A 71,703-nucleotide genomic window follows, 5' to 3' on the forward strand; every position below is an offset into this window, starting at 1 on the left:
GTAGGAAGGCCATTGTTTAATTCGTTGATTTGATCGTAGGGTTCTACTGGAAATGATTGGCGTGGCTTGTGATATGTTTTAAATAACCTTGAATTTTCCTTAAATAAATAAAAGCGGTTTTAAAGTTAAAAATGCGCATAGGTTTAAAAGTGTTTTAAAATCAAATAATTAAGCTAATAATAATAGTTGAGCAACCGTGCTAGAACCACGGAACCCGGGAATGCCTAACACCTTCTCCCGGATTAACAGAATTCTTTACCCGGATTTCTGTGTTCGTGGACTGTAAAACAGAGTCAATCTTTCCTCGATTCGGGATTTAAAACCGGTGACTTGGGACACTATGATTATCCCAAGTGGCGACTCTGAATTTTAAATAATAATCCCGTCTCGATTGTCACTTTAATTGGACAAACTCTCTTATACCCTCCCGGAGGTAGTAAAAAGGATGTGTGACAGCTCTGGCGACTCTGTTGGGGACAAGAACCCAAAACTTGTGGTTCAGGGTTCAGAATTCGAGCTTAGAATAATTGTTATATTTGACTTTATTTATTATCTGATTTTATTTATATGTTTGGGACTAATGTGCTAAATATTGCTTTTTACCGCTTTGATATTATTAAACTGTATATAAATTGTTACGAAACCCTCTTCTCTTTGAGTCTTCTAAATCATTTGGGAAGTGTGCACTTTGTGTGACTTCTCTTCTGTTAGAGTCTATCCCAATTTTAGAATGAGGTTCGGACAAGTTGCAAAGCTGGTGAAACTTCTGTATTCCCGGTACCTGCCCCTCCTCGGCTCGAGTTGTCCGCTCGGGTAAGCAAGGTCTAGAACAAATAAACCCAAGTTTTTAAACCTAGAATAACAGAGTCTCATGCCGGATCCCTAGTAGGAACGTTTGCTTGCATCACGTGCATTTGACTTTGGGGACTCAACACAGGGGTTGGGTCCGTCTAGGATAGGTATACCCAAAATAACAGACCATCTTGATGCATCCTACGTGCTACATGTTGCATTTCTTCTCGGGTAAAAAGGGTCATTTGGCGAACCAATGATAGTTGAGGGCAAATTAAAACGAAAAAAGAGGGTGAAGTGTGAAAAATAAAGCAAGTAGGGCCCACTTATGTTTTCTTTCACATTTTTGTTAAGAAAAGACAAAAAAAATGAAAAATTCAAAAAAAAGTTTTGCACTTTTTCATTACTTTCCAAAAATCAAAAAAAAAATGAAAATGAGAAAATCCAAAAAGAGTTTACATGTTTCCTTAGTTTATTCAAAAAAAGATAAAAAATATATTTTCTCTAAATTAGTTATTTTTTTTAATTCTCGCCCGTATTCAATCTGCCCGAACTACGCATACCTGATTCTCGTCTTTCGGGGCGTGATACGTAGGCAACCCACATAGGGTCCGATTTTCCTAGTAAGTCTTAGGTTCTTGGCTTTGCAGGGTCTTAGCCAAATTTTGCATTTTTAGCCACTTTTAGCTACGTAGGTTAATTTTAGAAAAATAGTCACAATCAGGTCTCGAATGTGTCCAACAGGAAGGGTTATTGTCTCACATAGCGTTCTAGGTCTTTAACTTTATTTGGTCTTAATTTTCTCATACAGGTGTGGATTTACTTACCGAAATTTGGGCATGACAGACGCCTTAGGACCATCCAGTCAAGATCGCTCATGCAGGAGTTGCTTAAGGAGATTTATTTATTTTTTATTTTTTTTATGTTTTGAGTATGTTCTTCATTTTATGTTGTCTTTTACTTTCTAGTTTTGTACAGTAATGTCGAGTCTTTTTGTTATTATACTTCCTACTTTATACTTGAAAAAGTGTGCTATACCTCAAAAATCCAAAAAAAAGAGATATTGCGTTTTTATATTTCTGTTAGATGTTTTCTTTAGAATACTAACTCTTGAAGTTCAAAAAGTCTCTTGTGGTTTTCCTTAGGAAATTAATATCTAGAATAAAAAATTATTTTTATATCCCCTTTAGTATATTAGGACTAAAAAATTCAAAAAAAAAAAAGGAAGAGAATTTTCTTTTAGTACCTCTATAAAAGTTTTCTTTTAAGATACTAATTCCAAAAATTCAAAAAGATTTTCTTTTGAAGTTCTTCTTTGGGAAGCTAATGAAAAATGAAAAAAAAATGTTCTTTTTATTTTCGCTAGAACTTTAAGATATTGTACATAAAAGAGAAAAAATACATACTTTATCTTTTGCTTATCTTTAAAGTTTCTTCCTTAGGTAATCAAAAAATTAAAATCCAAAAATATTTTTTATCTTGTTCATTTCTCGTTTCGAAATCTTTCTTCAGGGATATCAAATGAGAATTTAAAATATTTTTCTTTGGTTTATTGTTTAGATTTTCTTTCTAAAAAAAAAAGAATAAAAAAATATTTTTCTCTTCTAAGGTTTTTCCTTAATAATTTCACATAGAGTGTTTGTTTCAAAAAGAAAAAAAATATATTTGCTCGTTTAAGCTTGCGTTTAGAATAGGATATAGAACATTAAGTCTAGAAAATTCAACAAAAAAAAAAAGTTTTGCTTCTTTTATTTCTCTTTTCTCATCAGAATAGTCATAAGGTAGTAAAAAAAAGGAAAAAAGAAGAAAATAAGAATGTTAGTTTGTTTACTTTATTTCCGATCTTCCCAAACTATGCAAAGATCTGATTCATGCGGCCTCATGATACGTAGGTAACCTATATAGGGTTCGATCGAATTGTTTTTTTATTAAAACAAAAGAAAAAAAAAGGAAAAGAAAAAAGGAAAAAAAGAGATGAAATTATAGGATGTAAGAAATGAGAGAAAAGAAAAGAGTGTTAATTAGGAAAAAAAAAGGAAGCAAAATGAGCAAGCAAGTGCTAGAAAAGAAACGAAAAGAGAATATTGAAGGGAACAAAATTAGGATGATGCCAAGTGACCTTGTGACCCTCGAAGTCATTCTAAAAACCGTTAATTGTTGCTAGGTACATTGCACACAATGTGATAGTTTTGCTGTTAAATGTCCTAACGCTAACAAAATGACCCCATTTTGTTCGTTTTCGTTATCTTCATTTAGCAGAAAGGTGGTTGGTTTGTGGTTCTTAAAGTGATAACTCTTCTCTACAACATAAGGTCAAAAGGCAATGGCAGACGGCAACGGAATCGAGTCGGTTGGTACTGGTGCCCAAAAGCAATTGGTTGAACAGGGCAATGGGTTGGTTAAAGAGGTAAGGATGTTAAGACAACACATTGCGGACATGTATTAGGCTTGGATGACTGGGAAGGCACCACCCCCGCCACCACTTACCTTCCTGGGTGCTACACTTACCCAAACTCTGGTCATAGTGTCAGATGATCCCCCATACTCTCCAGATCCACCCGCTTATCATAGCTTTCTCAACCACCCTAGTAGCTCCATCACTCATCCTCCAATTACCTCTCCCCAAAATTGCCCTCCTGTCATATCCACTACCCCCATGATCACAACTTCTCAACAATCTTCCCTTCATAGATCCAACAATGAACACCCACTCAAAGCTCATGATACCCAATATTACCCCTCAAAGGTTGCCCACAAGGTTCCTAACTCATACAATCAGAGCCTTCGGAGTGAGTCTCATGCTGAAAATGAAAAGATCACAGGAAAAGAAGGGCGAGATGAGATATCCAGGAAGCCGAAAAGCATGCAAGGGATGGGAGACCAGGTTAACATGTCTTACAAAGAATTGTGTATGTTCCCTGATGTTCGCCTGCCCGCAGGGTTTAAAGTGCCAAAGTTTAACTTGTATGATGGGTGTGGAGATTCGGTAGCCCATTTGAGGGTTTATTGCAGTGAAATGAGAAATGTTGGCGAGAAAGATGATTTGTTGACGGTGTATTTCAATAAGAGCTTGACTGGGGCAGCTTTGGAATGGCATAATCGTCAAGATGTCCGTAAGTGGCGTACATTGGGTGATATGGCTCAAGATTTTGTTCGACACTTTCAATATAAAATAGGCATTACCCTAGACCGCTCATCTCTATCCAAGATGGAAAAGAAACCGGAGGAAAGCTTTAGGGAGTTTGGGCTTAGATGGAGGGAACAAGCTACTTGGGTCAGTCTCACGGTTGGTGAAGAAGAAATGGTTGAGCTTTTCCTACAAGCCTAGGGCCCCACCTACTTCAGTTATTTGATCCCGGCCTTGGGTAAACCTTTCAATGATGTGGTAAAAATGGAAGAGATGGTAGAAGAGGGAATCAAGTCAGGAAAAATCATGAGTTATTCGACATTGAGTGATACTACCGAAGACATTCAGAACATCCCAGTAAGTTTGGGTGGAAGAAAGAGAAATAGAAAAGATGATCTGCTGGGCATTCCTGCTCAACGCTTTCGTAACTCCTAAAGTCGTACATCACTTTCCCAGTACCCTATCCACAATGCACCACCATATTCTCCACACCCACGAGGCTCGCGATGGCCCGCACCACTTCCCTAAATGTCTTACCCGCCTCCTCAAGCATATCAGCCACCTGCCCGCAAAAGGTTCCAGTTGAGGCCAGAATACAAACTGAAAAGACTACTGAAAAAAGAAAAGGCTTTCACCCCTATTGGAGAATCATATGCCAGTTTGTTCCAAAGGTTGAGGCAATTGGACATGTTGAAGCCGATTTAGATAAAAAATGTCAAACCCTCTGCCAAAGAAGTTTGATTTTTCTCAAATATGGGCATATTGCTCCAATGCACCGGGTCATAGTACAGAAAAGTGTTGGCACCTAAAAAATGCAATTCAGAAGCTTATTAATGTAGGTGACATTGTCGTGCAAAATCCAGGTGCAGTAGACACTAGCCAAAGTCCATCGGTTGTTCGTAATGAGATGCATATGGTGAGTATGATTTGTTTTGAAAAGGAATATGAGAATTCTTCTGAGATCCTCGAAGGTTCACGCGTTGCAAAGTTTTCAGCGCTATCAGAGGTTGATCTTAAGAACGAGCCAGCAAAAGGAACCCAAAAGCAATTTGTTAAGAACAATATGATGAAGACTTGTGAAAGTCCTAGTATTGTTGATGCGAAATTCAATGGCTAAGATGTTGAGCTTGGTGATTGGAAAGATGTTCCTTTCTTGGTTAGCCCGGGGAGGAGTTGTGGTGGTTTATTTTGTTTTCATTTCTGTTGTCCGGTTTATTTCAGGGTTGTAATCCGGATATTATCTTGTGGCTCAAACCCTTCTATCCTTTTATTTTGCCTAGTTTTGTTTAGTCGTAGTAGCTCGTTTAGTGTTGTCTGTTTTTGTTCCAGGGTTGTACCCCAGTTTATTTTGCTTGTCTTGTTGTCTAAACCCGTTTCACCGTCTGTCTAATACAATTTCTTGTTTTCTGTTATTTCTGGCCATTTTTTGTTTAGTTTTCTTCTCCTTTTATAGTTTTTCTTCTCATGCTGGCTCTAATGACATGACATGCACGCATAATTCTAGGCCTGGTTTTAAAGTTAGTTTAATCATGAAGCAATGAAATAATTTTGAAGATGATATGGACATTTGAAGGAAATAAGTACATATTTGGACATTTTAAGATCATTTGAAGCCCAAACCATGTGAAACTGGGGCAGGTAATTTGGGAAGTTAATAGGGAGACAATAATTCTTTAAAGGAGAGTGCATCCTAGACAGTTTGAAACAAACAACTTTGAGTTCAAGTGCATCTCAAGTTATAAGATAAAGTCAAGAAAGTTATCTCCGAATTGACGGAGGATATCCATTGTGAAAAAGGGAATCACCAAACGAGGGTTCAGTACTTGAAGGCGCTAAATAAAAATGGAAGGCATATCAGTAATATCAATGCCAAAGCGGTAAAAGAAATATTGTGCATGATCTTCTTTTTCATTCTCAAGTTAAATGTGTTGTAGTTGACATTTTCAGGGATTGAGAGACCCTCTTTTAGCTACCCAAACACTTATACCATTCGATACTCTTTTGAGACTGTACCGATTTCTTTGACCTCCTCTCTTTTGGAATCAAGTTAGAGTCATAAAAAAAAGAGTTCATGTCCCCGTAGGTTTATTTTAGAAAGTTCATTCCAAAAGGAAAATTCAAAAAAAGAAGAAGAGAAAAATAGAGATTAAAAAAAAGAAAAAAAGTGAGAGAAAAGAGAGAAAAAAAGAAGAGAAAAAGAGAAAGAAAAAAATGGAAAAAGAGTAAAGAAAAGAAAAAGAAAAGAGAAAAGTAACAACAAAGCAATTCCTATGTCATGAACTACGTTCGACCTAATTCTTGTCACCACAAGATACGTAGGCAGCCTCACGGTTTGGTCGCACCAAATAAAATATTTCATGATCCCTTGAAGTCGAGATTGGGCAGAAATTCCATCTCAAAAAGAAAAGAATCAAATTCCCTTTCTTTAGAAATTGGGCAAAGTTTTTAGAATGGATTCCAGAAGTTGTAAATAAATAACCTCGTTGTCATAGTTACTTTGAGCCTTTATGATATCCTTTCTTTCTAATCCTGTCCAAAAGCCATATTACAGTCCAAAAAAGACCTCCCAGATAATCTTTGAGAGTGCTGAGTTAGGCATGCCAAGGGTATATGATGTTTTACTATGGGTAATGCCTTGTCATCTGCAGAATCGGAGGAAATAAGAAGAAAAGAACAAAATAAGAGAGTCTTATTGGTGAAAACCTTCACAGTCACCATAAGGCGACGGTGAGTCGAGAGAAATAACAAATGAGAGAGGCTTGATAGTGAAAACCCTTCGGGCACTACAAGTCGAATAAGGATCGTGAATCGGATTGGATAATCGGAGCATTGAAGCGCAGTTTCACAGCTTAGGGGGTATAACAAGAGTTGAAAATCAGACTTGCTTGACAGATTAGGCCACTTAATCCAAAGGTGCATGTCATGGTCATTAGAGTTGGTATCCACATCTGATAAGTTTCTTCTTTGTAGTTTTCTGGTTAGGAATCATCTCTTCCCATTGTCTTTTACTCTATTCCTTTTGTCTTATTTACTCCCTCTTCCTGAGTCTGTTTGGTCAAAACAAGTGAGAAATGACTTCAAAATTTGCCACCAGCTTTCCAATTGCACAAAACGGGATCTGGATAGCACATTAAAATGGCATAAGTCAGGAAAGAACAGCGTACGTATTGAGTCGGTAATATAAAGGTTTGGTATATGTCAATTCATGAACAATGCAATAGAGGGAGGGTGTGAGGTGAACGGATCAAAGGTATTTTCTGTGATAAGATTGACAAAGGAAGTGGTTAACCAGGAACAAGAAAGGTTTTCCAAGCGAAAATCAGTATATCATGGCAAGTGACGGAGCAATAGACCTCAAGGCCAAGGCTAGTGGTCTAAGTCAAGAAAGAACAGCATGCACACTGAGTGGGTGGCAATTGACGTGCTTTGGGATTCATGTGAAACACAAAGGTTCAGTATATGCCAGTACGAGCACAATGCAATAGATGATCGGTATTGGGTTTGAACGGATCGGAGGTATTCTCCGTGATAAAGGTGATAGAGAAAAGTGGCCAGTCAATAAGCAGGCAAGGTCTGTCGAGTTGAAATCGAAGTTACCATGAGAAGTGAAGGAGCAACGCCCTCAAAGTTCAAGGCCACAAACCAACCACTATGTTTAAATTCACAAGTTTTCTTTGATTGGCAGGAAATTTTATTTGTTCCGGAGAAACCCTCCATTAGGAAAATAGGTACCAGACAGACTTGTTAGTGAATTCCAGTACCTTCCTGGATAACAGGATTTGCTAAGTTTTGAAACCCTCGAATGACAAGGTCAGACGAGAGGGCTACTTTTGGGAAGTGTAATTTGGCATCTAAGCTTTTCACTTTTGAGATAAGGTTTGGTTTGAAATTTTCAGGATAAAGGATTTTAGTTTAGAATTTGTTCTACTCACAGATGCTCTCAATATCAAACAGGGGCAGAAAAATGTCTTTTGTTTGTCTGTTTTGTTGTAATCAGGTTCAAAGAAAAGCAGCAACCTCAGAGGAGTCAGTTCGAGTTCGGCAATCAAGCACCCACCTGGAGAACAAAGGGAAAGCAGTAGTTTCAGAGGAGTCAGTTCGAGTTGGAAATCAGGCACCCACCTGGAGAACAAAGGAAAGCAGTTCAAGTTCCGAGGAAAAAACAGTGCAAATGTTGGTAATCAGGAGCCCACCTTAAGAACAAAAGGAAGCAACAAGGTTCAAAGGAAAACAACAATTAGGAGCCCACCTGAAGAACAAAGGGGAGCAGCAATCTTCAAAGGAGTTCAACAATCGGGAGCCCACCTGAAGAACAAAAGGGAGCAGCAAGGTTAAAGGAGTTCAGCAATCAGGAGCCCACCTGAAAACAAAGGGAAAACAGCAATGTTCAAGGGAAGACAGCAATCAGGAGCCCACCTGGGGAACGAAGGGAAGCAGCGAGGTTCAAAGGAGTTCAGCAATCAGGAGCTCACCTGAAGAACAAAGGGAAGCAGTTCAAGTTTTGAGGAAAAGCAGCGCAAGTGTTGGTAATCAGGAACCCACCTGGAGAACGAAGGGAAGCAACAATGTTCAAAGGAAGACAACAATCAGGAGCCCACCTGAAGAACGAAGAGAAGCAACAATGTTCAAAGGAAGACAGCAATCAGGAGCCCACCTGGAGAACGAAGGGAAGCAGCGAGGTTCAAAGGAGTTCAGCAATCAGGAGCCCGCCTGAAGAACAAAAAGAAGTAGTTCAAGTTTCGAGGAAAAGCAGTGCAAGTGTTGGTAAACAGGAGCCCACCTGGAGAACAAAGGGAAGCAACAATGTTCAAAGGAAGACAGCAATCAAGAGCCCACTTGGAGAACAAAGGGAAAGCAGCAAGTTTCGAAGGAAGACAGGTCGAGTATTAGCAATCAGGCGCCTACCTGGAGAATAAGAGAATTCACTTCAGAATACAATTCAAGTAAGCAACAAAAGAAGTTCGCGGCAAGAATGCGAGTCAACAGTCCGAGGTGATCAACAGAAGTTAGTCACAATAAAGAAAAAAAAGAGAAAGGCAAGAAGTTAATCCAAATGCAGAAGTTGATGAAAGATGTGGGCTGCCAAGACATGTCCGAGGTCACAAGCACTACATGCCTGGTCTTGATCCGAAAAGCTGAAGAAGGATGAACTAGCACCTACAACTAGCAAGCGTCAAGGTTCAAATCTAAAGTCTACATGAAGAACCACTTAAGAATCAAGATCAAGCTTCAGAAGACTTATAGATAGGAATCTTGTAACTCGTAGTTGATAGGCTTAGCTAGTCTTTTCATGTTTTGATTTTTTATGTAACATCAAGATCGCGGACCGGAACCTCAATGGAACAGTACCTCGACCGGCTCTCCAGCTCGGTATACTCCATCATCTCACTCACCTCTGAACTACACGTGGCCTGATTCCTTTATAGCCAAGGATATGTAGGTAGCTCAGATACCAGGGCTCGGTCACATTCCCCTTTTCTCTTAGTTTTAGTCTCCTTAAATAAGGGTCGAGTAAAAAACACCGGTCTAGTCTTTTTTTGTCCGAAAACTCTTCGTGTTTCCAGTCAAAGAGGGGAAGATGTAGACATGCGATTTTTGACCCTCCCCAAGATTTTTCATATTTTAGCACGTAAATATTTAATTTAGGCCTAATATAGCTATTTCAACTAATTTTTACTCTTTTACTTTATTTTATTACAATAAAACGAAAATTACAAAAAAAAATAGTTTCATTAATGTTTTGTAGTCATTTTTAATCTTGAAAATACCAAAAATAGTTTTGTTTTAACGGTCAGCCTTGTTTTAATGGTTATTTTACTTAAGTAGGATTATTTAATAAATGAGATCGTATTTTAGTCTCGTTCGCGGGGAAAGAATAAAACTTGGGCTCGAGCAAACCATTTTTAGGCCTAATTTTTGGATCTAGCCCATACTTACCAAGCTCGTAATTACTAGGCACATACCCCCTAACCTAAAAACCCTACAAAAATCTATACCTAGACTCAACAATGATATATAGAGCCTAAGACCTTCAGCCGTGATAGAAAAAAAATCAGACCCCTAAGCATCAAAAAGAGAAATCGGCTGAAATAATACAAAAGCTAGACCTAGGAGCTAAGATCGGTGTCGTTTTTTCAACAATGGACCCCTCGTCCCGCCAGTCGTCTTCCTCATAAACCCCAACGTTGGATCATCTTCTATAGAAACCAGAAGAAGCAGCGAACAAAAATCTGGAAAAACCTAACGCTAAGGAACTCCTTTTTCTTCCAAAGAACTTAGAGTTGCTACTACTTCTTCATTAGATCCGCCGCAGATCCCGATCATATCTGTCTTCTCCATCATACAAAAACGTCCCCCCGCTTTCATCACAACAACCCGAAATGAGTTGTTGGCGTCAACTCCATTCTTGCCGCTGAACCCAGCTCCTAACTAGTTGTCATTTTCAGTCGTAACTCCACCACAAGTAGCTGAAAGTCGCAAGAAACAGCCTCATGTTCGCATAGAAACAACAGCTCGAATGGCTGCCATTTTCGGATAATGAAGATTTTAAAAACGGGTCGAATATGGATAAAAAACCATATTATTCACTTAGAAAATGGTTAACCAAATGGATAACCAATGGATAACTAATGTGTTTAACTTTTACATTTGTAAAGCCTCAAATTGGAGTTCCTCAAGTTTGGAAGACTATGAATTCTCTCATAAATGATCATATTTAAGAAGCCATGGATAATATGAATATCCATATTATCCGTCGGATAAATTCGTTTTTTATCCGTCTCAAATATGGGTCAGATCAAATAATTTATCTATTTTTAAATTACCCATTTTGACCCACTTATATTCGGCTCGACTCGTCCGTTTGCCACCCCTAGATTCCCCCAACTATATATAGAAGCGAAGAATAGTCTAGGTATGAATTAGGAAAACCTACACAAATATCCCAAATAAGTTTCAACTTATCAACCTCTAGCCATTAGTCATAGACTTACCAAAACTAACCAAACATATATAAAAATTGAAAAACCAAATAAATAAGGTTCTTTCTCTCAAATAATCACATGCAAAAATCATCTTCCATATATTTTAAGTGTGATTAGCAACACTAGATGCAAGACGGAAATAAAATTTCATGGATGAGGTAGCAAATAAGGTGATAAAATACAAAAAAAAAATATACAATATTCAAAAAATCTAAACAAAAAAGGAATTTTTTTAATGGGTATAGTTAAAATTCATTGAAAACATATAGATAAGTCAATATACAAAATTTGAGGAAGATTGGAGGTGATTTGGACTGGTTTTGTATAAAAATTCGTAATTAAATCGAGTTCAAAAAATTCTTCTGCGACACATGTATCACGCATGTATCTCACACACAGGTATACATGGATATACATGTGATACACAATCGATACATATGTGATACACAAATGATACACAGTGTGATACACATATTATTTTTTTTCATATTCAGTTTTTATTTCGAATTTTCAATTCAAACCATCCCAAAACTGAGATTCAAGCTCCTTAAGATATTCCCAATCTATTCTAATAGCAACCACTCAAAAGAAAGCAAAAATTTAATATTTTTTTTGCTACAAATAGCTAATTCGCTAATTTGACTAATATTAGTAATATTTTATCAATTGACCAATTGTTGTAATGAGCTACCTATAAATGGACATATCTGATAATTTCCCTATGAATTATTGAGATAGCCCATTAGCTCAAACTTTTGTGCACTACCTACGGAAAATGCGGGGTTGGATCAAATAGGCAGAATCACTAAATAGATTAAGGTCCAAAGCTGCCAAACTTGATTTAGTCAAAATGGGCTGAAACAATCTAGCTTAAATAATGGGTCACAGCTCAAATTGTCCAACTTAAAATCATTTTTCATTTGTTTATTTGAGTTGTTATTTGAAAAATTACAAGAAAATACACATGACTTCACATCATAACAAAAAATGGCCCATGTTTTTAAGTTTTACCTGATCTAGCCCATATTATACATATTTTGAAAGCACTAGCAAATTCAAAATCTGTGCTCTTACAATCAATGCTTCAAAAAATTATGTGAGTTATATATGTATTCTCACAACCATTGTTTTCACTCTTTCTTCTTCTCACATCTTCTACATATGCTTCAAGGGGTCGTCCGCCATTATGCTTCTCTCCCTATGTCTCCTGATTGCAATGCAAGAAAATTAAAAAGCAGAAGTACACCATTAAAGGCCATTCAAAGCTTTGCTTTCGAAAATAGAATTTTTTGAGTTTGTTAGTTGTTTGGATTGAGTGTTGTTCCAATTGATTGAAAATATCAAAAGGAGTTCAAAATTAAAATTTGAAGTGATTTAGAGTAGATTTGAACAAAACTTGAGTTAAATTTCAGAAAAGACGCAAGGAAGAAGACAAAATCAATTTCTTGTATAATTATGTATAATCTTGTATATGAGTGTATAAACTCATCTTATACACATTTATACAAGCGTTTGTAGATGAACTTCTTCCACGATTTTCAGTTGCAATTCTTTTCAAAACCAGTCCAAATCTATATTAAATGACTTCAAATTTTATATACAACATCTTTATACTATTTCTAACAAGCCTAAATAACACCCACTCTAAATTTTTTATAAAATCAAATTCGGAATTTAAATTCACATATTTAAGCTTGTTAATAATCTAATTTTCACTACCCAAATGAATTTTGTTTGTTGAACTAATAATTGAGTCACAGTTACTGATTCAAAAACTAACTTAAAAGCGTGATGAAAAATTTTCCCTTGTTATTTTATCTAATTTTCAAATAAGACTATAAACGTTCTTATCGTTTTTCATATAGACAGTAATATACCTGCCTAACTCAAAAAGAAAATTTCTTTCCATTTTTGGGAAAGCTTTTTTGCGTCAAATTGTGCTACTAGATAGTCTATGATTAATTCATGATGAATTTATTTTTGATTCAATCCACTGAATTGTACACTGGTAGACCGTTCTTATTGGTTTTTGATATAGAGTAATATTTGTGGAAAAGGACTTTTCGTAGGCCAATTTGCAGTACTGGATACTCCAACTTGACTCATAAATGAATTTATATCTAATTCAATTCAATAAAACTTCCACGGACACCAAAGTTACACTTCAACTAAATTGATACTTTTACTTCAACCTTAAACATAAACATAGCTTTCATACGTAATTTGCCAAAAAAGAAGTAAACTGGAAGAAGAAGAAAAAATATATAGGGTGTAAATTGTAAAATAGTCAAAAAAAAAGGGGGAAAGGCAATTAAATCGTGGAAAATTGAAGATGAAATACAAGAGAGATGCATTCCGCATTAATATGCGGTAGATGGGCGGGGTATTTGCATCTATACCCGTTTTTTATGTCACATTTTAACTTGTGTCCGCTTTATAAAAAAATTGCAAGCGTACCCGTTTTTTCGCATAACTTCAGCACACGGGGCTGAAGTAGCAAATGCAATCACGCAAAACTTCAGCATTCTAGTAGTCAGGCCTGAACTTCAGCATTCTAGTAGCCAGAGCTGAAGTTTTTGTGTTGTAACTGGGAAACTTCAGCTCTAGAGCTGAAGTTTTTGTCTTTGTAACTAGGGAATCCCACTATCAAGATGTTCTAATTTTTGATAACTCACCAAACTTTAGTTTACTGTTATTGGATTTTATGTAATCGGATCCATCGTTTAGTTCCATCTACTGTGTACTCTGTTAACTTTCATGTTTTAAATATATCAAGAGCTACGTTTCATAGCCAAAAAAAAAACTCAAAAGATAAAAGGAAAAGAAGAACAAACTCCATGTGCGTGGAAAAGAATGAATTTGAAGCTTACTGTTAAAGGCTGGGTTCTTTGTGCAGAAACATTCACAGTATCAAGTAAATTTTCAGCAATGGATGACGGAGTTGTGTTTTCAGACAATGAGGAAAATGTTTTTTAATTTTATAATAATCTAAATGGAAGTCCTTAGTATATTTGTTTTAGCTTCATTAATCAAATAGAGCAATGTTGAAGTCATTGTTGTAGAAGAAGAAAAAAGAAAATGAAGGAGAAGAAAGGGGAGGAGAAAGAAAGCTGAAATTGTTTAAAAAGTGGGTACAAGTTAAAAAAAAATTAAAAAATAGATATAGATTAAATGGGGACAACTAAATAGGACGCCCCGTTCAATTTTTACTAGACGGCGGGACTGACCCTAACTTGAATGTTCTTTCTTGGTATGTGGGCCCACCACTTCTTTATATTTCCACCTACCTACATCTCCTGGCCCACGCTTCCAACATTTCGTCACGCCTCGATGGCACTCGTCCACGTAATGACCATTACGAGCCTCATCGGACGGTCCAAAATCCATCTGATTAGTGGGTCACTGATTGAACGATCCAGAACGTCGCCACGTTACTCTTATGATCTTTTCGATCCGCTAAACTCGGATTCTAAAAGCAATGGAATTTCCATCCCCACTCCAAGAGTACATCCCGTCCATAATAAACGATTATTTTATCTTTACCATCTATTAAAAAAATATAAACTCCTAAAAATATATATATATATATATATATATATATTTACTAAATTAACTTTAACTAATTACTATTTAATATATTGGAATATGTAAATAAGGGCAAATTTGAAAAAATAAAATTAATTCCTTCTTAATTATGTTAACAACAACAATAACAAACCCAGTAGTTTCTCATAAGTGGGGTCTGCAAAAGGGTAAGATGTAGCCTTACCTCTATCCCTGGAAGGACAGAGAGGTTGTTTCCGACAGATCCTCAGCTAGAGAACAACTGAAAAAGAAAAGGTAATTGCAACAAGTAGGAATAACAGCAAGATAAAATAAGATCGAATCCAAGAATGCAGTCAAAACTCTAGGTAGTAATAGCTAACTATGAATAAAAAATATTATACTAACAATAATGATAGCGAACTGAGTAAGACAAAGAGAAACATTCGATACTTTTTTTATTTTGGACCAAAATAAAAAAGTGAAATGATCACTTATTGTGGACCAGAGGAAATAATACATAAATAATTATTTGTATTAAATCCAAATTAAGTAATAATTTATTTTTAAAACAAATGTAGTTATTTATTTAAGAAAAAGAGTCAAAATACTCTTATTAAGGAAATATCATGATTTTATTATTCTATATAGTTTGAGGTCATTCATACTTCTAATTGTAAGTTAAAAAGGAAATAATTTTAAGACATAGCGGAAAGCATATGTCAAATTTGAAACTTTTTCCTGATAGAAGTTTACTTAATGCACGTTGAAACTTTGTAAGGCCAAAGATACAAAAATAATTTTCAAGTGGCAAGGAAATGAGAATGATGCCAAAGAGTAATTATAATAAAATTAAAATATTTCGTGTAACATATAAATTTGCACATATTCTTTTTATTAAATTGAAATAACCATTTGGAATACACGCAAATTTAAATAGTCATCGAGTGATATTGTTAGCTAACGGAGAAAAAGAGGATGCTAATTTATATACTATATTATCATCCAATAGTATTATACTAAAAAACACGTAATGGGTCGACTTGTCGTGCAAAGTGGAGTTGCATCTTCTTATAACTTGAACATGTTTTGAGTCAAAGTCAACTACTTTGTCTATTTTTCATTTTTAATTTTTGTAATGACTTGTAGACCGGTGCAAGGAAGAAGAACTTAGGCATGAAGGTTGGGTTAAACCGCGAAGAGATACGAGATTAGGGGCGGAGGAAGAGTAAAAGTTACGGGTTTGGCCGAACCCAATAAGTTTGATCCAAATTATATATTTATTTTTAAATAATTATTGAATATGTATAAATTATTAATTTAGAGCCGAATAACTTAAAAGATCTACTTGAACTCACAAGCTTCAAATCCTCTCTCAGCCTTTATACGAGATCGTTTTTTGTATTTTAAGATTTTTTTTATTAGTATTCGTTTTAAAATTTTGATTTATTCGGATTCACGCCACGTAAGATTCACTAAAAAAAGAAATGTTTCCTATTCGATCTTTTTCTCCATTTATCAGAGCTCGAACCCAAAACCTCTAATTAAAGGTAAAAAGTTTATAGAAATCTCAAGGCACTCCTTTTTATACTTTTTGGAAATTGCATCTATCGTTATTATATTCAAGTATTATTTCTGTTCAAGTTATATTTTTTTTGATGTCCTATTAGTATAATAGAACTATAATCTTTTTGAAAATTAACTTCTTCTACATTTTAATTAAGACAAAATTACAGAATATTGCATTCCATAAGTTGATCTTGCACTATTTTAACCCAATTATAAGTTTGTAAATGTGTAGCCAAATATCAATAAGATCTTTTCTTTTTTCATTCCCTCTAATTATAACAACCTCATTTATTTTTACCTACCCCTATTGGTCACGACCCAGATTTTTCACCCCCGGGAGTCGTGATGGCGCCTACTAGTGAAAGATCGGCAAGCCAACTATTTGAATTATTTACCTTTTTTCCATTTTAGTCCTTTTACAATTAATAACCAACAAGTGATAAACAGCGGAAATCTAACAAGCAGAAGACTGAAATGTAATAATTTAAGAAAGATGTCAATACCAATCCATACAAAAAAACTACCCAAGACTGGTGTCAATTCCACAAACTGTCTAGGAATACTATAAATAAAAGTCTGAAAGATTTATTACAACACTGTCTCTGAAATATGTAAAAGAAACAGACTAAAAGGATAGAAGAAGTCGTCAAGGCCTGCGGACGCCTGCAGGACTACCTCGGAATCTCCGACTAGACTGAAGGCAGCCACCCAAGCTAAGGTCTGAATGTTGTTGCTCTGGGATCTGCACACAGTGTAGTATCAGCACAACCAACCCCATGTGCTGGTAAGTGCCTAACCTAATCTCGGGAAGTAGTGACGAGGCAAGGACTAGACTACCAATTAAACCTGTGCAGTTAAACCATATACGTCGGAAAGTAAAAGCAGGAATGTACAGTTAGGCATGGGAGGGGGAAACATGCTGCAGGGAAACATCATTTAAAAATGGAAAGACAACAAGTAAATACGAAGAACACCACATCTCAATTATCAACAAGAATCAGAAATCAAGCAAGTGCACGGCATCACCCTTCGTGCGTTTACTCTCGTCCTCACCATAAGAATCAATATAAACTACACGACATCACCCTTCATGCTTTTACTCTCGTCCTCACCATAAAATCAATATAATCGACATGAAATTGTACATCGTGCGGCACAGAATTACCCTTCGTGCTTTACACTCTCTCTCACAAAATCATACACGGCATCACCCTTCGTGCTTTAACACTCTCTCACCAAAACAATACACGGTATCACCCTTCGTGCTTTAACACTCTTCCTCACCCAAGTAACAATCACAAGCAATAGGGCAAGGAGATAAATAAATTACAATAAAATCTCGGCAAGGGAACAATAGTTCAACAATCAAATCCCGACAAGGGAACAATATCATTAAAAGCAACAACATCCCGACAAGGGAGATAAAATTAAAAGCAACAACATCCCGGCAAGGGAGACGATATAATAATTCTCTTCTCTTTTCACTTTTACTTCACAACTCACTTCACAACTTGAGTCAATGCTCTATAAGATTCAATTGCCAATTATACTTCCAACTCATTATACAACTTGAGCCAACGCTCCTCAATGTTCAAATATCACTACTGCTTCCACAAGATTTGCTCAACAATAGAAATCATCACTTAAGGCATGAACAATACAAACGGAGTCATGATAATCATAATATAAGACTCACGGGCATGCTTGACACCAACGTATAGATACTCGTCACCATGCCTATACGTCGTACTCAATAAATAACACATACCAAATATGACATAACGCCTAATCCCTCAAGTTAAGATTAGACCAAACACTTACTCGATGCCACGAACACAATTCAAGTCTCAACTATCGCTTTACCCCTTGATTCCACCACCAACTCGCTCGTATCTAGCCACAAGTTACTTAACTATATCAATAAATGCTAAATGAATCAATTCCAATGCATGAAAATAGGTTTTCTAAGGTTTTTCCCAAAAAAGTCAAAAATCGCCCCGGGCCCACATGGTCAAAACCCGAGGTTCGAACCAAAACCCGATTACCCATTCCCCCACGAACCCAAATATATAATTTATTTTGAAATCGGACCTCAAATTGAGGTCCAAATCCCCAAAATTTGAAAAACCTAGGTTCTACCCGAAACACCCAATTTTTCCCATGAAAACCTTTGATTTTTGAGTTAAAATCATGAAAAAAGATGTTAAAGATTAATAAAACTAGTTAGAAATGACTTACAATCGATTTGGAAGAGTATTTGTCTTTGAAAAATCGCCCAAGAGTGTTTTGGTTTTGAAAGGGTTTGAAAAATGAAAGATTTTCGGCTAAGTTATGAATTTGCACGTCGCAGATGTCGCAATTGCGAACCCTTAAGGAACCTGCTACCATCGCACTTGCGATCATATGTTCGCAATTTCGAACTCGCATTTGCAAAGGGGGTGTCGCATTTGCGATAACTGGCACCTACTGAAGATATCGCATTTGCGAGGTAATGCTAGCCCTAGGCTTTTCGCATTTGCGACATAATTCTCGCATTTGCGAGCCAGGCTTCGCAATGCGAAGCCTGCAGGCCTGCACATACCAGTTAAAACCTGAAACTTCCTAAGTCCAAATTCCACTAAGTGGCCTATCTAAAACTCACCCGAGCCCTCGGGGCTCCAAACCAAACATGCACACCAACCTAAAAATATCATACGGATTTGCTCGCGCAATCAAATCATGAAAATAACATGTAAAACCATGAATTAACCCTCAAAACTCATCATTTTCATCAAGAACACTTAAAGTTCATAACTCTCCAACCGGAAGTCCAAATCACGTCAAATAAACTCTATTTTTTTGCCAAATTTCAAAGTTATCCTTTAAATACTATAACAAGTTTGTACCGGGCTCCGGAACCAAAACACGGGCCCGATACCAATGGTTTCAAACATTAATTCTTTTCTTTATTTCATAGATAATTCAGCAAAATAATTTCTTTCAAAAATTGATTTCTAAGGGTTGGGACCTCGGAATTCATTTCTGGGCATACGTCCAAGTCCCATATTTTAATGCGGACCTCCCGGGATCGTCGAAACACAGATCCGGGTCCGTTTGCTCAAAATATTGACCAAAGTCAACTATAATCAAATTTTAACTCTATAAATTTCTATTTCTCATATTTTCACATAAAAGCTTCTTGGGTACACGTCCAGACCATGCACGCAAATCGAGATGAGGTAAAAAGGAGGTTTTAAGATCTTAGAACACAGGATTTGTTTCTAAAATAAGTGACGACCTTTCGGGTCATCACACTATTGTAGCGCTCTCCTCATTGGATATAATAGTGTATAAGTTGTGTTTATACACTATTATATACTATTTATACAATATTATACATTATTATACAAATGAATCCTATCAATGGAGCTTCACGTGTTCTTCTTCTTCCTTGGGCATCCTCTGAAATTTAACTCAAATATAGCCTAAAGCTACTCCAAATCACTTGAAATTTAAGTTTTGAACTCATCTTGATGATTCTAATCAATTGAGACAACACCTATTCCAAACAACTAACAAATCGGAAAACTCAATTTCTGAAATTTAACTCAAATATAGCCTAAATCTACTCCAAATCACTTGAAATTTATGTTTTGAATTCATCTTGATGATTCTAATCAATTGAGACAACACCCATTCCAAACAACTAACAAATCGGAAAACTCAATTTCTGAAATCGAATCTTCGAACCACTTATAATGGTGACTTTTATTTTTCAAATCCTTAGTTAACCATTGAAATCAGGAAAAGAATTGAAGGAGAATAACAATAGTAGAGAATTTTTGCGGTGCAAAGGCTGACATGGGAAGGAGAAGAAGCACGAAGAAAAAAGGGGAACGAAGAAATAAGAGGTGGGCTAACTGGTAAAAATTAATTTTCAGATTATGTACAACCTGAGCTATAATGGGTAAGGGTTTCAAACATGAGACATTTTCTGATGAGTTGTTGGGTCAAGTGACAAGGGATGTAATTCTCCCCTTATTTAATTCTAACAAAGATAAAAGTTCAAACTTTTACCAAAAGGAATGTGTCCAATGAGACATTTTAGTTAAGAACGAGTCTTTTTTATTCTTTTATTTCTGAAATTGAGCTTTTAGTTCATTGAATTTAATGTTTCAATCAAGTGAGAAAACCAAATATAAAGAGAGAAGATGGTTTGAGTAGTTAAAGGAAACTCTTTTGGGAAGAAAACGTTTGGATTCTGTCTCAACTTGTTACCAAAATGAAAGCATAAATCAATTCAGGTTCTTAACTCTTTCCTTCCCCAACTTGGGTTATTAGAAAGACGTCCACCTTAAAGTTTTAATTTCTTTCAAAAAAAAAAAGAAGAGTTGTTTTAGTTTATTTTTAGTAACCCTATCAACTCGTCCAAGTGTTCGGGCCGAAAGTCTATCGAAAACAACCTCTCTATTTATAATTAGGCAGGGGTAAAATCAATGAATACACTCTCCTAGACCCACTTGTGCGTTTACGCCGAGTTTATTTTGTTATATCAACCCGTCTTGCTTATATTATCTTTCTGATTTTTATTATTGTCACAAATCACTTGTACGTTTACGCCGAATTTATTTTGTTATATCAACCCGTCTTGCTTATATTATCTTTCTGATTTTTATTATTGTCACAAATTCTAGTGTGCGTTTACGCCGAGTTTATTTTGTTATATCAACCCATCTTGCTTATATTATCTTTCTGATTTTTATTATTGTCACAAATTCTAATGTCTATTTTCGTTTTCTTGAGCTGAGGGTCTCTCGGAAACAACCTCTTTATACCTCCAGAGTAGAGGTAAGGTCTGTGTATATTCTACCATCCCCAAATCCTACTTGTGGAATTTTACTGGATTGTTGTTGTTATTTTATATCAACCCGTCTAAATTTCCGAGCAGGTCTGGTTATGATCAGCTTGTTGACTTGGTTCAAAAGGGTGTATCGGAGATGATCTATCAATCTATTGTATAAAAATACTGTACACGACGGATCAAAATGCAATTCAAACTCAAAATATACACAATTAAATTTGAAAATTGGGAATTATATAAATTTAGAAGAACTTATAAAGTATTTAAGAAAAATACATTAGCTATCATTTTTTTTTCTTCAAAAAGCAAAATAAAAAGTAAACAGAGATCAGTTCACTGTTAGGCGAGTCGAGTTATGTCCCGTAATTTAATCCCATTACTAACCCAAGCAAACTTTAGGAGGATTGGATCATGAAGTGTTTATTAATTTTATCTGTTTTAACGCACCCAAAATTTGACCTAACACATCTATTTGCCACCTCTCATAACCCTTATTAATGGTGGTAGGTTGGTGTGGAAGCCATTATTGGTTGGTGGGCGGGCGTGGGGCGTTAGACTTGGGAAACTCATAGCAAGTCCACTGTGGTTAATATAGGGGTTTAACTTCTCTAAACGTTTAATGTAAAAAATATACTATAAGTATTTTTTTTTGTATTGCCATTGTATAAAATCGTATAAATGATTGGCGCGTGTAAGTTATTGGCTCTATTTTGTAATGTAAAAACTAAATTAAAAAAAAAAAAAAAAGACAAATCAGCTTACAAGTGTTTTTTCAAAGGAAACTTTTTGCAAGACATGTATTATTTCAACTAACAACGTGCAAATCTCGGTCCTCTTTAGATTACTTCATTTGGTTTTATTTGTACTTTTACTAATTTATAATTTGTTAAGTACATTATTACGTTGTATACAATTTTTACACTATCCACATATAAAGCAGATTCTAAATTAACAATTTATAGATATTCAATAAATTTTTTAAGACAAAAACAGAGTTTAAACAAAAGTTATTGGATTCGGCCAACCCGTAAGTCCTATGGTAGCTCCACCTCCGATATAAAGTTTAAACACTCTTGTTAATATCGTCAACATAAGCGAGTACATGACTTTAAATTTTATGGATTTAATTTTTAAAATGTTTAATATTAAACTCATTACATTATCAAAATTATCGGTCAATATGAACTATTTGTTACAATTTTAGTAAATTTTACAATGAAAATATTGAATTCAGATTAACCGGTACCAAAGAGGTGGGCTCACATAAATTTAGATTCATCAAGTCTTAATGAAAAGAGAGTATTTTAATGATGGAATTGATAGGATGAGGCATTTGGCGGAACCATTCACTAAATTGGTTAGCCGGCAAAATTAGATTAATTAAGTTAGAGGCAGACAAGAATACGATTGATTTCAAAAACTGTAATAACTTTGATAATGAATAAAGAAGATAGGAGTAATTGCTTTTCACTTTTGTTCGCCTTTTCCGTCGTAATCCACTTTCCACATTACACGTAGCCGTTTTCTAGGATTATTTTAAATCATCATGGATTCTCACCTTTTACAGTTCCTTTTTTTCCTCGTTGCTATTTCTTACTGAAAAGTTAAATCACAAACAAATAAATTTAATTTCATTAAAAGAGATGAAAAATACTTAAACGTCCAGCACTTGCTTTTGGATTTTTTGTTTTGTTTAATTTCACTAAAAAAAAAATTCAAAATAGTAATACGCAAAATATCTTCTAGAATATTTTTTGTCTTTAAATACAAAATCTAACCAAAGACCTTCCCTTTCTCATTATCCACGGCCTTCTAACCCAAAAAAAATTAAAAAGAAAAAGAACAAGAACATGAAGGGAAAAGAGGGTAGAAAGAGAGAGAGTGATAATTTGATATAATCCTTAGAAAAAGAAAAAAAACAATTTCCATAGTCATATGGTATCTCATTAAAGATAAAAGTCCTTTATTACGAATTTTTTTACTATTGTTAGAGTTTAGTTGTTCGATAAAAATCCTACTCATCTATATACGGCCAATTTGCAGTAGGCACACCCAATAAGAAAATTCAAAATTTTAGACAAAAATAGTTAGTGTGACTAAACTACTTTTAATTAAATATTGCAGTATAATTTAATGTGAGGAGTAAAAAAAATTTTATGAATATGTACATAAGAGTAATTTTGAAAAAATAAATTAAATTTTTTGTTGATTATATAAAAGGACACTTATGTTGGAACAAAATAAAAAAACAAATTGTGGACCGGATCATTAAAAACTTACTTACATCAAATATTTATATCTCTATGGAATAAAAAAGAAGTAATTACTTGATATAAACCAGCAAAACCGTAATTGCCGTCTGTCAGGTCAAACTAAAAAAGAAAGACTAAAAATTCCAAAAAGAAATCAGTAGCAGAAATAGTGAAAGAAGTAGGCAAAAATATAGAGAGCCCAAATCTAAAACCAAAGCAAAACGTGAGCGACTCTCCAGCTTGGTCTAAGTCCTTGTCCTCACGTTCCATCTCTCCTCCTACCTTATTATTTGTAACCTCTATTCTTTCAATAATAATGTCCAATAAACAATCAAATTCTCTCTTCTTCAGCTGATTTCTTTCTTAAGTTTAGTATTTTATTCTCTCCGCCTTATTCTCTTCGTTTTCGACGTGTTCAGCTCAAACTAGACGTCTTTCCAAGAATCTTAAACCAACCCCATTTAAGTATTTTACCCAAAAAGCCTCTTTGTCAGGTTCTCTGTTTACAACATGTAAGTTTTCGTTTTTTTTTTTTTTGGGATATGCTTAAGTAATGCTTATATGGTCACCAGTATTGCTATTTTAGCTGAAATTGAGTGAGTTGCAGCTTTTCATGTCTAAATTCTGTTTATTTTTCTATTTCTGTGTAATGGGTACTGAAATTCTTGGTTTCTTTAATTGTTTATTTTTTTCTTTCCTTCTCTCTGTCATTATCTTAGTGGGTTTTTTACCTCTCTTTTTTTTGCCCCCTTTTTTGAGTGTATATGCAGTTGTGGAATCGTACTAATTTGAGCCACCGAAGATTATTACGTATGTTGTTCAGTTGATTGGATTTGCGTACGGTACCGTTTTGCCAATTATTTTGGACTCTTATTTCTAAAATCTCTCTGTTTTCGATGATCCTGGTGTAACATTCTGTCTATTTCTGCTAAAACTATAATTTTCTCGAATAAAATATATACAAAACATAAAAATATAATATAGTTGAATGTTAGCTTGTTTATATATTATACAATGGAAGTCTTGTTTTTGTCTTTCCACCAAATTCTTAGCTAGTTGCTTACGGAGTCTTTGGGAATATCTTTTATCTTGTTAATTTAGTATTTTATTAATTCTGGACTGAGCTTCTAGATGGTGACTTTTCTATGAACAGCATATTGGAAGAGTGCAAATTGAAGGATCCATTTGAATAAGTATCGCGGAGAGGAAATCAAGAACGGGCTTTTTGGGGCGTTTGGTTTGCGATTGCATAGTAGATGAGGATTGAGTTTGATGTGAATTTTTGTTGCTAGTAAAATGAACTAATGATAAGGTTCAACAATGAAGTCCTTAAACATGGAGAAGAGATGGATATTTCCTTTGGTTATAAGCTCATTTGTGTGTTTCTTCCTTGTTGTAACCTCCTTTAACATGGGCCTTATTACTTCATTACACACATTCAATTCAATCTTTTCAATTTTCCCAACTCATGTCAAGATAAATCAAACCAACCCGTATTTTGCTGAATCGAAAATTAACCAAGCTCCAGCCCCTCCTGCTGCTCCTCCTGTCCCCCGTTTTGCTTATTTGATATCTGGATCAAAGGGTGATCTAGAAAAGCTTTGGAGAACGCTGCAAGCGCTGTATCATCCACGGAATTATTATGTTGTTCATCTGGACTTAGAATCGCCTCCACAAGAGAGATTAGAGCTTGCTTCTAGAGTGGAGAAAGATCCCATTTTTGCACAGGTTGGGAACGTGCACATGATCGCCAAAGCAAACATGGTGACCTACCGTGGACCTACCATGGTTGCGAACACTCTTCATGCTTGCGCGATTCTCCTCAAGAAGTATACGGATTGGGATTGGTTTATTAACTTGAGTGCTTCTGATTATCCACTGGTGACTCAGGATGGTTAGTTCTCTGGTTGTTTATTTCTATCTACCAGCAAAAAGGGCACCATTTCTTGTTGGTCATAAGTCAGTCTTGAGTAGTTATGTTCTGTTTCTTTCTTCAAAGAGGTGTTTAATTAATATTAAATTTTTTTGGCAGATTTAATATACACTTTTTCTGATTTAAAGCGAGAGTTCAATTTCATTGAGCACACTAGCCGGCTGGGTTGGAAAGAGTATGCTATCCTCTCTCAGTCTCTCACTTTTTGCTCTTGAAGTTTTATTGTACTGAGGTTTAATTTCTGCGTAACTGTGTTGATCCTATTGCAGGGGTCAAAGGGCAATGCCGCTTATTGTAGACCCTGGGCTCTATAAGACAACTAAGTCTGACATATATTGGGCCTCACCTAAGAGAGCTCTTCCCACATCCTTTAAGCTCTTTACTGGTTAGTTTTTGATGATTGAATTTGCATACTTGATTAAGTATTCTTGATGCTGTTTACCCATGTTTATGCACCACTAATGCAAATAGAACATGCCTCACCATATACTTTGTCCGGTAAAATTTTGTGCTTGTACCATTACACCTTTTCCTTAATCTAGATATACTTTCTCGGTTGAAATAAGGACTTTGTATCAAACCTTAAGGGGTTGTTTGGTTCAGTCCTAGCCTCCTAGGATATCCCATGAGATTATGATATTATAGTTTTGGGATATACCATGGGATAATTAATCCCACCTCCTATATGGAATAGCTAATACCATCATTTTGGTACAAAATATATACTGGTATTAGCTAATACCCACAACCAAACATGAGAAAATTATAATCCATACCAGGATTAATTTCCTTACCCCGGTAAGCAAATGATCCCTAAGACTCTGAAGTGTCTCACAGCTAGAGAGCTGAACTATAAGATAATTTTCAAGTTTCTTAGCATGGCGATCTTGGTATTATTATTGACTGAAAATAATCTTCATATTAATCTTTGGATGCCTGCAACCTGCATGTTTGCATATTAACTATTGCGGTTAGATGAAATAGTGATATATTTTGCATCAGTTCGACTAGTCTACAAGATGTTTCAATTATTGTTGTTACCTGCTAAAGTTGTTGAATCCAGAAATTTGTTTTGATATCTATACTTGGAAATTCATCAGTTTTTCTACTTGATACTGTATTTCTCCACACTGAAATCTTTTTTCTAGAAGCACGAGGAAGCAATTCATCAATCTTATGTATAGATGGAAATGACGTTATTACTTTCTGACCAAACTGTGAGGTAGATCTAGGAAGAAGATACATTAAATCGGCATGAACTGCATTGACCATGAAGTGAACTCTTAGCGTAATCTGCCCACCATACCATATTTTTATCTTCTTATTTCTGCAACTATGAGCAATGCCATAAATTTGATACAGGTTCAGCCTGGATGATCCTCTCTCGTGCTTTTGTGGAGTACTGCATATGGGGTTGGGATAATCTTCCTAGGACCCTACTTATGTACTACACAAATTTTGTCTCTTCTCCTGAAGGCTACTTTCAGACCGTTGTGTGCAATGCCCCAGAATTTGCTACGACTGTTATTAACCACGACATGCACTATATTTCTTGGGATTACCCTCCACGACAGCATCCACACACTCTCAACATTAATGACACAGCAAAAATGATTGGAAGTGATGCTGCCTTTGCACGCAAGTTCAAGCAAGATGATCCCGTTTTGGATAAGATTGATAAAGAACTCCTCCATCGAAGCAATGGAAGTTTCACACCGGGGGGTTGGTGTTCTGGAAAACCTCGTTGTTCAAAGGTTGGAAATCTAACGAAGCTTAAGCCAGGTCCAGGGGCTAAAAGGCTTCGGCGTCTTATTGGTAAACTAGTTTTGACAGCTAAATTTAGTCAACACCAGTGTAATTAGTTTTACTTTTCCTGCCTACTGATGAAAAGGCGAGGGGGAAAGAGATTCATTTAAAGAGCCAGAGAATAACATGTTAACGTTAGATTATTTTGTAATATATGAAGTTTGCCATATCCTTGCCACTATTTTGGTGTTCCTGTTTTTGTAGCTACACTTGGACAGGATATAGGTTCATCATTACTGCCCTAATCTGTGGCTTTGTTTATTTAAATTATCTCTGCACATATCATTTCCTGGCCAACAAACTCATGACTCACTGTTCTTCACTGCACACTTTCTATATATATGTGTCTTCGTCCAATCAAACACGTCCATGCCATAGAGATCATGCTCGACATAAACGAGACTAGGATTCATGCTCCCCGCTTTCTTCTTGTGGTTACTATTTGAGCTTAAGCCAAGGAACTCAAAACAACAGTAGAAGCACCCTTTGCTTACTAATTTTGCAGTTTATTCTGTGAAAGTGTAACTCGATTGACTCTGATACCATATTAAAATTGGGCACTTTAACTCAAAATTTAAGACAACGGATGGATAGCCCCAGAACTTGAGAAACATACTTGAAAGCTCTTGCACAGTCCATGTGGAATAACAATACAACTTAGTGTATTCTTCATATTAAAGATAAAGCTGAAAAGATCTCCCCAAGCATGTTTTAAGGAGGATAGAGGGTTAATTGGTGTAAGTTCAAACTCATAGAGGTACAAGATTTGATTACTTATAAGTTATACCTTACATCTTAAAGCTGTAAGGTATTGTCTTTCATCCATTGTTCCTTTCTCTTTACTGTTTACCTGAGCTACCCCTTGAAATGGAAAAAGTCCAAGAAAAAGGAAGTAGAAAAAAGAAAATACTAGACTTCATTTGAGAAACAATTGTTAAGAGGGTTGTCTTGTCTTATCAGGTTAATTCGCCAGCTCCGTTATCTTATACATTCATTTCTTAAGATAAAATCTAAAAACCCTCCCAAATCTTCATGTCTACAATTTATTTGGAGGAGAAAAAGAAAAAAGAAAAAAAGAGAAGTCATCTTATAAGTTGGAGCCCCGACTAATTCAGAGATAGGTCCATTAAAGGGGAAATGCTTCGTACCAAAATTTTATTCCAAACCCAAGACCTTTGATTAAGGGTGAACGGATCATATATCCATCCTACCACAATCCTCGATGGCATTCTAACATTCATGTTATCATAACACATAATTAAGATAGAATTATAGGAGTCTCTTTTGAGGTTTCGATTTGTAACATATGTCTTCTTTTAGATCGAATCAAAGAAAATTTGCAAAACAAAATGTAGGATCACAAGATTAGATTAATGATCAATAAAATAAAGTTAACGTCCACGACGCACATTTGCCGATTCATAGATTAAATCATTGTTATACAAAATATGTGAAAGAAGAAACTTTTACATAATATTTATACACATTAAGGTATCAGTAAGTTTTCATTTTGAGCTTCCATTCCCATAATTTTCTCTTCCATTAAATCGTCCAAAAAAAACTATACCCAACACTAACAGATTAAGAGCAGAAATGAACCAACTTAACAATCATAATTTTGCATGCTCTTGGTCATGAACAGTATACACATAACACATCGAAACAAGAATTTGTGTTTCTTCGCTATGTAAATAGAGTAACATTCAAAAGTTGCAATACATAATGACATAGGTTCCACATTTTTTTATTGATTTATTATCAATGAAGGTTATGGAATATATTGATTGGGCAGATGAGAGATCAAGAGGGAACCAATATGAGACAGGGAATGCCTGCCTAATTTGCTTTCATTGACAAGACATAAAAAGTTTTCTGGAGATCATATAGTTCCTCTGAAACTTCATTCCGACTCTGGAAATTATAGAATATACAAAGAGATTCACATTTAGCATTCTTTCCCTTTTATGTACAGCATTCCACTATATGAACTAGTAGCAAAAATCTTGGTTTCTTGACGATGACAATTATCCTCATTTGTCATGGTATCGTACCTAGTTGACATCTTCAGTGCAAGTCATTCATTTACCAATGCAGGCAATAATCTTTCATGCTTTTCTATCCCGAAACTAACTCCCAAACCGTTGGAGACATTAAACCATCTCCAAGAGCTTAATATTTCCCATTGAATTTGCAGCAACTAAGGTAGAGGACTGACCACGCCAACAAACAGATGAGATAAACTGTGCTTGGTCATCCACTTCATCACCAGAAAGCGGATCCATGCTATTAAATTTAAATGATAATGCCGGCATAGGAAAAGCTTTGTGGTAGACAAAGACCTGCAACACAACCCAGATCACACACGTAACATTAACATGACCAACTCATAGCGACTAGCTATTTGTGGAACAATACAGACAAATATCAATACGCAAGCTATGCAACGATATAAGACTCAATATATAGCCATTTAAAAAATATACACTGGAGAGTCATGCAATTTTAATGGTCCTTCACCCCCTTTTTTCTTTAACAAGGTATATTTCACCCCTTTTAATAGCATGTTCGGCCAAGCTTCTCCAAACCCAAAGCTCTTTTTTTTTTCTTTTCAAAAAGAGTATTTTTTGTTTTCAAAGTTGAAGTGTTTGGCTAAGCTTTGTGGAGGAGCAACCTTTGTGGAGCAGACGTGCTTGCAATAAATATGGAGGTCAAGGGGTAGAATGGGAACAAATCAGATAAAGCAATTACATTGAGTGGCATTATGAAAGAGCACAAGGATGGAAAGATTTCTACAGACACCTAAAATTTAGAGTAGGATCTGTACTAGAACAAATTTTTTGAAGCAGAAATGGTGCAACAATGCCGATCTATTGAAACTTTTCTATCCATTCTCAATGTCTCAAGAAAGCAAACAGCAACAATCACCCCTGCCTGCAACGAACAGGGAGGAGCAAGTTGTGGGATTTGAGCTTTAGGAGAAAGTTGCCAGATCAGAAGGTGGAAGGGCTCAATAGTCTGTTGGAACTACTGTACAAGCAAAGCAGACGATTGGATATGGAGAGGACACAAGAAAGCTTTATTTGCATCTTAAGTCTTTCTATAATTTATTACTAGAGAAGGAAAATGGGGAATTTCCTTACGCCATGATTTGATTCCTAAAGTGTCAACGATGGTGTAGTTTCATATTAGGAAAGCAACATCAGAAACCCATTTAACCCTATTAGAACTTCAGGGAAAGAAGAATAATATAGTAGCAAGTGTTTCATGTGAAAGAAGAGAGGTAGGATGTAAATAGTTAACTACTGCATGGTCTCAATGCATGCTTGGTCGCAGAGTACAAGTTTCCGGAGTACAGTTTAGAATATGTTTGGAGTTGAATCACTAATGCCACAAGCTGTTAGAGAATTGTCATTTCGATGGAAATTCAGAAAGAAGAGTAAAAGGAGAAAAGCATGGGAAGTGGTCACTTTAGCACTCACGCGGACAACATTGAAGGAATGAAGTAGAAGAGCATTTGGACGAGAATAAAATTAGTATTATTATTATTATTATAATTATTTATGAGAAACGAGTAAAATTATTCTGCAAATATTAGTGAAAAACTTTCATATTTCATACATTTGTGAAGTAATATATGAATATGTATTCTAATTAGTGTTGATGATTGGCAGACTACGGGGAAATACAACAGCCAACTTTAGGTTGCACATTGGCATGTTTTTGGTTGACGGCTAGCTACCAATTGATAAAGGCTAGAAGCAACAAAAACCAGCCTAGCCATGGTGCCCTACATACACAACGCGAATCAATTCATATGCATCTGCACAAAGACATGTAGTATGTTGTGAAAGACATAGTTTGTAGTACGTGCAACCAAATCTGTGCTGAGAGCATCACACTTCATTTTGTATGTAGCTCAAGTTAATGCTTTCACCAGCCCGTGCTTTTTATTAATTCTTTGGCACAACTAATATTCTATTCTCTACTCTTACAACAATTCTCTCTCTAGATGCACCTTTAAACCAACTAAATGTACAGAACTCATGCTAACTCAAGCATGAGTCGTGAATATGATCAAGAAATAAGAACGTTGGATGTATCCTATGTCGAATTAAAAAAGTGCGGCATCACAAGTCTCCCTACTTGGTCTTGAAATTTCTACAGGAGCACAGTCAGTTTAATTTAAAACATTTGGAGGACAATTTGGTGATTCTTAATCATATTTTGTCAACCACTACTAAGATCCAAGGTCATATTGATAATATTGATCCACTAAAAAACCCTTTCATTGAACAATTAAAATATTAAAGAAAACATGAAGTGGATTGTTTCTAATGAATCAGCAATATCATAGCAATAGTGTATTGTTTTGTGACAAAATGGCAATTAAAGTATATGTTTTCTTCTCGAGCAGAAAAGGACAGTGGTTGGTTTGTCACAAATGTAATGAAAAATCTTTTAGATTCAAATACAGTAAGAAATTGCGAATCATTCATTTGCTTATTTACGAACAGCATCAACCGAAATGTTCAGAAACAACTAGAAATTTAGAGATACTTTTTGACAAATAGCTTGGACTTAGAACATCGATAATAAATGACACCTCACTTGTCTTAAATAGAGCTATATATGATAGTAAATATATATGATAATAATATTTACGAACAGCATCAGTAAGCAAGTAATAATAGAGCTATATATGATAATAAATGATACCTCATTTGTCTCTGAGCCAGTAGCAATGTAACCGTCAGATACAGATAAGCCAACAAAGTTCTGAAATGCAAGAATAAGTTTCAGCAGGGAAAGACATTCAACCACAATTTAAGTTCCATCTCATTCACGGTAAAGCAGATTCAACCACAACTGAAGTTCAATCTCATTTCTTAGAACTTATTTCAAGGATGATCTCCTTTGATTAGTCACAGCAGCAAAGAAATTTTAAAATGATATCTCAAGAAGAAGGGGGGGGGGGGGAATTCTAACACAAAATCCAGTGTTGACACTAGAGTCAACGTCACTGCATTCTAGTGCAAATATTGACTTGTTCTGCACCGAGAATCACAACTAAATCTTTTGTTCCTATACCACATAATATACCAGGATATCAGAATGCAGGCCCAAACTGTAGCAAGCAAGCTGAAGTTGCCATTGTAAACATAAAGCGCCTAAGAATTATACATGTAAAAGAATTTTTTTGTCTTTTTTTTCTAAAAATTATCTTGTCACATTTGAGTGGATGGACCCTTACAAACTTCTAATTGGGAACTGAACACTAATTACATCCAATCAATCATATAAGTGTGAAAAGCAGAATAAACCATGGTCCCCCAAAAGCAGAAAAATCCAACATGAGCATGCGTGAAATGTGTCTTCTCCCATGCTAAAAAGCTATGGATTCTTTAAGCATTTACAAGCCGTATGCGTACAACATCCTATCTTTCTGACTGCAGAAACGAGTGTTAAAGGAGCAAAAGAGTACAGTGAAGACATGAAACCAGAGTCGGCCTCAGGTGAAACCGACAAGAATAAAGAAAATTACCTTTACATTCATGTGTCCAGTAAATGACTGAAGAGGCGAATCAAGAATTCGAGATGAGCAAATTGACAAATCCCATAGTTTTAATGTGTTATCTGTAGATGCAGACACAAGCGTTGTGGAATCTATGAACTTGACATAGCTGACAGTCTTGTTGTGCCCGATTAATGTGCATAGAGGCATTTTTGAGTTACGTAGATCATAATAATATATCTTGTGATCTGCTGAGCCAAAAGCAAGGGAGCGACCAGAATCAAAGGGGAACTGGACGCAGCAGACATTTGCTTTTGTTTTGATGGTTCCAATACTTACTCCCTGCAGTACCAACAGAGGTAAGAAAAACAACTTATTACACACACAGGTTTTATCGACACAGCAACATAACTAGATGACTGTAGTACGTTTAGTTTCAAAGCTGACATCCACCAAGTGCAAAAATTAGAATTGCCTGATTGATATTCCAGAGCTTGACAGAACCATCATCACTCCCGCTGGCCAACATGGTTGGATCTGCTACAGAAAAGTCAACAGACCAGACGCGCCTTTCATGTTCTCTCATTTCCATGAAAAGCTGATTTCTTGTGACGTCCCATACCTGGAAAATAATTCAACGAACTTCATCCAGAATTAAAATTAAAAAGAAAAGCCACCTTATGAATTTAGCTCACCTGCACCACACCTTCAAAGTTACTTGAAGCGATCTGGCTTTTAATATAGCCATTCCAACATATGCTGCTTAGCTTAGATCTACTAGCCATTTCAACAACTGGATAGCGGATATCTCGGTCCTCATTTACAATTGAATTATATTCAAAAACTTTGATCTTCTTATTTACACCAGCAGTTGCAAAAAATTCACCATCACGATCAAAGCTGAGAGCACATACAAGATTGGAAGAATTTAGAAGATCCCCTTGCTTCAAGTCGGCCTTCACTTTCAACTTGCTATAAGATAGATACTTGCAGAGGCCCTCCAGAAATGAGCTGATCGATCCACTCTGTCTATCCTCATTGCACCCCTCTTTTGATGACAAATTACTCACTGAAATTCTTTCGGGTGCTACTACTGAAGTTCTGCAATCTGTACTTACCTGAGAATGTCTACTCAATGGTTTGCCAGTTGTTTTGATAACCCTACGTCTTGTCATGAAATAAGCTGCCTCCAATTTTCTAAAGTTATTCATCAACCGGGAATTTTTTGCCAGAGTACCCCCTTTGTCTTCAACATGCTTCTCAGACTTCTGACTTTCATCTGGATTATCATCCAATTCCACAGTCGTGCGGATAGAAAGGCCTGGCCTATATCTCTTTCTAGATCCAGAGCTCCCAGCATCATCATTCTCAGTAATATTTATCTTCCCCGAATCCAAATCCTTTACTGGTTCCTGATTTGAACCCCCTTTGACTCTAAGGGTTTTCTGCATCTTTGAGACCTCTTCTATGTCAGATGCCAAAAAAGATACTATCTCATGCAAGTTGTGCTTAGCCTCCTGCTTTCGCTGTTGAATCAGCAAAAGGAATTCCAGCAATAACTCTTGCTCCTCTATTTTTTCTCTAAGCTCTATTGCTGCTTCACGTTCTTCAAACTCATCTCTTGGAGCAGTAAGGAACTCGCTTTCTAGCAACTCACTGTAACCAATGTGAAAAACAGAATCCGAATAAAAAGGACATAGAGACAGGCACATTGCTGTTAAAAAACCAAATGAATTAAAATGGAAGAGATAGTAAATTGATTCTTCAAGGAAACCATTATTGACGGCTGAAATGCATCTGATAAATAGGTAACGGGTTACCATTTAATGCAAATTAATAGAAAACTTTGCTCATTTCACTTTATTTCTCTCTGACAAAGTCTTTAGTGCTCTTTTTCTGTTCTCTTCCTTTTACTTTTTAACACAGTGCAGGAAATCTTAAGTTCAAACAAAATGTGCAGGTAAACAACGAAAGTATGGCCAAATTGCCATAGCAACAAGCTGGTAAGACATTTGAAGATGCCACTGACAAGACATGAACAGCATTATGTAGAGAGAGCAGCAAAGCTGTTGATCAGTTAGCTAGACTCTGCACTATTCCTAATGATGTAAAGGGAGTTGCACACCCAAGAAATTAACCTTGGGTCATCTCATCAACCAAAGAGAGGAAACAAAAAACGAACGAGTTAGCTGTTGCAAGAAAGGCAAGCATGCTTTGCCTGCATTTCCTTCTTTCCTGAGGTAAGAGTTATTAATCCATGCACGAAAACTAAACATCCCATGACTTCTCCAGATAAGAGCTTGCCACCAGAAAAGAGAAAGTGTGCTTACTGTAAACTCTATGACAGTGTATCGTACATTATATGACAACAACAACAGCATGGAAGAACAAGGATTACAGGAGTATAAGCCACAGATCAAAGGAGGCATAAGAAGACTATGGCAACAAATCGATCATGGATAAACAAATCAAGAATGAATTGCCATAGGGGAAAATTTAAGGGAGAAAAAAAAAGACCAGATTGACATGTAAAAAGAATGCTCACCCCATTTTAGGCCTACTTCTCGGCTCGGGGTGCAGTAACCATAAGCAAAATGAAGCTTCTTTAGGCCATTTTAACAGCAACTGAGGAGGGAGGACACGGTGTTTTAGACTATGCATAGTTGCGCTTTTCTCTTCTGGTGAACTGAAGGTGCAGAATAGCTGCTCATAATATAATAAATCATTAAAACACAAAGTTCATCTTTGCAGTCATGAGAAATATAACTCAGTAGACCCCTTTTACTGTGTTGCTAACTAACTGGTACTAACCTCAAATAGGAGGACTCCAAGTCGATAAATGTCTGAAGCACAAGAGCTTGGAGCACCAGCAATCTCTTCTGGACTATTGTACCAATTGGTTTCCAGGAGCAATATCTGTTTCATTGGGAAGGTATGCTTCTTTTCTTCTTCTTGTCGCTTCTTACTAGTCTGCACCACATGGCCTGAACTTGACTGCAAGCAACAGCTTTCAGATACTTTTACAGAAGCTTTTGTGCAAATCTTCTCAAGCTGAGAACTTTGTCTCCCCAGCTTGTCCAACTCATGAGGCAAAACTGAGGATGAATCCTTTAACTCGATAGTTTGGCTGTTTAAACCATCTTCTTCTGATGAATCAGACCCTGAATCTGAGCAGGATGCGGATTCAATAAAAGCAATACGTTTGGAAGATGATATGACAAAACACGACGGTCGTGCATTATGAACAACTATTCCTTGCGAATGTGCCAGGTTTACAATCTCCACAATTTGGGAGAATATGTGCAAACATTCAAGAGCATCAACAGCTCTCTCCGGGTTGTCCAGCCACTGCCTTAAACTAACATCACTACAGTCTATTCTCCGATCACCTAGGTCCACAGCGAGTCGATCCTCTGTAACCCCACCTTGGGCTTTAAGTCGATTTACGTGAGGGGATTCAATTCTTCCCCTCCCCTTTCTACCCGGAACAAACCCGGTATCATGCGACACATCACCGGAGGACCTAATGCTGCTTGTTTGAAATCTAGGATTCCTGTCTACAAGAGCTGAAGAATTCAAACCCCTGGGACTATCTGATCCCTCCCAACCAGATTCAGATGACCCCTCCATTGTTATCTACATATAATTGTATGTAGCCCCAGAGCCACAACATCTACCAGTTGGTTAATTCTTAGAATCCTAACCACATCCTTTCACTTCCACAATAGCCATATCCAATCAAAAACACATTTCAGTAAAAGGCAAGCCAAATCATCATCTCAGAAGACACTCAAGAATCAGTTCACGCAATTCAAGGTAACAACCTATTCAACAAAGAAACAATAGAAACAAGCAAAAAAGCAATCTAAGGTCTTTCCTTAAAAGAGACAAAACTCACTCTAAAACAAAATCAGCAGACAGAAACCAATGGCTCATAAAAAATGTACCAGGCATGCTATGGCTACACGTTTTCATTCATTAGGGAGAGAGATATTACCAAGAAGAGAAATGAGCTTCTATTTCAACCAGAGCAAAGAAAAAGAACAAGAACCACACATCAAAAAATGTGCTTTATTCTGAGGAAACACCACAGCCTCAAAAAATAGCCCAAAAAGTATTTTTCTTTTCTACAACACAAAGTGAAAAGCTAAAACAAATATTGCTACAGAATTTTTAAAAAGAAAAAAGACCACCCTCCACCAAAAAAAAAAAAAAAGTTACAGTTTTTGCTTCACCTGAAGTTAAAATGAGTAAGAATCAATTTTGCTTTGGATTACTCTTAAAAGTTGTATCTTTAAGAAAAACCCTAGGTGGGTATTATTCCTGCTTCTATTCGTTTTCCATGTACGTGGCTCATTCATATCCTCAAAGCAGAAATTTTTATCACAAAGAAAGATACTGTAACTATATATAATACTATATCAACGTGTGGGGTTACTGTAAGCAAGAAGGATATTTAATTTCCAAAAATCAACAGTCCCAGAAGAGGAGCTTGAATATAGTTACTCATATTTCTATTATTGGTACAGAATCTGGTTATAATTAATTAAATCTATGTTATCTTAGTGGGAAGTATAAAAGATGTATAAAGTAATCACAAACTGTAATTTAAAATTATAAGACACAGTGATAAAATGAATTAACAAATAGAAAGTGCTCACCTTTTACATTATGATAGTACAACTTTTCAACCACTCGAGGAAACCCTAAAACAACATGCAATTCAGAGGCATTAGATATCAGATTTTAAATTAGTTTGACTTAAACTTGTTGGTTAGTTAGTACTCTACTATAATATTTCAAGCTCTCATTAGAGGATTTAAAATTGGGTTTCAAGTTCCAAACCCAGATTTGACCAAACCCCATGAAAATGGCAGCTTAAGCTATTAACAGATAGATTTTGGTTTAATACATAAAATTTGATAATATAGCCGACCCAATTACTAGTTTGGAATATTGAGATGGAAACAACTATATTGGGGTATATTGGTTGAGCGCAGGTAGAGGTAAGAGCCGAAAAGTGAATCTTGTGGCACATTCTAATCAAACGTGTGCAAACGGGAGTCACAGTGAGAAGTGAGTGAGGTGTGGAGTTGGGCAGGGCGGCATTTGATGACCAACACAAAGCCATAAACGCCAGGATTTTATATATAGTAACAAGAAAAACCTGTGAAATTCTCAGTAGTGGCGTCCTTTTTTGTATGTATAGGCCAGTAGAAATACAGTACAGCCAGTGGTACTATAGTACTACTAGCTTTTGATATATATGAAAACATTTAACTTGGAGTAAATTATAGAGTAGTAAATACTTTTTACCTATCGATTTTTTGAAAGACTAGCAGCTTGTTTAGACGGTTATTATGTATCGTATAGTATTATATTGTAATGCACCGTTTTAATATATATAATATTTAGATAAATTATATTGTTTGTTGTCGTTTCATGATATCATGCGCCAATAATATAAAGAATAAACTTGCAATATTATAACAAAAAAGCAATGTACGAGCTAGAATTATTATATAAAAAGGTAGGGTAAAAGATAAAATAAGATTATTTAATATCAAGGAAGGGTAAGATTGGGGGAGGGAGTTAAGGTAACGACGCCACCACACCAAATCGGTCGTTCCATAAAATGACATTTTTCGTCGTTACGTAACCACAAATTTTACGATACGATACAATAAGATTTAAGTAAATTATATAGTAAATACTTTTTACAATCAATTTATCAAAACACTAAATAGAAATATATGCTCATAAGAAGGGTGAAAACATTTAATTTCTTAATACTATCAGTATATCTGTAGTTTAATATTAACAATAATAAATTATAACAACAAATTATTTTATTTTTCAAGTTTCTGCGTCACACTTGTTGATAGTTACTTATAGTTACAAGTTAAAATAATACTCCATCCGTTTCAATGTATGTGAACCTATTTCCTTTTTAGTCCGTGCCAAAACGAATGATCATTTTCCTTATTTGGAAACAATTTACCTTTACACAATGATTTATAGCCACACAAAATATATGTGCCTCATTTTACACCACAAGATCAAAAGTCTTCTCTCTTTTCTTAAACTCCGTGTCCGATCAAATGGGTTCATATAAATTGAAACTGAGAGAGTATTTAATAAAGTGTATTTGTGTATTTCTAATAGATTGCGAAAAGTTATTTTTTTCCAGTTTCCCAGCTAACACTTACTATAGACAATCATTTGTATTCGAAAAATTAATTTGAAGATACAGTTTATGCTATAGTGGGAATAGGTTTTTCATATTTGTATACGGGTAAAATCGGGCTTGTATGATTTTGCCATTATTTCGAGATCAGAGAACTGCATCGAGGGTCAGTCTCGTAATGGGTCAGGCCTAAGCATGAAGACAAAGTACCGAGTTCGGAGATCGAGGTACCCATCGAGACCGAAGTCACCGGCGATCGAGACCAGATATGATCAGCTTCGGGCGAAACACAATAACGGAAAGGCGAAATATTCGTAACTGGTCGGAGATCACAGCGAAAATCTCGGAACGGATCAAATCAAGGGCGGTTGTTTGTATCAATCATGAGATTTACTTCCGTAATTAGAATTGTACCACAATTAAGATTCCTCTAGTATATAAAGAGGGGTCCTCATCATTTGTAAACACCTTACAATCAAGGCAATATAATATTTCTCTATTGTTCTTTAACTGTTTTTATTTCGCTATTCTCGAGGGTTCATCAGCTCGAGGGCATTATCCAAGTACTGGTTTGTTTTATATTATTGTCAATTCCCATCACTTATCTTTAAATTAATCAATTGGTATTAAGTGAAATCACGTATCCTTAAAATCACATTACAAGTTTAATTATTACTCGATTTTTAGGGTAAACAGTTTAGCGCCCGTGGGGCTAAAGATAATAGTGATTGCTTAATATTTTAACGTTCATAACACACACTACTTTTACGCTTCTTCTTGTGAGTATATTTGATTTCAGGAATCAACATGTCAAACCTCAAGTATTATCCACTCACACTGACACTGATCTTGGTCTTCATGGCGAAAACGAGCACGTAGTCGCCTCGGGAAACGGAGTGTCTCCAATCAATCCTGACGCACCACAGGCCATGGATCCGGTTGATGTCAATTCTCATGTCACCATTCGTGGAGATTTAGGCGCCGATCCTGAAAATAGCGTCCGCAGAGACACCCGGACAGCCGATCGGAACACACAAAATGGTGAAGAAGGCGAAATTAGCCTTCAAATGATATTTGACATGATACAAACTCAGCAGGCCGCGATAGCGCAACTCCAAAATCAGAATCGAGCCCCAAGCAGAATCGAACTTGATACATCACAGGAAGTTGCTCAGAGGGTCGAACCCGTGTAGGAAAAATTGAACGATAATGGAACAGGAACTGATCCCGCCATCATGAAAATGCTTGAGGAGTTTACTAAACGGATAGAATCAGGTGAAAAGAAAATCGAGGCTAATGACAAAAGGGTAAAAACGTACAACTCACGAGTTGACCAAATACCGGGGGCACCCCCGATCCTAAAGAGTTTTGATTCGAAGAAGTTCATGCAGAAGTCTTTTCCTCAAAGTGCGGCTCTGAAACCCATTCCTAAGAGGTTCCGTATTCCGGACATACCTAAGTACAACGGGACCACCGATCCTAATGAACACATCATTTCGTACCCATGCGGAATAAAGGGAAATGACTTAGAAGATGATGAGATTGAATCCGTTTTGTTGAAAAAATTTGGGGAAACTTTATCGAAGGGGGAAATGATATGGTACCACAATTTGCCGCCTAATTCCATCGATTCTTTCGCCATGCTCGTTGATTCGTTCGTAAAGGCGCACCCCGGGGCAATAAAGGTCGCGACCACGAAGCCAAACCTCTTCAAAGTGAGGCAAAAGGACAATGAGATGCTAAGGGAATTCGTATCTCGATTTCAGATGGAACGTATGGACCTACCTTTAGTTACCGACGATTGGGCTGTCCAAGCCTTTACTCAGGCTTTGAATGAGCAAAGTTCGGTAGCATCACGTCAACTAAAGTAGAATTTGATTGAATATCCAGTGGTGGCCTGGGCCGATATGCATAATCGGTACCAGTCAAAGATCAGAGTGGAGGATGATCAGTTGGGAGCCCCTTCCGGTTCCGTTTACCTAAATAGATCCGAAGGCAGGATTCAAAGAGACATCTACAGAGAGCTCTGATCGAACAGAGATCGGTACCAACCATATAGCGCAAATCATAGAATAACGTATCGGGGCATAATCCCGTTCGAAATGATTGAAGGAATGATCGAGGTCAAAATTCCCGAGGGCTCATGAGTACGAGTGGCTTCGATAAACATGTCGAGCCTAAGGAAGCACCACAGTTATCTAAATACAACTTCAGTGTCGATGCTTCGGGGTATTGTGTCAGCCATTGGGCGAATCAAGGATACTAGGTGGTCTAGACCCCTGTAGACTAATCTAGCTCAAAGGAATCCAAATCAAATGTGCAAGTACCACGGAACCCATGGTCACAGAACTGAGGATTGCAGACAATTAAGGGAGGGGGTAGCTCGTTTATTCAACGAAGGTAATCTTCGAGAGTTCTTGAATGACCGAGCAAAAAATCACTTAAGAGACAAGGATACAAACAAGAAAAACGACCAAGAAGAACTGCATCATGTGATTCATATGATTGTCGGTAGGGTCGATATCTCTCAGGATTCGACATTTAAACGCACCAAAGTAACAATCACAAGGGAGAAGCGTACTCGGGACTACTTACCAGAAGATACCTTATCCTTCAACGATGAGGATGCAGAAGGGATCGAATAGCCTCACAAAGACGCATTGGTAATATCTATCCTTATGAATAAAATTTAAGTTAAACGTGTGTTGGTTGATCCAGGTAGCTCGGCGAATATTATTTGATCGAGGGTCATAGAGCAACTCGACCTTCAAGATCAGATTGTGCCTGCAGCTCGAGTGCTCAACGGTTTCAACATGGCAAGTGAAACCACCAAAGGGGAAATCATGTTGCAAGTGAACGTGGTCGAAACTATCCAGGAAATGAAGTTCCTCGTGATTGAAGGAGATATGAGGTACAATGCGCTGCTCGGAAGACCTTTGATCCATAATATGAAGGCAGTACCTTCAATGCTTCATCAAGTCTTGAAATTCCCAACACTGAAAGGAGTCAAAATGGTGTACGACGAACAACCAATAGCCAAAGAGATGTTTGCAATCGAGGAGGTGATACCACTGTCGACTCTCACATCAATAAAGGGACAAGAACCAAAGGAAAAATAGAAGGTCAAATAGCAACCACAGTCGCCAGCTTCCACCAGATCGAAACAGCAGGAAATTTTCGAGGACGATGATTGCATGATATCTCGAACCTTCTTAATCCCTGATGACTCCGATGCCATGAAGTCAACGGTCGAAAAGATGAAACAAGTCATACTGATCGAATACCTGCCCGATTGAAAGGTATATCTGGGCACGGGGTTAACTCTTGAGCTCAGGGAAAAACACATTAAATTCTTTATTAAAAATATAGATTATTTTGTTTTGTCCCACCTTGACATGACAGGGATCCCACTGAAGATCACCACTCATCGATTGATTTTGGACTCGAAGTTCATATCGGTAAAGCAAAAGAGAAGGCCACAGTCCAAGGTAAATCACGCATTCATCAAGGACGAAGTAACCAAACTTCTCAAAATAGGATCCATCCGGGAAGTAAAATATCCTAAGTGGTTAGCAAATGTAGTTGTAGTGAAGAGGAATAAACTTAGAATGTATGTAGATTACAAATAATTAAACAAAGTATGTCCTAAGGACTCTTTTTTGCTGCCAAATATCGATCGCATGATCGATGCCACGGCCGGCCACGAGATCCTCAACTTTCTCGATGCCTACTCCGGGTACAACCAAATACAAACGAACTCGAAGGATCAGGAAAAAACTTCATTTATCTCTAAGTACAGTACTTATTGCTATAATGTAATGTCGTTTGGGCTAAAAATGCTGGTGCTACCTATCAACGCCTAGTAAACCGAATGTTCGAAAAACAAATAGGTAAATCAATAGAGGTTTATATTGATGACATGCTAGTTAATTCCCTATACGTAGAGGACATTTAACATATTTGCAGGAAACCTTCGACATCTTGAGAAAATATAACATGAAGCTCAACCTCGAGAAATGTGCATTCGGGGTCGATTCAGGCAAGTTCCTCGGCTTTATAGTATCAAATCGGGGAATCGAGATCAACCTTGATAAAATCAAGGTAATCGAAGATATCACAGTAGTGGACAGTGTTAAGGTTGTACAAAGGCTAACAGGATGGATCGTTGCTTTAGGTCGGTTCATCTCTAGGCCTTCTGATCGAAGCTGCATGTTCTTCTCACTTCTCAGAAAGAAGAACAATTTTACTTGGACCCCGGAATGCCAACATGTATTTGAAGAATTAAAGTGGTACCTTTCGAGCCCACCATTGCTTCATACTCCAAAAGCGTACAAACAACTCTACTTATATTTGTAAGTGATTCCCAGCTCATGGTTAACTAGGTCAACAAAACTTTCGAGGTCCGAGAAGATCGAACGCAGAGGTATTTGGATAAATTGCAGGTAACCTTATATCGGTACAAAGAATGGACCCCACAACATGTACCTCGAGAACAGAATGGTGAGGCCGATGCCCTTGCAAACTTAGGGTCATCAGTCGAAGATGATGAAATTAGCTCGGGGACTATCGTACAACTTTCAAAATCGGTGGTCGAAGAAGGCCACGCCGAAATAAACTCCACAAGCCTAACTTGGGATTGGAGGAACAAATATATCATTTATCTGAAGAATGGGAAACTTCCATCAGACTCTAAGGAATTGAGGACTCTGCAGACGAAAGTTGCACGATTTACATTGGTCGAAGATGAAACATTATACAGAAGGATGTTTGATAGGCCGTTGGCAATATGCTTGGGTCCAACGGACACCGACTACGTCCTACGAGAAATTCACGAGGGCACTTGTGGGAACTATTCCGGTGCCGAGTCACTGGTTCACAAAGTCATCAGAGCAGGATATTATTGGGATAGTATGGAAAAAGATACTAAGGAGTTCGTCCGAAAATATGACAAATGCCAAAGGCACGCACCGATAATCCACCAACCCAGAGAGTGACTTCATTCAGTACTGTCCCCCTGGTCATTCATGAAATGGGGGATGTACATCGTTGGTCCTCTGCCGTCAGCCCCAGGTAAAGCTAAATTTATTTTATTTATGACTAACTATTTATCTAAATGGGTTGAAGCACATGCTTTCGAGAAAGTCAAAAAGAAAGAAGTTATATACTTTATCTGGGATCACATCGTATGCCGATTCGGGATACCCACCGAGATAGTGTGCGACAATGGAAAATAATTTATTGGTAGAAAAATAACGAAGTTCCTCGAAGATCACAAATAAAAAGGATATTATAGATGCTGTATCATCCTAGTGGGAACGGACAGGCCGAATCAACAAATAAAACCATCATTCAAAACCTAAAGAAGAGGTTGAACGACGCTAAGGAGAAATGGAGAGAAATTTTTCCGAAGTGCTTTGGGCATATCGGACAACGTCAAAATCCAGTGCGGGGGCAATGCCCTTCTTCTTGGTGTACGGTACCGAAGCTTTGATACAGGTCGAAGTTGGGGAACCAAGCGTCAGGTTTCGATACACAACGGAAGAATAAAATCACAAGGCTATGAACACAAGCCTCGAATTATAAGACGAAAAACGTGAAGCCGCCCTCGTTCGAATAGCCGCCCAGAAATAGCAAATCGAAAGATACTATAATCGAAGAGCTAATCTTCACACTTCAAAATAGGGGACTTGGTTCTAAGAAAAGTTACCCTCAACACTCGAGATCCAAACGAGGGGAAACTCGACCCAAATTCGAAAGGACCGTATCAGGTCCTCAGTGTCATCGGAAAGGGATCTTACAAGCTTGCACGATGAACGACGAACAACTACCAAATAATTGGAACATATCACTCCTCAAACGATACTATTGCTAAGGTATGACTCTCCCCCTTTTTCATTTATATTTTATATACTAACTTATTATAGGTGTTCGATCAAAGACATCGAGAAATTCTTCAACACAAAGACTTCAAGTTTTAAAGCATGCGTTGCACTCTTTTTCCCTTAGATTGGTTTTTGTCCCAAATGGGTTTTTCCGGCGAGGTTTTTAACGAGACAACAATTCTATGTGCTACCTGAGAACAATTCAACAATATCCGAGGCTTCTTTACAATCAACCTCGAATACTGGGAGGCATCACCCTCGAATGTTATGTTTTCAAAGAAGACGCTTCGTGTCAATGGGTTTCTCGATAAGATATTTTATAAAGGGCCAAACGATCAAACGAACTGCGCCCATGTAGATTGCCCGAGCCCTAATGACAAAATATGTACGCATGAATGATCTATTGAAAGAAGTACTTTTTCCTTATCAGATGTTCCATGCCTTAGTGAAATTTCTACTTTACAATTTCGTACTTACGATATTTTACAGAACCGGCTCAAAAGCCAATCACAACTAAAGCTCGAGCAATTAACCCCGTACTCGGGGACTATCGTCCGAAAATTGACATGCTCGAATTGTTAAACTTCGAAATCTTAAGACCTTAAAAAGGCAATCCTCGATTTTATGGGCCACGGCCAGCCCACTCGGGGACTGATACTTCGAACAAGTTTGAAGTATAATCGAGAGACAATCCCAATGGGCATATATCAAGTTAAAGTTTACGACCAAACTAACACGGTTAGGAGATGTCCGAATTCCGTAATCAAACAAGCCTTCAAATATTTTCATAAACCAATTAAAAAGGGCTACCCTCGGCAAATTTACATAGGGTTGCGATAACATCGACCCTCGTAAACCTTAAGAGGTACAAAATTGAACAAACTTATGTTAAGGCATAACAAAGTTTTTTGATAACATTGAATCCTAATGGGTACAGATTTATCTCATGCTAAGGCATAACAAATTTTTATTTGATTAAACTTTTAGGCCAAAAAAGGGGAAAACCCACTATTTTGAGGCCATATTGGCCCGATTCAAGAGCCTAAGGTCCATTAAATTATCGAGCTCGAGGACCCGCCCTCGCTTAACCAAAACTTAAGGGTTTTTTATACTCCGAGTTCGAGAAAGTACTCACTCGACTACAGAAACTACAGTAATCCGATTTCAACAAATTTTCACAGGGCAACTAAGTGAGTCAAATTTCTCACAAGACCTAAAGTATATCAGATTTTTCATAAGGTGAAAGCAAAATAAAGTTTTCACGAAACAGAAATCAGAGACAAATCGGAAATAAAAAGGATCTCTCATATATGCAAAAGTATTTACAAAGACCACTCAGGGTCTTACAAAAAAATCCAAAAAAGAAGAAAAAAATTCTAAGTGCCTAATCTTCCCCGGGAGCTTTATATTCATCTTCATCTTCTCCGCTCTTGGATCCACTCGCGCTCTCGGATTCATCATCATCAGAGAGGAAAGCTTCGGCTTCGGCCTCTAGCACTTTTGCATTCTCGATATCGACCGTGAGGTCAAAGCCACAAGCATGAATCTCTTCAAGAGTCTCTCTCTAGGACTGGCTCTTAGCTTGACCGGCAATGCAGGATAATCGAACCTGAGCAGCATCAGAAATTTTCTTTGCTCGAGCATTAGCGGCTTCAGCATCAGCTCGGTAGACGGCCATGACTGCCTCCGCCTCAGCCTTTACTTTTTCTGCCTCAGATGTGGCTTTTGCAAGCTCAGCGGCCAATCGAGCCTCGAGCTCCTCAATTTTCTTGGCTCGATCCAAGCTCTCCTCCTTCACGCTTTGGAGTTGACGCTCAACCGAAGACAGCTGGGCTCGAGCCGTATCTTTCTCTGAGGCGAGGCGGTCCATGTTCTGCTTCCACCCCAAAGTCTCTGCCTCTTTCATCTCGGCCTCCTCGCAAAGTTGCTCAATCTTTTCGGTCTTCTGCTGAACCTGCAGGATCTAAGTGTTAGTCGCCAATATCAAATTGATACGTCAAGCTCCCAAAAATTTAAATTACCTGCTCGATGGGATCGGTCTACTCTATATGAGTTGTCGCCAATTCAGCTCGGAGGTCCCTGATCTGCTCTTCTTTTTGCACATAAAAGAGTTTGAGGGCGTCTCTCTCCTTAGGAAGCCTTTTGAGATCGGCCTCACACCGGTTCAACTCAGATTGGGATTTGGAAAATGCTTCTCGATGAAGCGTCACAACCTGTGGATAAAGGAAAGAAATCAGACAAATGGAAATAAAAACAAACGTAAACCTAATAACGGGAGATGAAATCTACATGGTTCAAGAGTCGTTGAGCCTCATAAAAAATGATCGATGCATCCAGGTCGGAAACATCATCGACCCCCGTGAAGCAGCCACGGAATAAGTCATCCCCTTCGCAGGCCGTTCTCACATCGGGGCTCTCCATAGCCTGGGCCTCCCGAAATTACCCCTCAGAAAATGTAGGGAGAGGCGGCGAATCATCAATATTGATTGCCCCAAGCAAGACACTTGGGGCACTCTCTCCTTTTCGGAGGGCCTTAGAATCGGACCCTTCAGGCACACCTACCGATTGTTCGTCATGACGGACAGGTACACTCGCCGGTTGTTCGTCACATTCGGAGACATCTTCATCCCCCGATGACTCGGGGACTTTGCTCGGACCATCTTCGAATATCTCCTCGGTCCGAAGATGAGCCTCTTTGACCATCATCGGCTCAACTGCTTTTAAAGCTTCGACGCTTTCCCTCTTTCAAGACACCAGCTCACAGTCAGCATCTTCTCTCTCCTTTTCTTCATCTTGTAGTTTTTAGGCTACGTCGCTGGACAAAGCGGCGGAGTCATTCTTCGACTTACGAACCTTGCACTTCTTAGCTTTGGAGTATCTGAAGGTGAGACCCTTCTCCTCTTCTTATCCTTAGCCGATTTCGGGGCCTCCTCTTCCCCAGGCGGGGGTGGCCTCATTTCGGCAACATCCCCGAGACCTGCATAAAAGGGAATCAAGTACAAATGAAAAGAAACATTTCAGAAAAGAACATCAAAAGCGTATGAGTAAGCTTATCATGATTCTTGGCCTCTCATCGGCCCCTCACTAAGTCTTTCCATGAGCACTTATCATATGTAAAAGTTAAAGCCAGCTTCCGAACCTAACTTTCGAGGTTCGGGATTGCACCGGGCACCCAGGGAACCGCTACATCATAAGAAAAGACGTGGGTGAGAAAAGATGTGGGTGAAGGAAGATAAAAGAAATAAAGCAATCAACATAAGATGTTGATGGGTTTGTACTTACACTTCATGTTCCATTCCTCGCGGAATGGCATCTTCTCGGCCGGTATTATGTCGGAGGTCCTCACTCGGACAAATCGACTCATCCATCCCCGATCCTTGTCCTTGTCTGTACTCAAGAACATCACCTTGTTGGCTCGGCGATGGAGCCTTATTAATCTGCCCCGATAGAGACGAGGGATATACAGTCTAATGAGGTGGTCGAGGGTAAATGGAATCCCTTCGACCTTGCTCACGAAGAATCGGAGCAAGATAACAATGCTCTAAAAGTAAGGGTGTATCTGGCCAAGAGTTATTCGATATTGGCGGCAGAAGTCGAGAATAACCGGATCAATGGGACCCAGCATAAAAGGGGTAAGTGTAAATACTTAAGAACCCTTCTACATAAGTGGTGATGTCCACTTCAGGGGTAGGAATCACCACCTCTTTGTTTTCCCAGTGGCAATCTTTTTTCACCTGATCGATATCGCCTTCGGTTATCGAGCATATATATATCTTGACATGGGCTCACATCGGCCAGGGGACGAAGAGGGTTTCTCGACTTTGAAGTGGAGGTAAGATCGCACGACCCCGGAACACATTCCTCGATGCGTGGCTCCATAGGCGTTTTATCGCCGGCCGACCGAGATGAAGAAGCTTTTTCCTTTTGGGGAATGATTTTAGATGCTTCTGCCATTTCTATGCGAGTTAACAAAAAAGAAGAAGATGAAGTTTGTTTTTTTAGGAGAGGATTGGCAAGCGGGACGTAAGTAATTTGCAGAATTGGGGAACTTGAAGGAAGGAGAGCTTTGAAGATTAAGAAAGATTTTGAAAATAAAGTTTGAGAAAATTATGAAGAGGATCTATTTATAATATTGCTATGGCGATTTGAAAATAATAGTGGTTGACCATTAACTGACACTAATTAATGGTCTTGGGAACTATGTAGACGCGAAGCTTCAGTCGCCTTTGCCGCTTACGTCACGAGGGTGACGCCGTAATGGGTCAATGTACAAAATTGAGGACTCAGTTCGTTTCTTCTCATTACACTCCAAGAAATGAGGAGACTATCTGTATATGGGTAAAATTGGGCTTGCCTGATTTTGCCATTATTTCGAGACCAGAGAACTGCATCGAGGGTCATCCTCGTAATGGGTCAGGCCTGAGCACGAAGACAAGGTACCGAGTTCGGAGATCGAGGCACCCATCGAGATCGAGGTCCCCGATGATCGAGACTAGATATGATCAGCTTCAGGCGGAATGCAATAACGGAAAAGCAAAATATCCGTAACTGGTCGGAGATCACGGCAAAAATCTCGGAACGGATCAAATCAAGGGGGTTATTTGTATCAATCATGAGATTTACTTCCGTAATTAGAATTGTACCACAATTAGGATTCCTCTAGTATATAAAGAGGGGTCCCCATCATTTGTAAATACCTTACATTCATACAGATCAAGGCAATACAATATTTCTTTATTGTTCATCAACTTATTGTTCTTTAACTGTTCTTATTTCACTATTCTCGAGTGTTCATCAGCTTGTGGGCATTGTCCAAGCATTGGTTTGTTTTATATTCTTGTCAATTCCCATCACTTATCTCTAAATTAATCAATTGGTATTAAGTGAAATCACGTATTCTTAAAATCACATTATAAGTTTAATTGTTAATCATTTTTTAGGGTAAACAATATTAACAAAATGTAAGTTACCTATTGATACTGTTTTTTTAAAATAAAAATATTGTTAGTGTGCATGATTTAAACCGTTTTAAAGTGGATATTTTCAAGATAATTGTGGATATTGATAATTTTGTACTAAAGCCAAAACTAATAGTTGTTGTTAATTGCCTTTGGCGATGAACTGTCAAGTTGGAGGAAGTAGAAGAAATAAAAGAAGAGAACATCGTAGAATTTGAACCTTACACTTAAAGACATACACGAAAAGTTGCAACCACTAGACTATAGTTACAACCGACAACCAAATTAATAATGTTATTAATTCTTCTTTTTAATGTATTTGTATTCTTTAAGAATAATTAAAGGTAGAATCGGAAAAATAATAATTTACCCTTGAACTTTTAAAATGATAAATAATTTGATACAACTATTTTTAAAAATCACGATAGATAATTTGAGACGAAAAGAGTAAGTAACACCATCTAACTTCAAACCACCCATACAAATGTTGTTGCAACTGCAACAGGTTCATTTAATTTGGATGTGTTTTTTCCATGTATGGGAATAAACCAATATTCCATATGAAACATCAAACTAGTTTTTTGTTTTCTTTTAGGAAAATAAATTTTGGTGGTGCTTCTCATATAATTCAATTTTAAAATTAAAGGAAAAATTGGCGAATGGCACTTGGCTTTGCCATAATAAAGGCAAGTTACTGAAGATGCCACTTCCATCCAGCCAATGACATGAAAGAGAAAGCCACAAACCAATTCCCCGTTTGTGTGCCAAACACAGTGAAAAGGACCCCGGCCCGTTCTTGACTTTTCTGTCAGTTGGTCTTCAAATATTTATTAGGAAAATATTAATTATGTCCAATTATAAGTAACTTATTATAAAAATTAATTAATTTATAAAATATTAGCTAATTGGCTATTTACATAAAAAAAAAAAGTCAATTTTTGCTTTCTTTTGAGCGTTTGTTACTGGAATAGATTGGGTACATCTTAGGGAGCTTGAATCTGAGTTTTGAGATGATTTGGTAGAGTTTTTAGTTGAATTAAAATTCGAAATAGAAGATGAACATGAGAAAAATAATATGTGTATCACATTATGTATCAGATTTGTATTAAATGTGTATCATACGTATATCCATGTATACCTGCGTATGAGATATGTGCGTGATACATTTTGATACATGTGCCCTCCGATGAATTTTTTGAACTCGATTTTAACTACGAATTTTGATAACAATTCAGTCCAAATCACCTCCAATCTTCCTCAAATTTTGTATATTGACTCATCTATATGTTTTCAATGAATATCAACCATACCCATTGAAAAAAAAGCCTTTTTTACTTAGATTTTTGGAATCTTGTATATATATATTTTTTTGTATTTTCATCACCTTATTTGCTACCTCATCCATGAAATTCCTTTCCGTCTTGCATCTAATGCTGCTAATCAGGTTTAAAAATATGAAAGGAGATCTTTGTGTGTGATTCTTTGAGAGAAAGAACCTTATCTATTTGGATTTTTAATTTTTATATGTGTTTGGCTTGTTTTGATAAGTCTATGATTAATGGGTAGAGGTTAGTAAGTTTGGACTTTTTTGGGACATTTGTGTAAGATTCCCTATTTATTATCCTGATCCGAGTTACTTAAACTCATAAACTGAGTGTTAGCATTGTGTGGCAGATTGAAAAAAATAGGAACTTTTAGTAGTATTTTAATCAAGAAATTAAATGTTAGAACCCACTGAAATTGTGTCTTAAGTGGTTAGACACTTTCCCGACTTACTCTTTCTAGTGTGTGTATTTGATGACAATGCTGCTTCAAATTGTTTCTCAAGATGGCATCATAATATTGTTTACAGATATATGTAGGTTTACATGTTTCAACTAAGTCAAATATTGGTGTAGTGATTTTGGATAGCTAAAGGATAGATTTTCGATTCAGTTAATTGGGAAGGGCGATAAGGTTGATCTTAGACGGCTTGTGGTTAATGTAGAGTCCACACTACCCTTACTGTTTTTCATAGCTCCGGACCTTATTTGCTGGTTATTGTTATTGTATGTCATCTATTTTATGGTTTTTAGGATATTTTCACTATTTTTATGATTTATGTTGACGATACTGATGAATTGTCTCTTCTTGTTTTATTTCCATCTTCCTGAGCCGAAGGTCTATCGGAAACAATCTCTTGGCTCTATCGGGATAGGGGTAAGGTCTGCGTACACACTACCCTCTTCAGACCCCACTTTGTAAAATTTTATTAGGTCGTTGTAGTTGTTGTTAGTTGGGGAAGGGCATGAATCTTGAATTGCTTGCTATAAAGGAAAGCTCATAAGCATGCAATGATTTGTTTGAAGCAGTCAGTCTTGCCAGGTACAGAAAAGGAAAACAATAGTGGCCAGGTTTCTTTAGTTGTCAAGGGTGGAGATAACCGCAAGAATGACTCAAATGTCTAGTCCTCTAGAGAGAGTTACATATTTTAATAGCAGAACAACATGAGATTTTCCTAATGCTATCCTTCCTTAAACAACCTCTATACAAACTCCCCTCACCCTTTTCAAATCAACTCATTTTACAAGATAATAAGTACTCCTACTAACTATGATTTTCTATAGTCGCTTCTCTTTTTTCGCTCTTCTTGGCCGCTTCGCTCAACGGCCAGAAACAAATAATGAATTGGCTGATAATTGGTTCCCTTCAATCTGAATTTTCTTAGCTTTTGCCTTGTCCAAGCGTGCCCGTCTTACAGCTTCTTGGACATGGCGGTCGTGATCTTTCAACATCTGATCCATTTTGCCTGATGGAACTAGTAGTGGCCCAGAATAGTGAATTTTGTTGCCTTTTGATCCATATCCCAGCTGAACATGAAGAATGAGCAAATTAGACTACGGCTAAAACCATCATAGGTTTCGAAAACATATAATGTGAATATGTTGATAGGCTTCTTACAAGAACAGGATCATTGTTGCTGGTTCTACCATCCTCATTTTGATGTGAGCTCGCAAGTGAATGATTTTTCTGCTCTTGTTTCATCGCGGAATGTGAGACCTCTTTGAAGGATCCAGGAAACCTGGCTATAAGTTTAGGAACCTCTTGTTTATGTGGACCAGACTTGTCTGGCCGATCTTCAGAGAACATGCTTCTCCTCGCAGCGACTAGACCAGACATAGCTGACAAATCCGCAACAGAAAGTTTTGGGGCATCTTCCATATTCTTTCCAGCTTTTGCCCAGGCAGCTCGGTGAGTCAATGGCCCGGAATGGGAACCTCGCTTATGCAGCCGCGCTTGAGGATCATTGTTTGCTTCTTCCACAACCTGAGATGGTCTAGGGGGATCAATTGGAAAACCAGAGGCAACTTCTTCCTGATGAGAGTTGAACATCTCACTTCTGCTTTTTGAATTGGATTGACCTTGCCTTTTCTGCATAGAGTGTGCCAAACCACATGAATACAGAACAAATTAACAAAAAATTGTAGTTTCAAAGTTTGAACAGGACAAGCTAAGGATAGGCAAGACTAGATAATTGGAACACCAAAAGTGCTATTAATTTCTAAACAACACAAAGGTTAAGCCGTTGTAATGCTAAAGAGTGAGGAAAATGGTTGCTGAAGAAGTGAAGATACTAATATGCGGAGTACTCCTTTCTACAGAGCCAGCATGCAATTGTACTAGCATTTATCAACTGATCAACAACTGAGCCTTTTCTCTTCCATGCTCTCATGTTTTAAAGCTTAAATGACTAGATGCCGCATGCACGACCTCCTCTTCCCAAGCACCCACCAAAAAAAGAAAAAAAATCTGATTGTTGTGACCAGCTGTTAAGCGATATAGAGTAATTTCATGGGCATAATAAGAGAAGATTCCAAGGTTACTTGGTTTGTTCAAGTCGGTGACTCAGAGAAAGTAGTATTTTACCCCATGGGCAGATCAATGTCTTATCGTAAAAGATTACCTGCATAGATGAAACTAATTCAGCATTGGCTTCGGGTGCAGGGACTGCACGCGATTCTCTCGTTCCTCTCCTTTCTAGGTCATATCTATGACCCTTGTTTCCAGCTGCCGCTTGCCTAAAAAAGCATTGATATTATCAGCATACAAACAAGACCACATCAACCAACACATCAATTATATCTTAATGACCATCTGTAACTGACAATTCTGGAGCACATGAAATAAGAAGCTGGCTAAAACATATTTATGTTTTCTGCTAAACTGCTACATTTACCTTCGAGCTTCTTCATCCCGCACTTTAGCATCAAATTCCTTGCTCGGAGGATATTTTGGCAAGCTCAAAGGATCACAAGGAAGTGGCTTTGTTGTAAAAAACTGAAATGAAGCAGGCTGGATAATCAAAAATTTGAAAATTGTTGTCTAATCATGGCCATTTGGGCTCCATAGCATCAAAATGGATGAAGAAAACAGAAAAAACGTAATAAATTTCAAGACAAAGCACCAAGGAGGCACTATCATCAAATTAGTATCTAAGAACACAAGACAGTTCAACTCAGATAAAGCGACATGTCCTTTTGATACAAATTGCAAATAGTGAACTTTTAGTATTGAGGTAGGGGTAAGGTCTGCGTACACACTACACACTACACTGGGTTTTTTGTTGTTGTTGTTTAGTATTTGCATATAATGAAATATTATTTATAGCCAAACAACTCTAAGAAGATTTGATCTTTAAGAAACTTCATACCTCACTCTTCAAGGCAGAGGCTGATGACCCACGATCGGCAGGATCTATTGAAAGTAAAGTTTCTATAAGTGCTAGTGCTGGTGCAGGAAACTCTTTAAATGTTTCTGCAACACAACGCCTATAAGGTTGTTGGGGCTTGAAGATTGTTGCATGGGGCAACCTCGATTTCCTCCAGTACTCCTCAGAAGGTGATCCACACAGTTTGAAAATCTTATGAAGCTGCTCAACCTACAGCACAGATTATGCACTTTGCTTTTATGACATGTTAAGCTAGAATGCAAGATTAATAGATAGACAATGAAAATAGTTATACAAGAGAAAATAACTACGGATAGGATAAGTAACAGGCCAATAATGTTGAGTAAAGACACAATTAATGTTCCCTGTCAGAGAAAATTCAAACTACCATCAACTGTTCATCATATCAGACTGCAAGATACACCTAACAGGATGACAAAGGATCAATAATGATTAATGAGTAAATGAGCTTCAAAAGAAGTATACAAGACCATATGCTACAACACCTATGGCATCCTAACCTTTCAAAGACACGTCAAAATCACATAGTTGAGCAACTTCCTCGCATTTCACTATCGAAGGAGCACCAATATCATTTACATTCTCAAACTTCCAATGGTAACTCCATATACCAGGCAGTGGAAAAATGAAAAACTATCATCCATGAGCCAAGACCAATTTGTCGTACACTGCAATACTAACCATCGACTAGCTTCCTAAGAAGCCACTACTACTTTTTTTATCAAGCAATGAAGCCAGTACTTCCATTTCAAAGTTGAAGTCACCATGGCCACACCAAGTAAGAACAAAAGAAATGCTGAAGTTCACATCCTAACTCACTTGTATCACATAGGCACTCTAAGTAAGATGGTTAAGGTATTTTAAAGAAATATACGCTAATAGGATGCTTCAAAATTCTCAGGGCTGGTATGATTTTCTCTATTGACAATGGTTTTGAACCTTCTCTAAAATGAAGTGTGATTTACTGATGGATTTCACAAAGAACTGTCTTATGTGTCGCCAGTATCAAGAACCAGAAAGCAGGATACCAGCAAATGACAGTACAAACTCCACAATTTGGATAACTGGTGCATTGAACCTACAACAACAACAACAACAACAACCCAGTATAATCCCACTTATTGGGGTCTGGGGAGGGTAGTGCGTACGCAGACCTTACCCCTACCCTGGGATAGAGAGGCTGTTTCCAAATAGACCCCCGGCATCCTTCCCTCCAAGAACTTCCCACCTTGCTCTTGGGGAGACTCGAACTCACAACCTCTTGGTTGGAAGTGGAGGTTGCTTACCATCAGAGCAACCCCTCTTGTCTAAGAGGTGCATTGAACCTATGAGCTCAAAAGACCCTGACTATATTTGATTCCTAGTAACTCTTAAGCAAAGCATTGGTAACCATTATGATATTCAGCCATGGGACCCTGATGTATTCTATTTTGATATCAGTAAAATGGGTACAATACAAAAAAACAAAAACAAAAGATTAACAAAGAACATACCTCCGTTCTTCCTGGCATTATTGGCTTGCCAGCATAAAGTTCTGCAAGTATGCAACCAGTGCTCCACAAATCCACAGCAGTCCCATAGTAAGTAGCACCGAGTAGCAGTTCGGGAGGTCGATACCAGAGAGTCACTACACGGCTAGTGAGAGGCTGGCTTTGATGAGGATCAAAAAAGCTAGCAAGACCAAAATCAGCAATCTTCAATATGCCATTATTGTCAATTAAAAGGTTGGAGCCTTTTATATCACGATGTAAAACACCACGACTGTGACAATGATCAAGTCCACATAAAAGTTGCTGCATGTAACATTTGACCTACAAAAGGCAAATACAGTTTTCCACTTAGGCGAACAAACAGAATAAACCATGGAAAAAAGAATTAATGAAATGAAAAGAGAAAGAGAGCCAAGCTCTTCCTTCCTCGTGAACAGGTTATAAAAAAGTGAGCAAATTCAGAGGCATATTTATTTACATGCAAGAACACAATCTCACAACAGGAAGCCAAGTGAGCATCTCCATTGATACAAGTCAAAGGTAAGACTATCAGGATTTTCAGCGGTAAAAGTTTAACTGGTAAAACAGATAATGTAATTTGCAAAAGCATTAAGTGGATAGATACTGAAAGCAAATTCAAATACCTGTGACTCAGTAAACTTAAGACCAGGGTGTGACGCTAACCCTGCCAAATCATGCTCCATGTACTCAAATACAAGGTATAGGCTGCAAGACATCCTAGAAGTAACTAAACCTTCTAATTTTATTATGTTTGGATGATCAAGCCTCCGTAGTATGTGAATCTCCCTCGCCATGAACCGAACACTCTCAGGTTCTAGGTTATCAAATCTCACTTTCTTCAAAGCGACGATCTTCCCTTGATCAAGATCACGAGCACGGTAAACATTGCTGTAGGTGCCCTGACCAATCTATGGAGCCATTAAACGAAGTATCAAGTTAGCCTCATTCACGCATCAAGTATATCAAAAAGTGAACAAATCACACAATGTTTTAGCCACTCCATTTGAAACTAACAAAGGCATAAAATCTTCCCCTGTGAAAATACTAGTTGAGCACTGGTATGCTAGTATTGCAGAATAGCTGTGACAGTAAACAGTAGCAATTTTCTGCAATTATCATCTGACCAGATACTTACTAAGGGGTCGTTTGGTTGGAATACGGCTTATGCCGGTACAAGTTATGTTGGGATTAGTTATGCTGGGATTGTTGTTTATTCATTGTTTGGTATGTTGTATTAAGAATGACAATTGCATAATTTCTAAGAAGAATGTATAAGTTATACCGGTGCTAATTACCCCACCCTCTATAAGGTATAAGTTATCCCGGTGTTAAAATTAACACCGGGATAACTTATACCTGGTTTGCTAACCAAACAGAGTATTAAGGTGGTATTAAATTTTTATACCACCCCTATACCTTCTTATACCTCATACCAAACGACCCCTAAAAGAAGAAGAGGTGAGTTGTTCATGATATCTGAAACAACTGAATCAGCCAAATCCGGCCTGCACAGCCGTGTTCTGTAATTGGGCTGTAGCGAATTGCTGAACATTTACTTGTTCAGGCCTATCCAAACATTACGAATAGATGTACTTGTTCACGGAAAAAGAAAAGACACATGTACAAATCAATTAAACATTTACTGCTAAATTAATGTGTACATTTATTCTGCTTTATTTGGGGAAATTACATTCCAATTATATTCCTTGCCATTCAACACCACACATGGGTAGCGATGTACTGCATACCTAAGAGAGAACATCCTAATGAACTCAACATTTGATTTGTGGTATTATGACAATTTTAACAATGAATGTCAACCTACCGTAACCCTTTATTTCTATTGGAACTTAGACAAGATATCTAACTCACATAATGAAGTATATGTCTAAATTAACGATGTTCCTTGACAGCTGAGGAATAGCTCAATGGGAAAAGCCCTAAGCCTCCAACTATGAAGCTGAGGCTTGAACCACCAAATGGACAAAAGTGGGTAGGATTACCATATTGGAAAAACAAATTAATTTCTTGCCCATTTTCCTAGATTTATATCAGAATAAACTTGATATTGGCTATACCATGCACCCAAAATCTTCCAGCTCCAACTCAGTGCTGAAGTGGAACATTTCCCCTTTCTCGGATTTTGCACAACACTAGTACATGAATTATCAGAAAGTAAAGATTCACTCATGTGGGGGAGGGAGAAAGAGACAATTATGTGACAATTCTCATGAAATGCTTGGAGTTTCTACAGTAGAATGAAAAGTCAGAGACACAAAATTAAAGGTGCATACTTTATCCAGCTTCTCAAAAGAATCAGCTCGTCTCGGCACCCATCCTCTGATAGCTTCACCGGCAACAGCAGCAAGCCAAGGTGGCCATCCAGCAGCAACCTGTTCCCCTTCACTCCCTTTTGGTAATATCCCAATTCCAGGATGATGCGTAGCAACAATAAACTCTTGCTTTTCCCTTTTCCTCTCATAATTCTCACTCTGCAATCTTACTGAACCATTTACTTGTTTATCAATTAGCATTGCCTTCCCATCAATGCTATCCAAACGATCTTTAACCCTATAAGCTGATTCCTCTCGTCTTGATGAACCAGCCCTTGGCCCTCTCAAACTTGCAGCACTTTTACTCGACAATCTCTCCCTTGGACTATCTCTACTGTCTTCAATGGCAGAGGGCTTACCGCAAACACAACCCATCTCAAATACTTACCACTCTAAAAAGCACCAAACACTTCAACCCCACCTCCCAAAATCACATCTTTTCACTAATAAACCTCCTCAATTTCAACAAAACTCGCTTTCCAATTACTAGGGACCAACCAATTAGCAAAATTAAAGTAACCCCGCCTCCCAAAATCACATCTTTTCACCAATAAACCTCCTTACTTTTCAACAAAACACACTTTACAATTACTACAGAACAACTAATTATCAGAATTAAAGCAACCCCACCTTCCAAAATCAAATCTTTTAGCCAATAAACCTCCTCATTTTCAAGAAAACGCTACTTCCCACATAATACAAGTCTACAAAATGATTCAAAGAACCAAAGAAAACTAAGAAAACAGTTCAATACAGAAGAGTATAAATGTACAGCCACTAAAATTGTGCAAATGGGTTCAAAAGAAAAGAGCTAGAAATGAAATGTTGAAGTGAGTGTCGTAGAGTGTGTATGAGAAGTTGGGTGGAGGAGAAAGCATGGTTGTGGATCTAGGGCACGGATGGATTGAGTTTTCAGGGGGGGATACAGAAAAGAGAGAGATAAAAAGAGATTAATTTTGGAAAATGAGTGTTTTACACAAAAAAAAAACTGTTAGGTGGATTTTATATTCTGACCGCCGAAGAGCAGCTTTTTTAATAAATACACTTCACAGTACCCAGTGTGTGTGTGTGTGAGAGAAACAGAGAGAAAGGAAGCTGGGAAGACCGATGCTGTTCCGTTGTGACATTCTTAACATGTTAAGTTGTTAACCACGCGCACAACACAACAAACTACCTGCCATTACTTTATTTATTACTCCATTTCAGTTGAATTTCTTATTTATGACTCCACCTAAATCACCTCTTACTTAAAAGTTAAAATTAATAAGTACTCTACTTATTTTACTACTTTGTTCATAAATATCTTATTTAAATATAAATACTCTCAACTTTGTTCGCATTTATTGCTTGTTGTTTAGCCGTTTAAATAGTAACATTATAATGGAGCTGGGATACATTAGTAATATGCGTAGTACAAAATGTAAAATTACTTTAAACCATATTCTTATAGTGGCATAACGTTATAAATTTTATGTGCGTACACACATGCGCAATTAGAATATATGTTATTCAAGCTCAGTGTTCATAAATGTTAGTAGCACTTTTTAGATTTATTTACTTATCTAATTTTACTGATTATATCATCTTCTTTCTTAATTTATTTTATATTAGTAATTGTATATTTATCATCAAAGATTACGACAAAATAATAAGTACACATTCATCTTTAATCAGAGATCTCGAGTTTAAATTATAAGAATGGAATCGTTTTTTGGTAGGATAATGCTTTACCACTAAATTAAATCTTCTCGTTGTAAATTCAAATTAATTGAGCATCAGAACAAATATCATACTATATCAAATTGGGAATTAAAAAATTACAAATTCACGTATTAGTAGCAAGATGCTCTTCCATCTCTACTTTGAAAATTGAAATTTTGATAAGACTTAGCACAAATATAAAACACTTCTAATTGTTAATGCTTCTCGTACAAAAGTCTAAGGTTGTCTTGTAGCTATCCACACCACATGTGATTAGGGAGATTTTCAAACAGTTTTGTCGATAAGTGACTACTTTGATTTGTCTTATTTTAAAATTTTAATCTAATTGGGCCCAGAGCTACCTGTACACTTACAAGTCGGAGAGGTCGTGCAAGAGCGTGGGAATGAGGCGCGTAGGGGAAGAAGGGTTTTACTGCTATGCTGTCTCTGTTTTCTGCACAAAGTAGTGTGCCTTTGCTCAGGGCCTGGGCCTGGGCCTGGGCCTGGGGAGTGAGTGAGGAGGGGTGGGGGGCTGGTTCCTACTTTTCTTTGGCTTTTATATTTGTGGGGTCTTCACGCATTAATATGATAAGTTAAGACCTTTTAGTGCAATTATTATTCCTCATTTACCTACTGAGCCACTTATTTCCCTACATTTTTAAAAACCATTAATTACGAGTTTATTACTACAATAAAACCAGCTGTGGGTTCCATTCCCCTAAACTCGGTGCTTCATATTCCCTCCTCTTTAATGGATACTTTATACTAATAAGATTTTCTTTTATTGAGTGCGTTATTTATTAAATTGCTAATTAGAAATGCAGTAAAACTTTTATTAATTAGTTTTGAACTTGATGACGACTGTCCAATCCAAAATCCCAATATCGGAACCGCGATGCTGCCTAATATTCATTTGCTAGGCAAACCGATGTGAAATAAGAAATTTACCAATTTTGATAGTTAAAATAAAATAATAATATTCAACGAGAAATGAATGTCAAATATAATACAGTACTAATATAAACCACGTGATAATAACTACTCCCAAAAGTCCGGAGTCACAAGTACACGGGAAACTAGAAGTCTACAAACATAGTCTGCAAATAAATACAAGTGTTTGAAGGAGATAAATAGTAAAAGTGGGAAATGGAAGGGGACTTCCAAGGTCTGCTAACGCTAACAAATTTACCTCAAGTCTTCGTATGAAAATGATCCGAGCTGACAAACCTCAAGCACCACTGGGACCAATACTAGCATCTGCACAAGAAGTGCAGAAGTGTAGCATGAGTATAATCGATCCAATATACTCCGTAAGTATCGAGCCTAACCTCGACGAGGTAGCGACGAGGCTATAACAAGATATCTACATAAATAAACATGTACAAGTGTATATAAAGCAGCAAAATAAGAAGAAGAATGATAAAATACTAACTGGGAGGGGACATGCGAAAAGGGGAAGATATAATAAATACGGCAAGTATGAAATCACGAAATAAAATCTTCCAAATTAAGCAACGATATAACAAAGTAAATCACCAAAACTGGAAATCATATAACTCAATGATATAAAAATGGCACGACATCATCCTTCGTGCTCTCTTCTCCTCGCCATGTAATAATATGAATGAAATGGCACGGTATCACCATTCGTGCTTTTATTCTTGTTTTCACTATGTAATAATACAAATCCGAATAATGATCAATGCAGGGAATAATTTAACTTCAAATATGGTGTCATGATATCAAACTTCAACTTTCAAAATATTCAACATTTTTAGAATAAACAATAAATACGAAACGAATAATTAAAGAAATAACAATCTAACCTAAGCATGGATCACATAATTAACGAAATAATATAATATAAAGAAATAATTTGCATCCGCATGCTTTAACCTAATGACAACGCATAGGTACTCATCACCTCACATATATGTTGTCTCCACACATAAATCACGTAGCAAAAAGGCCAACAAAATCCTAATCCCTCAAGTCAAGGTTAACCACGACACTTACCTCACCCAGCAACCAAATCAATGCTCAACCGTGGCCTTTCCTCTAGAATGAGCCTCCAAACCAATCAAATCTAATCAAATATACTTCAAAGATTCAATCTTTAATGTTTTTGAAAAAAAGTCAACAAAAGTCAACCCCGGGCTCGCTTGGTCAAAACCCGAGATTCAGACCAAAATTCAATTATCCATTCATCCCCCGAGCCTGGTTATGTGATTAGTTTTAAAATCCGACCTCAATTTGAAGTCTAAATCTCAATTTCTCAAAATTCCCAATTTCTACCTAAATCCCTAATTTCTATCATTAAAAATCTTGGATTAAAGATTAAAATCAATGGGTGTTTATGAAAATGTAAGGAAACAAGTTAAAATCTACTAACATATGAAGTTGGCATAGAAAATCTCTTCAAAATTGTCTTTAGGCCGAGCTCAAACTTGAAAATGTTGAGAAATGGGATAAATGTCGACTTTGGGATGTTTTAAATTAGCGTCAGGTCTTCTTCGCGTTTGCGAAGGAACTGACGCGATCGTGAAGCACTGCGCCCCAACTAGCCTTTACGTTCGCGATGGCATCTCTCCATGGCCTTCGCGTTTGCGGTCCTAGGATCTCATTCGTGTAGAACATCACACAGCTCCCTTCCCAGGCCCCATAACCTTACGCGCTCGCGAGAGGAAGGTCGCGTTTGCGAAGGGTAAACCCTCCATTACTTAGCGTTCGCGATCAGCTCCTCGCATTCACAATGAAGGAATTCCTCCACGGCCCAGATTACCCTTCGCGATCGCGAGAGTACCTTCATGATCGCGAAGCACAAAGCCTCAGACACCAGTAACAGTAAAAAAATCAGAATTTTTCAAGTTCAAATGGTTCGTAGCCTATCCGAAACTCACCCGAGCCCCTCGGACTCCAAACCAAACATGCACACAAGTGTAACAACATCATACGAACTCGCTCGCATGATCAAAATAATATCTTCAACTACGAATCGGACATCAAAATGCATGAAATTTTTAAAGAAAGCCAAGAACTTATAGATTCACAACCGAGGTCCGAATCCTATCAAATCAACTCCATTTTGCACCAAATTTTGCAGATAAATTTTTAATAGATAAATGAACCTATACAAAGTTCCGAAATCGAAATCCAAACCTGATAGCAACAAAGTCAACCTAAGGTCAAACTTAGGAAATATTTAAACCTTCAAGTTAATAGTTTTCAACAAATCACGTCAAATCAAGTTAGGGACTTCCGAATTCAATTTCGGGCATACGCTCAAGTCCAAATCACGGTACAGACCAATCGGGATCGTCAAAATACCGATCCAGAGTCGTTTACACAAAATGTTGACTGTCGTTAACTCAAATCATTTTTAAAGTTAAAATTTATATTTTCATCAATTTTTCACATAAAATCTTTCCGGAAAAATATACGGACTACGCACGCAAATTGAGAAATACTACAAGAAACTAATTGAGGTCTCGGAACACCGAAGTAAGTGCTAGAACTCAGAATGACCTATTTGGTCATCACAACGATACATAAAAGTTAAGGTATTTTGGGTTACTTGATAAATTTTTATTAAAAATATTATGGTTTACTGTTTAAATGAAACCCCCTCAATTCCAGATAATCAAAGGTGTCTCAATTTGTGAACTCAGAGCAGTTGCAGATCCTACTACTCACATTTTTCTAAAAACTAAGTGTAACAAAATACTAATATCCTATGATAATATGAGACAGCTTTCAGGAGTACTTTAAAACATTTATCCACGTTATTCATGTGGTTTAGGGATTCCACGTACTAGATCTGTTTCTTAAACAATTCAATTAATTGAGAATTTAAGAAAGTATTAATGCTCTTGGCAAGTCCAAATTCGAAAGTTGAAATTGATACTAATAAGTAGCCACTTCATCGTCATATTCTCACTTTGCTGACCTATTTTGTTTTAGCTTTTATAAAATGGTCAAGGATTGACTCTGTTCCCTTGATTAGCATGAGAAAGAGAATTAAGTGATGTTGATTGCGTCGCTTCAGCTTATTATTAAAAATTAAGTCAACATGAAGATATTGAACGGCTTCCACGTAAAGGTCATTATTTATTGAAAGGGGGATAGAAAAATTAATCCACATTTAATATTTACATAAAAGTAAATAATTTCAATTATAAGAATTACAACAAACTAAAGGAGCAAATTATATGAGTAGTCATTTTACTTTGTGTTCATTATGCAAAAGTTATTTTTTCTGCAAAAATCATTCAACTTTGTGTTCATTATCCAAAAGTCACTTTTATTTCTTTTGTTACACAAAAATTAATTTAAGTTGCTCTATTTATCACAAAAGTCACCTTGACCAGATTTTATAATATTATTACTTAAAATATCTATTATATCCTTAATATTATAAATCCTCTTATTTATGTAATACCTTCTATATTATATACTATATAATATATTTTTACCTAGGTATTTTACTTATAATTAAAATAACTTTAAATTATTTTATTTATTATTTTTATAATATATCCATACATTTAATTTTTTTATGGCACTCAATTTGTTTAATCATATTCAAACATGATATATTTTAAATATAAAAATGATAATTTTTTTAATTTAAAATAATAAAATATATATTTTTAACAAGTGATAGTTTTTAATAGTTAATAAAAATTTCAAAGATATTTGTGTTTAATAATAAGTCTTTTAAAGCTTTATCTGTTAATATTATTTATTTAAAAGTATTAATCTGATGTGTCATTTTGCGAAATGTGGGTATTTTATTTATTAAATCAATGGGTTATGGCTTGGCTAATAAATCAATGAGCTTTGATTTTTAATTTTCATTAAATATATTTCGTTAAGCCTGATTAAGAACGCAGATTTGAGATTTATTTATGGTAATATAATATTACTGACAAATTTAATAATGCTACTTATATATCTTAAAAATTAATATTAAGAAAAAATTAAATATATGAATATATTATAAAAATAATAAATAAAATAATATTAAGTTATTTTAATTATAAGTAAAATATATGGATAAAATTATATTATATAGCATACAATATAGAAGGTATTACATAAATGAAAGAATTTATAATATGAAAGGCATAATAGACTTTTCAGGTGAAAGGTTTGTAAAATCTGGTCAAAATGATTATTGTGATAACTAGAGCATAGTAAAATAATTTTGTGTAAAAAAAGTAATATTTGGGTAATGAACACAAAGTTGAATGAGTTTACGTAACAAAAGAAAGAAAATTGACTTTTGAGTATTAACGAACACAAAGTTGAATGACCACCCATAAAATTTACTCCAAACTAAAGTAAGGATACAAATTATTAACCATAGGAAAGAGATAAAATTTGTATGCATCTTTTGGAAAACTTTTATGAATGTTAAAGGCTTTCTTTGATTTTAAGTGAGTGTAACAAAACGTTACTCCTATTATTGTTTATTGTGTGGTCGTTTGTTTTTTATATATATGACTAAACTTGTGTATCTTTTACGGCCATATACTACAGGAGTATATTATATTCCTAATTATCTTACTTTGAGAATTCACTAAAGAATTAGGAAACAAAACCAAATTAATAAATAACAAAGCAGAATAAGGTGAATGGAGATTGGAGAAGATCGCATAGGATCATATCCTACAATAAGATATTTAATAATGAATAGTTATGCAAAGTAATAATGCATGCATGAAATTTATAGCAGTTGTCTTGTGTTTCTCAGACAACGCAACGGGTGAGTAGGTCCAACGGCTTTAGTTCTATCTTTAGTTTGGTCCTACTAGTTTTTGGCCTGATTGTCTTTACAGAACTATTCAATCCAAATGAAAATAATACAAATGTAATATTCATTCGATAACATGATAATGACCTTGAAAGGCTCTTCTGGAAAAAAGTGGTGGGTAAAAGAAGATGCATGGTTGACCATTTATCATCTTGATTGTTATCATAATTATATTAGTTATTAGTTTCATAATTGTTTTTTTGTATATATATATATATATATAGTAGCTAATATTGTAACTCCTCCCTTGGTTAAAGGAAGCTGATGGTTGAAAATCAAATCATCCACAAAAAATAGCATATCTAAATCCAAAATAGACAATATTTGCAATGTAAGTTTTTGTGGAATCAAATTACACTAGGGTGTCCTTGATTGCCCTTCTTTAAAGGCTGAACAGTGTGCTAATTTTTATTTCTTGTTGAAGACTCTGATCTAAAAGAATGCAAACTAATCGCAATTTGCAAGGTCTAACAATTTTGTCTATAATCGTCTTAAGTAATTTTATTCTACGGTTTACACCTTAAAATATTCGACTTTTATTTTGTGAACAATGAGTTAAGTGCAGTTATTGTAAAATCGATCATGACATTAGTTAGCATCCAGTTGAGGCCCAATCAGTAATGTTGGAGAGTTAATTCAAAGCAACAAAAATAACAAAAGACCCCTCCAACAGGAAAACAATAAACCTCACATCGCATAGGCAGTGGCGTATGTCCCGTGAAACCGCATAGGACAAGATGTATACGCCCCTGAGCATAGGCGTGACTTATTATAACTTCCATAACATATATATTTATATACATGATCACATACATATGTTGGATTATATATCGCATCGGAAGCAATCACAGTATTGTCACGATCTTAAATCAGACCCGGTCGTGATGACGCCTCTCGTAAAGACAAGGCCAGCCGACACAATACCCAATTCATTTTAAGCAATTAAAACGGAAAAGGTCCAAAAATATCCTTGAACTATTCGTAATAGCTCAAAAATATCCTCCGTTTGTTTTTGGTGCCAAAAATATCCATGCCGTCTATGTTTTGGCCCAAAAATGCCCCTAAACTGTTAGTTTTTCCATTGAAGCTGACATGGCAGTCCAACTGGGTTAGAATTGCTTACGTGGTCGTCCACTTAAGCAATCCATATATGAAAATTATTTTTTCGAAAATTTTATTTTTCCAGATTTTTAATAAAATACAAAATCAACATTTATTCTGAAAAAAGTAAAAAAATTCGAAAAAAATATTTATTTCAGAATTTTTTAATTAAAATACAAAATCAACACTTATTCTGAAAAAAGTAAAAAATGTATGAAAAAATTATTCTTGATTCGGGTTTATGATTTGATTAAAAAACTCCATTGTTCTCTTTTGTAAATTTTTTATTATAGATATCGAGAATTCATAACCGACCCCAACTTGTTTAGGATTAAGAAACCAATGTCTTTGTTGTTGTACAAATAAAGTTTAATTTTTTTCTTGTAAACGTTGTGTGTTAATTTTTTTTTTGGAGCTAAAGAATGGGGTTGAATTATACATGGAAAATGTTCCAAGACATAATTACGCTATTACTGGATTCAAAAGCATTCAAAGATATAACTCCGAAATTCACAAATTAATCATAAATTCACAAAAGAGAACAATGGAGTTTTTTAATCAAATCATAAACCCCAATCAAGAATAATTTTTCGTAAATTTTTTACTTTTTTCGGAATAAGTGTTGATTTTGTATTTTAATTAAAAAATTCCGAAATAAATATTTTTTTTCGAAATTTTTTACTTTTCAGAATAAATGTTGATTTTATATTTTATTAAAAAATTCTGAAAAAATAATTTTCACATAGGGATTGCTTAGGTGGACGACCATGTAAGCAATTCTAACTCAGTTGGACTGTCATGTCAGCTTCAATGGCAAAACTAATGGTTTAGGGGCATTTTTGGGCCAAAACATAGACGACAGGGATATTTTTGATACAAAAAACAAACGGAGGATATTTTTGAGCTATTTCAAATAGTTCAAGGATATTTTTGGACCTTTTCCGCAATTAAAATAACACAATTTAAGTCTTTAACATGATTGAATCCCAAATAAACAGTGAAACAGTACAATTTGCGGAATAAACACAGCCTGACATCGGGGTGTCACCAGTCATGAGCATCTATCATAAGTCTACAAGTCTGAAAGAGTTTACACAATCTATTACATAACTAGGACAAGGGAAATAAAATAGGAGGGAGAAACACTGGGCTGCGAACGCCGAGCAGCTACCTAGTGGACTCCGAATAGCCTGCTGATCAATCAATCCTCACTGGCGGGACTTGAAGCTCCTGAATCTGCACACATGGTGCAGGGAGTAAAGTAAGTACTCCAACTCAGTGAGTAATAATAATAAATGAAGACTGAGCGATAAGAAATCACGTAAAGAACACAACAATATGCTACCAAGAAGTAGAGTAAAACCAAATAAACGCAATAAAACAGTGAAATCTTATAAAACACCTTGATTCAGAATAAACTTCTTTAAAACACATTTTTAACAGTTAAACAAGTAAATGAAAAGCAACTAGAAACGATAAACACATAAAATCCGCCCCTCGGGCACAATGTCAACAGAATCAGCTCCTCGGGCAATAACATGGAACAACACCAGCCCCTCGGGCTATATCTCATATCACAATGGGTACCCGCACTCACTGGGGGTGTACAGACTCCGGGAGGGGGCCCTTACGGCCCAGGCGCAATATCAAGCCATCTCGTGGCATAATCAATAGGCTCTCGGCCTCATATCAAGCCACCTTGTGGCGTACAATCTCAGGCCCTCGACCTCATAATTATAAGTTGGTGTATCACTGTTGCGGCGTGCAGCCCGACCAAAAAGTATCCTCACAACACAGTCCCTCGGCCTTGTAGACATGTGATTTTTTGACCCTCCCCAAGATTTTTATATTTTAGCATGTAAATATTTAGTTTAGGCCTAATATCGCTATTTTAATTAGTTTTGACCATTTTACTTTATTTTCTCACAAAAATAAAAACTACAAAAAATAGTTTCATTAAGGTTTTGTAGTCATTTTTAATCTTGAAAAAAATACCCAAAAATAGGTTTGTTTTAAACGGTTAGTGTATTTTAATAGTTATTTTCTTAAGTAAGATTAAGTAGTATGTTTAATAGTTTATCTTGTTTGCTATATTATTTTTACATACAAAAAGGAGGAGGGAATAGAATTAATTTTTTTTGGACTAATTTATTCTTGCTTGTAGCCCAATTAAACCAATCTCTTAGCCCATTAACTCAAAATCCCAAACCTAGATACTCCTTTAGCATAATATACAAGAAAAAAAAACCTAGACCCTAGACTTTACTCAGCCGCAACACACAATAGAGAGACCCCCACTCTCCATCAAACCTTTCTTCTTTATAGAGACCTAAGGAGCGAACCCTAGGAAAAGAATACACAACATCCGCCGTTTTCCATGAGGATCTTGGATCAAAAGCCTTAAGCTTTAGCACACAATAGAAGACAACCTGGAGCTCTCTTCTTCCTTATGGAAACTTAACAAAAAGACCCTAGAAGGTCCAACACACACAACCATTTCTGATTTTGAATATAGACACACCTTAAGTATCATCTTCCTCACACACAAAGAAGCAGACATAGAAGAACCCTAGCAAAACTCAGTCTCGATAGTCAGCCATTTCAACACTAGAGACTAAAGGAATCTCTCTTCAGCCAAGATTCAGGCCCTCCCATCCGTTCTGCTTCTTCACCATCTTCATTAACAAAAACACACAGAGATTAAAAGAGAAGCAGCAGCCGAACGATCCGACCTTACACTAGCGAAAACAGACCCCTCCAGTTCCTCCCATTACTGTCTCTCACTCAGTCGCGACGCCATCACAGCAACCCCTTCAACACCATCCATCGTCATCCCTTCACTATTCTTCAAAGGTTACTATGAACACACCATAGCTTCAGTAGCGGATTAGCCATGAAAACAGTTATCGGAGCAAGACAGAGGTTCGCTCGAGGTTTGCTGTCAAGGTTCCGATCGACGGTCCCGGTTCGTGGTCAAGTTTTGTTTGACAAGTCGGGTTCTGTTTAATACCACCTGAACAATTGTAGCTACTCGCGACCATTGCGACTGGAAATCCATTTTATTGGTTTGAGAACAAATTACAGTAATAGAGGTCCATCTCATTTCCCTTTACATAGTTGTTTGAACATTTTGAGTGAGTTTTTCTTGTTCAATTTTGTTGGGTATGCCTTAGTTGTTCTGATTAATTAGTCTACCAGTTTGGTTTGTTTATTGTGTCTTGTTTGAAATTAGTTTAAGACCTCTAAAAATGTTGAGTTATTTGCTAGTTTGTTTACTCTGTCTTGTTTGAAATTAGTCTGCTAGTTTGATTTTATTATGAACCATAATGTGTTTTAGTCATGTAAAGGGAGGTGCTATTTTTTCAAAACTATTGCAACTTAGTAATTTGTTTTGAAAGTGAATAATTTATTTGTAATTTGTACCAAAACGATAAGTATGGGCTAAAATGACAGTGAATTAGACCAAAGTGATATTGGATTGAGTAACGATTTCAACTAAATTTTGTAACGATTGGAGTTGTATATTGTTTAGATATTGCTTATTGATGTGATTTTGGATCGTTAGGAGCACGCTTAGGCCGTTAATATTCATAAATATCATAGTTTTCTTCAGGCGCATTAATTAAATAATTATCATGGTTACGGGTGTGGTTCCCGTGACGTAGTTATGATTTGTAATTACTAAAATTCGGGTACATTTCATGTGACCCGATTCTAATTTCCAACAAGGTTAAATTGAACGTGTCGTGAATCACGGGTACATTTCATGTAGCGTGGCTTGCGATGTGTTTTAAATAACCTTGAAATAATTCCTTAAATCAATAAAAGCGGGGTTAAAGTTAAAAATGCACATAGGTTTAAAAGTGTTTTAAAATCAGATAATTAGGCCAATAATAATAGTTGAGCGACCGTGCTAGAACCACGGAACCCGAGAATGCCTAACACCTTCTCCCGGGTTAGCAGAATTCCTTACCCCAATTTCTGTGTTCGCGGACTAAAACAGAGTCAATCTTTCCTCGATTCGGGATTTAAAACCGGTGACTTGGGACACCATAAATTATCCCAAGTGGCGACTCTGAATTTTAAACAAAAAAATCCCGTTTTGATTGTCACTTAAATTGGAGAAACTCTCTTATACCCCTACGGGGGTAGGAGAAAGGAGGTGTGACAGCTCTGGCAACTCTGCTGGGGACAAGAACCCAGAATCTCTGGTTCAGGGTTCAAGAATTCGAGCTTAGAATAATTGTTATATTTGGCTTTATTTATTATCTGGTTTTATTTACATGTTTGGGCCTAATGTGCTAAATGCTGCTTTTTACTGCTTTGATATTGTTGAACTGTATATAAATTGGTGCGAAACCCTCCTCTCTCTAAGTCTTCTAAATCATCTGATTAAGGTGCACTTCGTGTAACTTCTCTTCTGTTAGAGTCATATCCCAATTTTAGAATGAGGTTCGGACAAGTTGCAAAGCCGGTGAAGCTTCTATATTCCCGGTACACTGCTCCCCCTCGGCTCGAGCTGTCCGCTTGGGTAAACCAGGTTTAGAACAAATAAACCCAGGTTTTAAACCTAGAATAACATAGCCTCATGACGGATCCCTAGTAGGAACGTTTGTTGCATCATGTGCATCTGACTTTGGGGACTCAACACAAGGGTTGGGTCGGTCTAAGACAAGTATACCCAGAATAACAGACCATCTTGATGCATCCTATGTGCTACATGTTGCATTTTTTCAAGGGTAAAAGGATCATTTGGCGGACCAATGATAGTTGAGGGCAAAAGAAAAAAAAAGAGAAGAAAAAAGAGAGAGGGTGAAGTGTGAAAAATAAGGCAAGTAGGGCTCGATTATGTTTTCTGTCATATTTTGTTAAGGAAAAAAAAACTTGAAAAATTCAACAAAAGGTTTTGCACTTTTCATCATTTTCCGAAAATCAAAAAAAAAAGAAAAAAAAAATCCAAAAAGAGTTTACATGTTTTATCATTTTTTTTTAAAAAAAGACAAAAAAAAATATTTTTCTCTAAATTAGTTATTTTTGTAATTCCCGCCCGTATCCAATCTACCCGAACTACGCATACATGATTCTCGTCTTTCGGGGCGTGATACGTAGGTAACCCACATAGAGTCCAG

The 71,703-nt window shown here is 36.7% G+C and overlaps 5 protein-coding genes across 10 annotated transcripts; 2 read left to right on the forward strand and 3 right to left on the reverse strand.

Annotated features, from left to right (window-relative positions):
* Positions 1-3,244: 3,244 nt before the first annotated feature.
* LOC138873236 (uncharacterized) lies at positions 3,245-4,120 on the forward strand. Its single transcript, XM_070151683.1, has one exon. It carries the CDS (start codon positions 3,245-3,247, stop codon positions 4,118-4,120), a length of 876 nt encoding a protein of 291 aa, XP_070007784.1.
* A 19,183-nt stretch (positions 4,121-23,303) lies between these two features.
* On the forward strand, positions 23,304-27,026 carry LOC104232994 (beta-glucuronosyltransferase GlcAT14B-like). 3 transcript variants are annotated; one of them, XM_070150839.1, is made up of 6 exons: positions 23,304-23,618; positions 23,877-23,948; positions 24,260-25,000; positions 25,139-25,214; positions 25,309-25,424; positions 26,402-27,026. In XM_070150839.1, exons 3-6 carry the CDS (start codon positions 24,427-24,429, stop codon positions 26,899-26,901), a joined length of 1,266 nt encoding a protein of 421 aa, XP_070006940.1. In that variant the 5' UTR covers positions 23,304-23,618; positions 23,877-23,948; positions 24,260-24,426; the 3' UTR covers positions 26,902-27,026. The 3 variants fall into 3 exon arrangements, with proteins under 3 accessions (XP_070006940.1, XP_070006941.1, XP_009784590.1); XM_070150840.1 differs by having other exon boundaries at positions 23,877-23,943; XM_009786288.2 differs by lacking the exon at positions 23,877-23,948.
* A 1,627-nt stretch (positions 27,027-28,653) lies between these two features.
* LOC104232993 (protein SPA1-RELATED 4-like) lies at positions 28,654-37,492 on the reverse strand. Of its 4 annotated transcripts, none has more exons than XM_009786285.2 (8): positions 37,019-37,492; positions 35,169-36,181; positions 34,903-35,060; positions 33,053-34,013; positions 32,833-32,979; positions 32,388-32,699; positions 31,562-31,621; positions 28,654-29,184 (listed from the first exon to the last, which is right to left on the reverse strand). In XM_009786285.2, the coding sequence occupies exons 2-8, from the start codon at positions 35,985-35,987 to the stop codon at positions 28,996-28,998; spliced, it is 2,646 nt and encodes an 881-aa protein (XP_009784587.1). In that variant the 5' UTR covers positions 35,988-36,181; positions 37,019-37,492; the 3' UTR covers positions 28,654-28,995. The 4 variants fall into 4 exon arrangements, with proteins under 4 accessions (XP_009784587.1, XP_009784588.1, XP_009784586.1 ...); XM_009786286.2 differs by lacking the exon at positions 37,019-37,492 and adding an exon at positions 36,355-36,561; XM_009786284.2 differs by lacking the exon at positions 37,019-37,492 and adding an exon at positions 36,305-36,561.
* An 8,498-nt stretch (positions 37,493-45,990) lies between these two features.
* On the reverse strand, positions 45,991-47,739 carry LOC138873237 (uncharacterized). Its single transcript, XM_070151684.1, has 5 exons — positions 47,709-47,739; positions 47,276-47,403; positions 46,989-47,168; positions 46,487-46,639; positions 45,991-46,380 (listed from the first exon to the last, which is right to left on the reverse strand). The coding sequence occupies exons 1-5, from the start codon at positions 47,737-47,739 to the stop codon at positions 45,991-45,993; spliced, it is 882 nt and encodes a 293-aa protein (XP_070007785.1).
* A 4,019-nt stretch (positions 47,740-51,758) lies between these two features.
* On the reverse strand, positions 51,759-58,927 carry LOC104232991 (probable serine/threonine-protein kinase At1g54610). Its single transcript, XM_009786281.2, has 8 exons — positions 57,919-58,927; positions 56,248-56,532; positions 55,607-55,924; positions 54,075-54,302; positions 53,601-53,701; positions 53,328-53,442; positions 52,325-52,795; positions 51,759-52,233 (listed from the first exon to the last, which is right to left on the reverse strand). The coding sequence occupies exons 1-8, from the start codon at positions 58,330-58,332 to the stop codon at positions 52,027-52,029; spliced, it is 2,139 nt and encodes a 712-aa protein (XP_009784583.1). The 5' UTR covers positions 58,333-58,927; the 3' UTR covers positions 51,759-52,026.
* Positions 58,928-71,703: the final 12,776 nt, after the last annotated feature.

Source organism: Nicotiana sylvestris, chromosome 7, assembly GCF_000393655.2.
Source record: "Nicotiana sylvestris chromosome 7, ASM39365v2, whole genome shotgun sequence".
Taxonomy (NCBI): domain Eukaryota; kingdom Viridiplantae; phylum Streptophyta; class Magnoliopsida; order Solanales; family Solanaceae; genus Nicotiana; species Nicotiana sylvestris.

What these genes read in the sequence shown, in the direction of transcription:
- LOC104232993 (XM_009786285.2), bottom strand. Translation starts at nt 35,987, where the DNA reads ATGGAGGGGTCATCTGAATCTGGTTGGGAGGGATCAGATAGTCCCAGG. An exon ending in AGCTCTGGAATATCAATCAG is followed by an intron (nt 32,700 to 32,832) that starts GCAATTCTAATT and finishes TTGGTACTGCAG; the next exon opens with GGAGTAAGTATTGGAACCAT. An exon ending in CTGGACACATGAATGTAAAG is followed by an intron (nt 31,622 to 32,387) that starts GTAATTTTCTTT and finishes CTTGCATTTCAG; the next exon opens with AACTTTGTTGGCTTATCTGT.
- LOC138873237 (XM_070151684.1), bottom strand. Translation starts at nt 47,739, where the DNA reads ATGCCATTCCGCGAGGAATGGAACATGAAGT. An exon ending in AGCTAAGAAGTGCAAGGTTC is followed by an intron (nt 47,169 to 47,275) that starts GTAAGTCGAAGA and finishes GTGTCTTGAAAG; the next exon opens with AGGGAAAGCGTCGAAGCTTT. An exon ending in TCCGTCATGACGAACAATCG is followed by an intron (nt 46,640 to 46,988) that starts GTAGGTGTGCCT and finishes CTTTATCCACAG; the next exon opens with GTTGTGACGCTTCATCGAGA.
- LOC138873236 (XM_070151683.1), top strand. Translation starts at nt 3,245, where the DNA reads ATGACTGGGAAGGCACCACCCCCGCCACCACTTACCTTCCTGGGTGCT.
- LOC104232994 (XM_070150839.1), top strand. Translation starts at nt 24,427, where the DNA reads ATGAAGTCCTTAAACATGGAGAAGAGATGGATATTTCCTTTGGTTATA. An exon ending in AGCCGGCTGGGTTGGAAAGA is followed by an intron (nt 25,215 to 25,308) that starts GTATGCTATCCT and finishes ATCCTATTGCAG; the next exon opens with GGGTCAAAGGGCAATGCCGC. An exon ending in ATCCTTTAAGCTCTTTACTG is followed by an intron (nt 25,425 to 26,401) that starts GTTAGTTTTTGA and finishes AATTTGATACAG; the next exon opens with GTTCAGCCTGGATGATCCTC.
- LOC104232991 (XM_009786281.2), bottom strand. Translation starts at nt 58,332, where the DNA reads ATGGGTTGTGTTTGCGGTAAGCCCTCTGCCATTGAAGACAGTAGAGAT. An exon ending in TAATGCCAGGAAGAACGGAG is followed by an intron (nt 54,303 to 55,606) that starts GTATGTTCTTTG and finishes TCTGTGCTGTAG; the next exon opens with GTTGAGCAGCTTCATAAGAT. An exon ending in CCTCTGCCTTGAAGAGTGAG is followed by an intron (nt 53,702 to 54,074) that starts GTATGAAGTTTC and finishes GCTTCATTTCAG; the next exon opens with TTTTTTACAACAAAGCCACT.